We start from the raw sequence: 72,089 nt of genomic DNA on the forward strand, positions 1-72,089 counted from the left end.
GCCTTTTATCCTCCGACGGAGAATGCCTACCTATTTCTAATGGAAGAAGAAACTCAGATATAGATATCAGAAGAAACTCAGATATAGATGACGAGCAGCTAGATGGAACTGAAAAAATAGACGAAAACACCCGTCGCAATAGAAACAACGGGCAAAGTGATTGTAACACAGCTGAGGATTGTGCACGTGGATTGTCTTGTATATATGGCTGATGTTTGGACAGAACAGCATTCTTAGGACCTTTACCTCACCCTTCAGGCAAGGAAAGCCCAGTTTGCCTTTTATCCTCCGACGGAGAATGCCTACCTATTTCTAATGGAAGAAGAAACTCAGATATAGATATCATAAGAAACTCAGATATAGATGACGAGCAGCTAGATGGAACTGAAAAAATACCCGTCGCAATAGAAACAACGGGCAAAGTGATTGTAACACAGCTGAGGATTGTGCACGTGGATTGTCTTGTATATATGGCTGATGTTTGGACAGAACAGCATTCTTAGGACCTTTACCTCACCCCTCACGCAAGGAAAGCCCAGTTTGCCTTTTATCCTCCGACGGAGAATGCTTACCTATTTCTAGTGAAAGAAGAAACTCGGATATAGATGGCAAGCAGCTAAATAGAACCGAAGAAATAGACGAGAACACCCGCCGCAACAGAAACAGCGATCAATTGATTGTTACACATCGTGATTGTAACACAGCTGAGGACTGTCCCCATGGATTGTCTTGTATATTTGGCTGATGTATTGACAGAACAGATTTTTGCACGTGGTGCAATCAGCATCCAGTTTGCCTTTTATCCTCCGAAGGAGAATGCTTACCTATTTCTAATGGAAGGAGAAACTCGGATATAGATGACGAGCAACTAAATGGAACTGAAGAAATAGACGAAAACACCCACCGCAATAGAAACAACATGCAAAATGATTGTAACTCATCTGACGACTGTCCACATGGATTGTCTTGTATATATGGTAGATGTTTTTGCCTTTTATCCTCCGACGGAGAATGCTTACCTATTTCTAATGGAAGGAGAAACTCGGATATAGATGACGAGCAACTAAATGGAACTGAAGAATTAGACGAAAACACCCACCGCAATAGAAACAACAGGCAAAATGATTGTAACTCATCTGACGACTGTCCACATGGATTGTCTTGTATATATGGTAGATGTTTTTGCCTTTTATCCTCCGACGGAGAATGTCTACCTCTCCTTTACATTGATGGAGAGCAGCCAGACGGAATTGATGAAATAGAAGAAAACACCCGCCAATATGAGAAAACCAAAGTCCCCATGTGCATGGGGAAAATTGCTGGCAAATATGGGTGTTACACAAAGGTAACAAATAAACGAAAGCGGCAGAGAAGAGATAGGAGAAATATGAGTTTTTATACATATTATAAGCCCGGGGAGGAAGTGCGAAGAAGGCTATGAGGTGAACCATAGACTAGCCAAGAGGCAGCAAAGTAGGCTCTTAGCCTGATTTTATATATTTTGATAGCTTAACTTTGTTATTTTCTTTTTATATGATATTGACTTGTGTGAGGCTTTTTTTGTAACTCTTTTGGATCTTGGGGTGACAGATCGATTTGAATAAATTATTATTGCTGATGATAGTGTTTTCTATCTCAGAGGAAAATTTGGATTTTTTAATTGGGTTTTTCAAAACCAAAAATTTATGGGACTTTGTGTATGCACAAATAAGAGAAAAATGCTAGATATGGTATTTGAAAGAGAAAATAACTTTAAACCAATGGTGCCCATCATAGTATTGTTTTTGTAACTAACACACACATGTTGAAAATAGCAATAAGCGTGTTTTGCTAAGTTTTGTTGACTTCAGTTGAACTAGAGTAAGCTTCAGTTGTTTTACTCTCCTTAGATACAGCAAATGTGATCGTTTGACCCTCAAACTTAAGTTGATTTTTGCAACCCCTGTCACTGAGTGGAGTCAGGGCGTGGTCATTTAAAAATATCGGGAGTTTTGTTTATTTATTGTAGAATTTCTGAAGAATTGATAGATATAGGGCATTAAAAAGAGCTCCATTTGAGTTCCTTCGAAAATTTTGCGTAGCAATCTGAGAATTGCTTTATTGACAAAGAATCAAATTCTTGACGTTAACGACTTGTAGGAACTTGACTGAAGCCAAGTCATCTATAGTCAGCTACTGTAGTTCAGGGTCCGTTTGCACTTAATGTAGAAACGTAGAATGTGTTCCTATGCTCAAAGGATCTCTTACCTGGGTGGACCCGTTTTTTATTGTTTTTTATTGTTTAAAAAAAATAAGATTTGTGAGAAAGTCAAAATTTAGCGTAAAGAGCGAGGCGTTGATGAGGGGACAGCCCCGTTCATATACGGCATAATTTCTGTTCGTTTTAAGTTTTAACGTCGTTCCTTGCTTTCAGTTATAAAAACTTATTTTTTTATTTATTGCTTAAGGATAGACTGACCGTATTTCAAAAAATAGGATATACAAAAAATGTGGTTCAATACAGCTATCTAGGGCTATAATGAAAGAAAGGTTGAGGTGGCTAGGGCACGTTGTGCGGTTGAAGGATGACAGACTGCCGAAGATTGTTATTTTCGGCCAACCGTCTAGGGCTAAACGGAAAGCAGGTCGTTCCCGTCTGGGGTGGGAGGACGTCATAAAGAAAGATTTACAGGAAATGGGAACTTCGTGGGCAGGTGTAAAAAGGGAGGCTTTGAATAGATTGGGGTGGAGGAGGAGTGTGTATAGCTGTGTTGGCCTCAGGTGGCTTGGTACTGCGGTGAGTTGTTAGTAGTAGTAGTAGTACTAGTATATACCTCACATATAAAAATCTTATTCTCACCAATTTCCACCTCAAGAGTAAAAGTTTCAACCTTAATTCTATCCAAATTGATTGATTAATCCTCCCTCACATTAGCCACAAGATGCTCCTAAACTGGAAATGCTAAGCTTCCACGTGCCTTCATCTTTCTATTTTTTACAATCAGCTGGTATCCTGGAAAATAAAAGAGAGACAAAGAATGTTCTGACGCTAAAAAAGTCTCATATAGGCTTATAATATCAAACGTGCAATTCGTACTATCAAGCATCTGCAGAATTTCACTATACGATGACGTAACGTGACAATTCCAATGACCAAGACAAACCGAATTTTCATCAGCATTAAGTACCGAAGAAAGCAGATTTACATAGCAGCTATCTCTATTCTGTCGAAATGTGATAGAAGAAATTTTCTGTGCAATATCACCATTAAGAATATCTCCAGCTCAGAACGGATTATTTTCAAAGGTCCTTAGTCTTTCACCCCAACTTTAATATAACTTGGCACAATACATCTACATAAAAAATAAAATAAAAAGAACAAAAAGTGAGCTGCCTAATGTCTGACCCGTTCGTTGACATCAATATTAATTCAAAACTTAAACAATACAACAAACTATCAAACTCCCCAGCACCCATCTATCAACCCACAGGTATTCTACGATATATCACCACCTCGTATTTAAAAAATAAATATGAATATTCTTATAAGTAAGACTAGTTTTAATAAAACTTAAATTTTTCGTCTGGGGTAGCTCAGATAGAAAGAGCAGATCAAAATTGAGCGAAAATATATGCTAGCTTGAATTGATCGTTGTGTTTTGGTTTTCTTTTGGGGGAAGGGGGTCCTATCTAGTGAGCTGGGGAGAAAAATGGGTGAGACTTTATGTGACTACTAACCCTTGATTTTAAAAGGCATTTTTACGTAATAATGTTTTTTATCATGCAAAATCTTATTTTCACCAGCTGCCTGATATGTGAATAGTGTTTTTGACAAACAAATTTTATTGTTTTAAGTTATTTACGAAATCATTATTTCGTCATGCTACTTGTTACTGAACAAGAAAAAAGATTTTTTAAATTTATTTCTTTAAATCCTATATTATTTCCTTGAAACTTTTTTAATGCCTGACAAAAAATAATGAAACGAAATTGAGTTCAAATTAAAATGAAATTCCAAGGCAGGTGCATGAAGTCATTTCCTGTAATCTGAGGATTTGCTAAATGAAAAACGTGACTGAAAATAATTTTTTTTTGAAATTCCAATGCATATAATAGTCCAGGACTTTTAGGGTTTGACCCGGACAAAATTGCAATATAAACGAAAATGGTACCAAAATGATCAAAAAAAATTTTGTACAACATACTAAAAATCCCCATAAATCCGAGTGGGGCGAGTACCCGAAACACAGGGGAAAAGGGGGAAATTAGGAAAAATACCGAACATGCCCAGAAAATAGTTCAATGTGAGTTTTCTGGGGCTTTCCCATACGCTGATCACGAAACTGACATCTAAAATTCAGTATAGAATAAAAGTACTACGGAAAACGGGGCGAACCGGGGGACGAGGGGAAAAAATTTAAAAATACTGGGTAGGGGTAGAAAGCACTTTGAAATATGTTTTCTGGGGTCTTTCTATCTGCTGATCCCGAAACTGACATCTAAAATGAAATAAAGAACATGAGCCCCACCATAACAGGGGAACAGGGGGAAAGAGGGGAAGAAAAGGGACAATTGAAGTCAAGGGTAGAAATCAATTTGATATGTGTTTTCTGGGGTTTTCCTATCTGCTGATCAAGAAAATGACACCTAAAATGAAGGAAAAAAAAACGAGAACCATGAAAACCGAACAAAACTGGAGGAAATAACGGAAAAGGGGAAGGGAAGCCTGACTCCTGAGCCAGCTGCTAATGGCTAATAAGTAGGCCTATGGACAAAATTACTCGCTTAAGTATCAAAGTTTTACTTTCTTGAATCACATACATTTCTTACAACCATTTGAATTACTAAACATAAATAAAACAACCGCTTGGCAGTGATCACAGTATAAAACTTCAGCTGTTATAGGTAAAATTTGTACTTTCGAAGGCAATATCGTTGAATAAAAAACTAAAAAAAGAACTTCAGTAACTATAGGTAAAATCTGCACTTTTTAAGGCAGTAGAGTTGACTTGAAAAACACAGCATTGATGTCACTAGTCGAGCTCCTCGTCTTCGACAATCTCGTTGTCCCTGTTCAAACAGTTGATACCCTGACATTCTCCGCACGCGAACGTACACGCTAATCCATTTTTCTTGCAGCTGCATCGTGAGTTCTCACAGTTGCATCTCACGACACTCAAAAGAGTCTGAGGTGCGGGCAACAAATCGGTCATCACAGGTGAGTATTTATGGTCTCTGAGGACCCAACCCCAGTCAGCCGGGTCGAGGTCAGCTGGTTCCCCTTTCCAACGGGATACCTGGAGGTGCACTCGCTGGGAGTGAAATGAAACTGCAGCTTCGGTTGGCGGAAGCCTTTCAGGCTTAACAAACGCCGTAGTATTTGACGAAGAAACTTTTTCCAAGAAAATTCGATGTCGCAGCTTAGTGAGATCTTCGTTTGGTCGTGCTTTATACAAGCTGAGGAGAAGATATTCACCCGCTTTCACAATTTCATCTTTAGACGATGATTCATCCAGAAACACTTCGCATTTTTTTCTGAACACTTCGCTCTTCTTCAAAAGAGGTACTAAGAGGTAGCACAGCTTGCTTTCCAAGTCCGAAAACTCTTGAGGTCGTGTCAAATCCCAAGAGTTCGTGCCCTACCAGAAGTAGCCTGAATACTTCTCCCATTTTTTTTTAACTTCGTTGAGGTACCAGAACCGTGTTATCGCTTCTTTTGCGTTCGTTGACGATTCGAAGTAAAGTGTTTTTGCATTAGGCGGGAAGTGATACAAGAGTAAAATCAGAAGGTCAGTGTCATTGCCAAGAACTATTGTTTCAGAGTTTTCTGCTTTCGTTACGGCAGTCTTCACGATTAGATAGTCAGCATCGTCCTTCGCATGGACGACTTCAAATCCTTTGGCTCTGAGTTTTTCCCCGATATAGCTTATAATTCACTGTTTGTTCTGAGAGTTGCTCAAAAACTCTTCCTTCTTTTTCTGGAGCTTCATCCCTAAACTGAAATCGATCACTTGATGCTGGCTTCCCTTACACCGTCGGTTGTGGGTAGCATCTTCCGTGGTTGGACCAGCGCTGTATCCATCGAAGACAACAGTAGGGGAGGTACAGCGTCGAGTAACGAAACTAACATAGCTGTCACAGATTGAATCATAAGTATCACCAATCTTCAAAGGTACTTGCTGAAGCAGCCAACCTCTGTCAACTACAGTGACACGATCTGACACTGGCAGGTGGTGAATCGAGTCTGTTTTTGCTTCTTTCCATATTGCTTTCGCTAGTGCAGGTTTGTCTGGCTGACGCATTATGCCAGAATTCTCAAACAAAGCGGGCGGATAACTGCACAGTTCGTAACGTAGAGTTTATGCCATGTCATTTTCAGATGTATGGGCAGCAGTCGAAAGACGTTGAAAAAGCAGTGCAGGGTCGATATGCAAAATCTCGCCATCTATCCTAATGTTCCCGTCGGATGCCAGTGTAACGACTTTGTCTTTCTTCCTGAATGAAAAACTTTCGACGGATTGGCCATCCATGCGCTGGAGCATCAGCTCACCTACAGCTTTAGCATCCTCTGCATTGACGCCTTTTTGGGCAATCAGCCCGGAACCTATACTTCTAAGCTCTGTGGAACTAGTGAAAGGACAGTTCTCTAGAAGGAATTCAAGAAACGTCAGTAGATCCTTAGTATCTCTCTTTATTCGTGCTGCGGTTGCAGTAACGTGCTTTTCACTAGAATTGTACTCTAGGCCCGTCAGTTTCTGCATTAGATCATTCACTGAAGCGAGTACTGGCATAGACATTGTCCATATGTTTCTCTGAAGCTCAGTCATCCCTTTTCTTCTTGTCAGCCCTCCATCTTTTTTTAGGCTCTTCATCAGCACTGTCTCGATGACGAGGTCTGGAGCCAATCCAGCCCAATAACGATCACTTCATCGGGCAATAAACTTGCCGCTTGCAAACTGTCCGAAGAGCTGTGGATTCGATGTTTCAAGTTCCTGCATCATCTGAAGAAAAAGACGAACTGACTTGGCATAAAGATTAGGCCCCGCAGCTGCGAGGTATGGGAGCATTCAGAAAGAGAGGATAAGTAGAGATCCCAGTCTCCAGTCCTTTCTGCTTTCAAAAACTTCCAAAAGATCGAAACCATTTCGGAATACTGCATGAATAGTTTCGCAGTTCTGCTGGATTTCAGAGACAATTTTAAGGCTTCGAGGCGTAGCGACACCGCCTGAAGGGCTTCGTGATTAGCCGCTTCTTCCACAGAAATCTTTCCATCCACCAAATCGTCATACACGCTGGAGACTCGTACAAGATCTTCGTGGTCGGAAGGTCTCTCGCGATACGGAATCGAATATGCCATGCACAAAAGTGAAATATTCAGTGATGCGTCGACTAGCTCTTGAGCTCTTACTGCTCTTGCAACCGCTTTGCCGCTGAAAATGTGTTTCACTGTATCCTCCCCGTACACAAGTTCTAACATCTCTTTCAGGCCCGACCCTTCCATTATATAGCCTATGGCCCCTAAGAAGCTCATTCGTGCATGGAACCCTCCAAGCATTGTTACAATTTTCTTCAGGGGACTTCCTGGAGGCTCGTCATGAACAATCTTTGTTGCTTTCCAGAAGAGGGGCTGGTCAAACGTGACAACGGGAGTTACACCGAGTCTTCGCGCTTGGTCACTGATGAATATGAGTGTGGAGTAAATACAAGACTGATCAGTAGGTTTGTAGTCTACCATAGGTAAAAACAGAACTGAGGATCGTCCGTCATATTCTCCGACGTGCACTGCCTGCATAAGGCCACTCAAACCAGGTCTTTGGCTTCTAAAAAGCCAGCTGCTGTGCCAAAGAAGGTCCAAGTTACTTTCAGAGGTTATACAGCTCTGGAGGGTCTTATACACCATGCCAGCGCCCTCTTTGTTCCTTCGATTGTAGAAGTGGAAGGTCATGCCTGCGATGTCTTTTAGGGTTTCTGCATTAATTTCCATTCGAGGAATACTGGGCATTGTCGTTTTCCGTTTTGGGCTCACAAATTCAAAAATTCCCTATACGTGAAATGTGCCGTATAATGGTAAAACAACGACAGATCTGAACAGTCATAGTTAGCGCAATGATGAAGAAACACATAATGTTTCCCATGTTTGCTGCAACATTGAGTAAGTGTTTTACAAATATCTTTTCTTGTAATTCTTCATAAAAGGGGCCTTTAAACCCTCCATTTCTAAATAAGAAACTTGGCAAGTTCACCCTAAAAAGGAAGGTTATCTTGGGGTTTTCACATTATTTCACATTGGGGTTTCGCATAACTTTACATATTATGCTGCTTTAGGCAATTTTATGGAGCAAATTTGTCCGTAACGCGGATATTTCCAAGTACGCCCAGGTTAAACTAATCTTCAAATATTATAATTTTACAGTTCCCTTGTAAACGTACTACGACTAGTGTTCTTTAATGCTAGAAATACATATTTTTAAACAATTTTTGGTAACGAACTGTAAGTAAAGAGCAACACACCTCAATAATAACCGTAACTCTTAGACTTTGCGCCCAAGGGGCAACTGTTTTGAGACTAGAATTGTTAACCAATCGCGCACACAACTGTTTTGTGACCATGGACTTGAAGTAGAGTGTGGGCCCGCCCATGAGGCAATCCAGATGAGACTGGTTTCCAATCAGTCTAAAAATATTTCCGTATGAGGCTCCAGCCGTGATCACAGATGCGTTAAAGAGTGTTGTCCCACACATTTTCGGGAGCTACCGTGTTGATACTGTCCGATTATTTTGGCTCCCAACATGTCAGACCGGGAATTAAACGTGAAATTCATAGAAGTGGAGAAGCATGAAGAACTGTACAACCATAAACTTCCAGCGAGAAAAATATAGTGTTTCCAGGGGAAAAGGAACTGGAAGTTGTAGAATGTACCTGAAGAGTACTCATTTTTACGTAATTGCATACGGATAAGTGAATTAATAGTTTTTTTTTCAATTGTTCATGATTGAATAACAAAATTTTTGAAGTACTATAACGAAAATTAGCTTCGGTTAAATTATTTTCAGGCGTCTATTATAAATATTCAGCGGAATTAGAATTATTTGGGGAATTTTTATGGGGTTGGGGGGGGGGGGCCGGAGATGGACCAGGGAATAAAATCGCCATGGGGTACTTTCCACCAGGAGAAATTCTCCGTGGGGAAACAATCAGCGATGAAATTTCCCATTGGAGGGGTCTAAAAAAAATTTCCACAAAGGGTGGGGAGACTCCCGCATGAACTCAAAAAGGACCAGAAATTAAATAAAAACAAGGCTGTTTTCAAATAAAAGTACACTAATGAATGTTTTTCAGGCAGAATCGTAAGCAAGGAATTTTCTGGGGGGAATTTGCAACGAGGATGGTATTGTCTGGGGGAAATTTCCCGGAGGAAGAATTTTACAGGAGAAATTTTATTTAAATATCATGCGCACTATTTTAAATTATAATGCATTAACTTATGAAAAATATACTGGTAGATTCTGTTTCAAACCAAAATATTCACAAAAGGAGCTACGCTTGTCTAAATTTTTCTTGTTATTCTGCAGTAATGATTTTCCTAGTATGTATTTAAGTCATACATGTAAATCAGGGGTAAAACTAGAATCTGTTCTTCAGTTACAGGGTCCGGACTATTTGGATCTGATGTTGGGTAGCAGCTTGAATTTGGGTACCCACAAAATCTGAAGGTATTTGATAATAGAGTATCAATAGACATTTCAACTAATTTTGATTTTGCCCTCGTTTTAAAGAGGAAGCAGAAATCGTTGCAGAATTGGCCTAAGGAATTTTTCAAACAATACCAGTTTCAAAACTTAAAAAAAAAACTAAAACCCATACATCAGACAGAGCCGTTCCCAAGGCTGGTGGTACCCGGCAAAAATCAATTACAGGGCCCCCCTCCCGCCCCCAATATCCGCCAAAGAAACTCAATCACAGTGAAAAGCCGCATCACAGGGGTCCACCCCTTTGTGGTCCCCCCGCCCCTATTTGAACGGCTCAGATATAACGTCACCTATGGTTCGGCTGTCGCATTTGAATTATAATTGTGTTGTTGATTTATTTATTTAGAAGCTTACGGGTTTTCAAATAAATGCTTAGACTTACGGGTTTTCAAATAAATAATAATAATACAATAATGACACTTTAAAAAATTATCCACAAAAAGTAATCAAAAATTAATATATAAAAAAACAGTTTATTGTTTCGTTTTGTACAGGTACATCTCTCCTTTTTCCTTATTTTAGTTACGCACATCTTTTCCCTTTATTATTGAAAAATTTAACCCTTGTACTAATATTCTTTTTTCTTTTCAGTTGCGATGGCTTCAAGTTCTGAGGTCAAGCTATCTGATTGCAACTTATCTGAGGGTTTTCCACGTGGATTTTCTTGTATATGTAGTAGATGTTGGAACAGAACAGCATTCTGGGGAATTCAACCTCACCCATCTGGAAAAGAAAGTTAATTTTGCTCTTTGTCCTACGATGGAGAATACTTACCCATTTCTAATGAAAGGGGAGGCTCCAGTATTAATGACAAGCTGGCACATGGAGATGAAAAAATAGATGAAAACACCCGCCGTAATAGAAACAACGGGCAAAGTGATTGTAATACAGCTGAAGGTTGTGCACGTGGATTGTCTTGTATATATGGCAGATGTTTGGACAGAACAACATTCTTAGGACCTTTACCTCACCCCTCAGACAAGGAAAGTCCAGTTTGCCTTTTATCCTCCGACGGGGAACGCTTACCTATTTCTAATGGAAGAAGAAATTCGGAAATAGATATCCGAAGAAACTCGGATATAGATGACGAGCAGCTACATGGAGCTGAAGAAATAGACGAAAAGATCCGTCGCAATAGAAACAAATGGCAAAGTGATTGTAACACAGCTGAGGAGTGTGCACGTGGATTGTCTTGTATATATGGCAGATGGTTGGACAGAACAACATTCTTAAGACCTTTACCTCACCCCTCAGGCAAGGAAAGTCCAGTTTGCCTTTTATCCTCCGACGGAGAATGCTTACCTATTTCTAGTGGAAGAAGAAACTCGGATATAGATATCCGAAAAAACTCGGATATTAATGGCGAGCAGCTAGTTGGAACAAAAAAAATTGACGAAACCACCCGCTGCAACAGAAACAACTGGCAAAGTGATTGTAACACAGATGAAGATTGTGCAGGTGGATTGTCTTGCATATATGGCAGATGATTGGACAGAAGACCACTCTTAGGACCTTTACCTTACCGCTCAGGCAAGCAAAGTCCAGTTTGCCTTTTATCCTCCAACGGAAAATGCTTACCTATTTCTAATGGAATAAGAAACTCGGATATAGATATCCGAAGAAACTCGGATATAGATGACGAGCAGCTAGATGAACTGAAGAAATAGACGAAAACCCCCACCGCAATAGAAACAACAGGCAAAATGATTGTAACTCAGCTGACGACTGTCCACGTGGAGTGTCTAGTATACATGCCTTTTATCCTCCAACGGAGAATGCTTACCGCTCCTTTACATTGATGGAGAGCAGCCAGACGAAGTTGATGAAACAGAAGAAAACACCTGCCAATATGTTCCATGTGCATGGGGGAAAATTGCTGACAAATATGGGTGTTACACAAAGGTAACAAATGAACGAATGTGGCAGAGAAGAGATAGGAGAAATATGAGTTTGTATACATATTATAAGCCTGGAGAGGAAGTGCCAAGAAGGCCATGAGGTGAGCTCTGTGCTGGCCAAGAGGCAGCAAAGTAGGCTCTTAGCCTGATTTTGTATATTTTGATAGATTAACTTTGTTATTTTTTTTTATATGATATTGATTTGGGAGAGGCTTTTTTTGTAACTCTTTTGGATCTTGGGGTGACAGATCTATTTGAATAAATTATTATTGCTAATGATACTGTTCCCAATGTCAGAGGAAAATTCGGATTTTTTAATTGGGTTTTTCAAAAACCAAAAATTTATGGGACTTTGTGTATGCACAAATAAGAGAAAAAGGATAGTTATGGTATTTGAAGGAGAAAATAACTTGAAACCAATGGTGCCCATCATAGTATTATTTTTATAACTAACACGCACATGTTGAAAATAGCAATAAGTGTGTTTGGCTAAGTTTTGTTGATTTTAGTTGAACTAGAGTTGGCTTCAATTGTTTTTCTCTCCTTAGAAACAGCATATGTGATTGTTTGACCCTCAAACTCTAGTTGATTCTTGCAACTCCTGTCACCAAGTGGAGCCAGGGCGTGGTCATTTAAAAATATCGGGATATATGTTTATTTATTTTGGAATTTCTGAAGAATTGATGGACATAGGGCATTAAAAAGAGCTACATTTGAGTTCCTTCGAAAATTTTACGTACCAATCTGAGAATTGCCTTATTGACAAAGAATCAAATTCTTGACGTTGAGAACTTGTAGGAACTTGACTGAAGCCAAGTCAACTATTGTCAGCTACCATAGTTCAGGGTCTACACCGAAGTGCTTAAGCCGGCCCAGAACTAGACGGCAAGAAGTCCCTGGGACCTTCAGTTGCATGGAGGCTTTGTGCAATCCTGGCCCATCTTACTCACAACATGGTTTTCAGCTTTTAGCGATGATTTCTATCAACAAGAGTCAAAATCCTTCACTGACAATGTCAAGCCTATTACCTCCGATTCATTATATATTCATTTCTACAAATATTACGCTACTATGTGGAGACAACCCTCCTAATGCCAAAGTTGTCTTTCTATAGAGGATCCTCCCACGATGGTTTTCTGCATCACCAAGCAATTTAGCCCATTGCAGGGAGAAGGTTCTTAACTCACGGGATGTGGACACATGTCGGTGGGCTTTTGACTTGACCCTGTTATTCCTCTGAGATAAACTTCAGAGAGGGCTATGAAAATTAAAATGAGCTAGTTCTATAAAAAGTTCTATAAGAAATAAACATTTCTGGTTCACTTTCTCAGAGTAAAAAAAGATCGGAGGGAAACTAGCCCCTCCCACCCTCCACGCCTTTGGGTTTATCAGATGGATAAACCCATCCGATAAAAATTTGAGGTGACCATTTTGTCAAAAATAGTTCAAACAACAGATATTAAAACTCCGGGGTCGAAAAAACCCCCCAGGGCCCAGGAAAAGGTGTTGTAAGTTATACTCTGGGGATATATGTGGTTTTTATAGAAGGGATGCTCGTATAAACTTCAGAGAGGGCTCATTTGATTGAAAATAGAAAGTTCTAGTTTACTTTAAAGTAAACTAGTTACTCCCACGCCCTTCTTCGCCAAACCCATCCGATAAAAATTTCGAGATAGCCAGTTTGTTAAAAACAGTTCAAACATCAGATAATAAAAACTCCGAGGTTGACACAAACCCATTTTTTCACTTGATATTGTTACTTTGATACCAGTTTTGATACTTTGATGAACATTTGATTTTTTTTTAAGTTTGATTTTGAAATAAGGAATTTTTAAAAACTTGAAACTTTTTTAAATCTAAAACGAACAAAAATGAATTAAAAAAAACTTTCCAAAAAATAAGTTTTACAAAGAAAAGTAAAGGCCATTTTAAACTTACGCTCAGCAGATACAAATAAATGTTAAAATTCAAACACAAAACGACCAGAAATTACTATTAAAGAATAAATGAAACCCAACACGAACAGCAATTAAATAAACAATCATAGCAAAAAACATACAAGTAATAATATAAATAAATAAATAGATCTTAAAGTGAGTAATGCTTAGATTGAATATGGAAATCAAGCTTAAAACGAGAAAAAATATTTTGCTATTGAAGTGTAAATGAAACTTAAAACGAACAGAAATTAAATAAACAATCAATGCAAACAAACATACAATAGATATTAATGTAAATGAATAAATAAATCTTAAAATAAGTGAAACTTAAATTTAATATGCAAATCAAGCTTGAAAAGAACAAAAATCACTACAAACAAGAGCTTGGGCATTGCCTCCTTCTCTCACAGTAAAAGTCTAAAATCTACTGCGTCATTGGCGCTTTACTGAAAACTATATGCGTCTTGAACAACCTTGGAAATTATAAACAACATCAAATTGAATAATTGTTAAAAGATTCATCAGATGAATAATTTATTTCACTGTAATTTTATTTTCATTTTCAATTCTGTAAGAACTGGAAAAAATATTTTTTTTAATATATTTCGTTTTCAGTTAAGTGCAAATGACGCAGTAAGCTTTTGGTTTTATTTACAGTAAAGGAAGGGGGAAGTATCCAAACTCTTGTTTGTAGTGAAACTATATTCGTCTTGAACTACTTTAGAAAGAGCTAATAAATTAAACTGAATATTTGATGTATAACGATAATAATTGCTGAAACCTCATCAGTTCAAAATTTTACTATAATTTTTATGTTTTTTTTAAGTACAAAAGAAAATATTTGTCATAAAATTGGTTTCCATTAAAGCGCCAAAGAAGCAGTAGGTCTTAGACTTTTACAGTGAGAGAAAGAGGCGATACCCAAACTCTTGTTTGTAGTGATTGTTTTTCGTTTCAAGCTTGAATTGCACATTCAATTTAAGTTTCACTCGTTTTAAGATTTATTTATTCATTTACATTAATATCTATTGTATGTTTGTTTGCGTTGATTGTTTATTTAAATTCTGTTCGTTTTAAGTTTCGTTTACGCTTCAATAGCAAAATATTTTTTTTCTTTTTTAATATTTATTTTAATATTAAATCGAAGAATTAATCGCTTTAATATCTATTTATTCATTTATATTATTACTTGTTGTATGTTTTTTTGCTATGATTGTTTATTTAATTACTGTTTGTTTCGGGTTTCATTTATTCTTTAATAGTAATTTCTCGTCCTTTTGAGTTTGAATTTTAACAGGTATTTGTATCTGTTGAGATTAAGTTTGAAATGGCCTTTACTTTTCCTTGAAAAACTTATTTTTTGAAAGTTTTTTTTTTAAATTAATATTTATAAATACAGATAAAGGCGCTTCACCTCTGTCCGTGCCACTGTTAATTGATTCTATAGGTTATTGCAAAGCTTTCGTCATCGAGTGCCCTTTACGAAATCCGAATTGGGTCTCAGTCAGCAAACCATTAGCCTGTAGGAAACTATGTAGACATTTATGAACAACTTTTTCTAATAATTTCGAAAACAATAGAAGGATCGAATTCGGTCTCCAATTCTCAATTTCCTTTTTAGGGCCACCTTTATAAAGTGGTATCACTTTCGCAACTTTTAGCTGATCAGGGAAAACGCTCTTTTCAAGTGACAGGTCTATAAATACATCCTAAGACCACACTGGGTATACATGATAAATGAAATTCAGAGAGGAAAGAAAATAACAAAATGAAAAATAATATAAAAAAAAGGGTGAAAAACAAGGATTTTGTCAGCCAGTGGCGAACCATGAAGACGAAGAAACAAGCAAATATTTCGACGAGGACCTCCGCCAAGTCGTCCTCAGTACTAAACAAAAAAAAGAAAAAAAAAGAAACCAACGAAAATCAAACCTTTCGAAGTTTGCTTGACAACGACAGACCAAAAACTCAATAAGAACCAGGTTGGAATCAATGAAAAAGAAATTTACCAAGATGATTGAGCAATAATTCTTTGTATTGCTATAGCTTTAGCTGGTCTACAAATTCGATCTTCATTTGATGTGCAAATAGGTTCTCTCAAGTTAGGTCGCTACTGTCAAGACATCTTAACAGAGAAATAATGTCACTAAAATGACTGGAAAGTAGAGACAGGGAAAGATCATACTGTCTATTATTTATATACAATAATTTAGACAAAAGTCTAAACAAAACTTCTATTAATAACTGCTTCATGAGATTCCCTTGACTGGCACCTTTTATGATGAACTATATCGATCCTTTATATAACATAATATAAAAAAAGAAAATGATCAAAGAATTTGAATATATATATATATATATATATATATATATATATATATATATATATATATATATATATATATATATATATATATATATATATATATATAATATATATATATATATATATATATATATATATATATATATATATATATATATATATATATATATATATATATATATATATATATATATATATATATATATATATATATATATATATATATATATATATATATATATATATATATATATATATGTATTTAAAAAAAAGCCATCGGGCCATAGGAAAAAAGACAAAAAAAAAGAGAATATAAACATAACAAAACCAACCAAAAACACAAATAAATTAAAAAGAAAAACATAGTTATATATGGATCTTCACGAAAATATTTATAAAGAGATACGTCTTTCACGATGTATCAGCCTTTCATCAGCATACTTAGACAAATTCCTTAATGTCATTTTAACTCGTGATCCTGCAACCGCTTCCACCTTGCTTCTATCTGTCAACACTAACTAAAAATACTCATTTCTCAGATCCGCCAATTCCTTACAATTTCCAAAAAAATGAAAAATATCCTCATCATCTGCCCCACACATAGAAAAAAGGGACTGGGTTAACAATATGACCCCTAAATTTCTTCTTCCTTTCCCTACTATCTATCGACCCTCCCCTTAAATTCAAAATCCAATTTATTTCTTTCCTTTTCAGCCCAAACTTAAAACAAACTTCTTCCCCCACGTGTCCTTCACCGTACTATACAGACTCAGAGATCCCGAGGCCTACTTCCGAGGCTGTCATTACTGTATTCCTTGCTCGTTTAACCTTTCTTTTACTTTATCAACCACTGTATCCGAATTCGATCCCTGACCTTCATTCCAAAAATATGAATATCCTGCTTCATCTAAAATTTTCTTAATTTCTTGTGGCCGTCCTACCTCTATCTTATCCTCCAACAAACTAAAATACGCTTCTTCCGAGAGCCTATTTTTACTTTTTAAAATTGTTATCCAAAACTAAAATTGTTAACTTTGATTCGGCATTGGCCCTGTATATTTTTGAAAATCCGACACATCTGGTTCTTTTTGACGAGACAACCTTAATATGTATTGTAAATGGCCTACCAAAATATTTTAAAAAGGTAATTGAGATAAAAAAAAAATACATAAACCAAAATTTTGCAATAAATAGAGACACTGGAGATATTTCATTAAGCCCAGTTTATAACAATTTAATTTTGAATGACTCGATCAATATTTTCGCCTGGTCACTTTGTACCTATGTTTGTGATAAAGCGACCTACTGAGGTACCATGTCTCCCGGCCAATGCTTATACTTCTTTACTCTCTAAGTTTAATGAGCTACAACAAGTGGTTGTTCAAATGTCAGGGAAACTTGACAATTATCGGTTGAATTTTCTTCAACTACCCAAACCTACCCCAGCAATTGACACTCATACGACTGTTATTGTCTCTAAAGTGCCTTCAGATCTATCTGGTCCGATTAAACGCAAATCTGTTCTCGATCAAATAGCGGGGCATGAATTAGTTTGTAGCGTGAAACCTGTTAATGATAGATGGTATGTCAATATTGATAAATATTGGTTCGACACATCTGGTTCTTTTTGACGAGACAACCTTAATATCTATTGTAAATGGCCGACCAAAATATTTTAAAAAGGTAATTGAGATAAAAAAAAATACATAAACCAAAATTTAGCAATAAATAGAGACACTGGAGATATTTCATTAAGCCCAGTTTATAACAATTTAATTTTGAATGACTCGATCAATATTTTCGCCTGGTCACTTTGTACCTATGTTTGTGATAAAGCGACCTACTGAGGTACCATGTCTCCCGGCCAATGCTTATACTTCTTTACTATCTAACTTTAATGAGCTACAACAAGTGGTTGTTCAAATGTCAGGGAAACTTGACAATTATCGGTTGAATTTTCATCAACTACCCAAACCTACCCCAGCAATTGACACTCATATGACAGTTATTGTCTCTAAAGTGCCTTCAGATCTATCTGATCCGATTAAACGCAAATCTGTTCTCGATCAAATAGCTGGGCATGAATTAGTTTGTAGCGTGAAACCTGTTAATGATAGAAGGTATGTCAATATTGATAAATGTGCAACTGAAGATTTTTGCACATCAGTTCAGAACTTTATTACCGGAGCAACAGTTAATGTACGATCCAAGCGCTTTTTTTGGGATTCCAGAGGTTTCCCAGTTGATGTCGACCTTTCAGCTATGAATAGACTGCAAAGTATAAAAATTGCAAATCGATTGGGCCAGACTATGTCTGTCAAGCTTGAATTTGAAGATTCCTTCACTCAGTCCGCTTATTTCAAAGAAGGAATTAAAGTTGGATATGAATTGTTTGAATCCACGAATTTAAGGAAACACATAAATGATGATTCAAATGCCGGTCATACGATCACTTTCAAAATGCTTGCACCAGCAATGTTCCAAAATGTGCCAGATGTGCTGGGCCGCATCTTACTACTAAGGATAGTCCTTGTAGTGCTGTTCCCAAGTGTGCTAACTGTGGTAAAAATCATGCTTCTTATAGTCCGTCCTGCCCAGTATTTAAGGAGTTTATGCTGCGCTCCCCCATTTTGCAATGACTTTGGAGTTTTCATTAATATCGTTTAATAATAATGCTACAAAGGACAAGGACTTCGTTATTGATGAGCTCTACATTGATTTTGATTTGGTATGTCTGCAGGAGCATCTTCTTACAGATTTTAGCATTAACGTTTTGCGTCGGAGCCCTCATCATGATGTGTTTTTTACTACTGCCAGAGCCACAAGAGGCCGCCCATTCGGTGGGCTAGCTTGTGTTTTTAAGCGCAATCCAAATTTGGTTTTGCCGGTGATTTTTTACTCGGATGAGTTTTTTTTAACTGTTCGTATGGGCACCACAGTTTTCATTAGTTCTTATCTGCCTTATGATGATCGTTCTGCCAGATCGATGACTAAATATCCTAAAGCTTACAACACGCTGAAGTTTTTGGTGGAAAAAAATCTTTCTATTTCTCTAGACTATATGATCATTGGTGACCTCAATACGGATATAAATTATTCGTCAGTGATAAATGATTCAATGTTATATTGCCTTCCATCTTATCATATTATACCCAAAACTCATCCATTTTCTTACATTCACCATTCAGGCAGTAAGAGCAATATTGTTCACTTTATTTGCTCACCTAGTATTACTATATCAATAGTGTTTGTACATGTTGAAGAACAAGACTTAGACCATCTCCCTATTTCACTTATTCTTACGCTTAATATAAACCTTGCAAGTATTTGTAAAGTACCCCGGTCTTCAAAATGGTTTGAAAAAAAGGAATTGGAAGAGAGCTGATGTCCCTCTCTATGCATTTACACTAACAAACCTGATGTCTGCTATACGAGTTCCCTATCATCTGCTCAAGTGCTCTATACCAGTGAATTACAAAAATAACCTGGATTGCTATTATAATCAAATAACTAATTGTCTAAAAGATGCAGAGGCAGTTGCAGTGCCGCTGCAACGTATTAGATTTGGTACGCAAAAACCTATTTGGTCTTTAGATCCTAATTTAAAAACTTTGAAAAATAAAGCAAAGTTTTGGTTATAAGTTTGGAATGAATGTGACAGACCACCTTGTGGAATTGTATCTGACCTTAAGGTTAAGAGGCGCAGTGAATATAAAAAGATATCTTAAGTCAATGTGTTATCGTGGTATGGATTTTCCTGGTAATCGTGGTTGTTATCGTGGTAAGTGATGTGCGTGGTAAGTGAAGTAGTGAATGTTTCCCTGCATCTGCTTAGCATGGCTGTTACTCGTCTATTTTACCTAATGTTAATTACCGTGTGCATTCTTTGTATACTCATTCTCTTTCTACTATTTTTAGTAACCCCCCTATCTCAGCGTCATTGTATCCCCATTTCCCTTTCATCCGTATTGAAGCAATTAAGAAACTTAAATCAGATAATGTTGATAATGATGGTTTGATAATGATGGTATATCTAGATTTCAGCTTTTATTAGATTGCTCCCCCCCTTATTGAGCATCTACACTTACTTTTCCAAATCAGTATTTGTACTTCTAGTGGACCGGAGAGTTTTTTGTGTGGCACTGTTTCTTCAATTTTAAATAGGGAAAATTTTCCTTTAATTTGCTCTTCTTACCGACCTATTACTATCTCTTGCACTTTTAGTAAAGTTCCGGAGCATGTATTACTACCTTTTGTGGCCAATAATATGCTTGAGAGAGATAACCAGTTTGGATTTAAGCCCGAAGTAGGTTGTCAGCATGCACATCGTTTATTATCTTCTTTGCTTCTTGAGAATTCTTCTAAGAGAAAGAATATATATCTTTGTGCTTTAGATCTGTCAAAAGCTTTTGATAGTGTATGTCATAGTCAGCTTTTTTCTGCTCTTCATCGTTGCGGTGTCAATTCGTTACTGGTAATCTAATTCTTTTCTTCGGCAGAAATCGGCACCAGCTTAGATTATTAAAGGGAAAAGAGGTTTAAGGCAAGGTGGAGTTTATCTCCGACCCTATTTGATTTATGTATTTCAGGAGTTCTGGCAAAGATATCGGCAACCTATCTCTCTAGTTTTTCTGATGTGTCATACCTTGCCTATGCTGATGACCTTCTTCTTATAAGCCGTACTAAAACTGGTCTGGCTAATATAGTTTCTACTTCTTTTTCAGACATAGGCCTTTCTCTTAATGTAGATAAATGTAAAATTTCTTCCTTTTAACAACAATTCTATTACTCTCCTTCGTTGTAGTGGCTTTACTTTTACTCTTGTAGATTGTCTTCGATGGCTCGGTATTTCTATTACTAATAGTCTTCCGAGCTTGCACCAGCACACAGTCTCAGATATTAATATGAAAATTCAATTGGGATATGCTAAGATTATTGCAAATAGAGGTAAATATAATAAATTCGCGTTGGCCAAGCTCTACTCAACATTTTGTGACTGTTCAATTTTTTTTTTGCTTCTGGAATTTTACCCCTTCTTAAGAAGAATGAGTTAAAAACAATCGGGATTAATTATTTTAGATTTTGTAAATTTTTGTTATTTCTTCCATCTTGGACTAAAAACCGGGTATTTATTAATAAATTTCTTGTTCCTGATATTACTGTAAAACTGGAAGCACTACACAGAAAATTTTCAAATACCGCTTGTATACTCGTAACATAGTAATTATACTCGTTCAAATACTCATAACATAGGGGGGAGGGTGTAGAAAGAGTTGTTTGAGCATGAGTATGAAAGACGTTTCCTAAGGCATTGAGGCTTGGAATTGCACTATTTGTGAATTTTAGGAATCCCCTCCCCCTTAAGAAAATCTTACCCCTCTAAAAAGATTATTGGTACACCTCTTTGAGTATATTCACCTATCACAAAGACAATAACCTGCAAAAACTGCAACAACAGTAGTCAAATTCACTTTGAAATTATATTATTTCGAACATAGACATATAAACAACAATAAATTAGATTTCAGTGTAGGTTAAGCTGAAACCATCGTATCTGACGGAGAAATCGCTCACAAAACGCAAGTAAAGCGAGTTTCCGGTGCTTTCAATATCGGCAACAGCACTTGAGCTACTAACAGATTGAATAAGGGGAGCGGCTTCACTAGCATAATCATAGACCTTGAAAAAGAAAAGATTTTGAGATAATTATTGTGCACGAGAAAAACATGTATTAATTGGAAAGTATGTTTAGAGCGGAGGCGAGAGAAAATGGTACGTACGTTAAAGTGGTTAAAAATTGAAGCTAGCTGTTGGTTGGGCGTGGAATTATGATACAGCACGGTTAAATATCATTGAAACATTTAAAGGAGCTAATTCGATTCAAAATTAAAAGTTCTAGGGTCCATTCTAAGAATAAAAAGAGATTGGAGGGAAATCAGCCCGTCTCTCAAGCCGATTTATTTCCCAAACACATCTAGTCAAAACTTTGAGACAACTATTTTGTTAAGCATAGTGGAACAGCCCAGCAACTATGTCTTTGGGGACATTGGGCATGTCAAACCCCACAAGTTTGCCAAACTTTGGATTCGTATAGAAAAAAAAAACGAAAAGATGTAAAATATTTTTTTTTTATGCAAATGACTTTGTCAATAAAAACCAACAAAATTCATCTAAAAAAACTTTTTCCACAAAACAAGCTTTTCATATAAAAGTAAAGAGCTCCATAAGCCAAAAACGGACGGAAAAGTATTCGAGTAGTCATCAAAGCGTAAAACTACCACACATCACTATCAATAAATAAATGAAACTCAAAATGAACAGAAATGAGAATAAATAGCCAAGTCACACTCGAAACGATCAATAATTAACCTTAGTAGGGCTGATAACCCCCATTCCTTATCAAGAACAGAACAAAATTTGCGCTTTACTGAAAACAAAATATCCTTAAATGTTTTCACCTTTTTTAATTAAATAATTAAAAAACTTTTTTTCCTCACTTTTTTTTACCCATTTTTTATTTTAATTAAGAAATATAATTCTATATAATTTTAATTGACAAACTCGGTTACCTTTTTTTTTTCATTAATGACTGAGCTTTTTTATGTTCTTGTGAAGGGATGGGGGTCATCCACCCGATTCATGTTAACTTTTTATTAGTTTTAGTTTTTATAAGCAATCTATTGTAATTTATGTTCGTTTCGAGTCTCATTTAATTGTTGATAGTGATTTGTGAGAGTTTTACGCTTGGAAGATTATTTGACTTTATTTCTGCCCATTTTTTTGGGGTGGGGGGGGGGGGTAGTCTCTCTTGCTCCCCACCTTAATGGGCGCCCATGGTAGTGTCTACAGAGTCCCGTGTTCATGTGGGAAATTTTACACAGGTAGAACCCATCAACAACTTGGTGAACGTTTGTATGAACACAAAATCTCAATAGAATAGTCCCTGAGATTCGAAAATAAAAATGACAACTTTGATTCCGCCTTGGCCCTGCATATTTTTGAAAATCCTACACATTTGGTATTTTTTGAGGAGGCAACTTTAATATCTACTATATATATATATATATAGAGAGAGAGAGAGAGAGAGAGAGAGAGAGAGAGAGAGAGAGAGAGAGAGAGAGAGAGAGAGAGAGAGAGAGAGAGAGAGAGAGAGAGAGAGAGATAGACAGAGAGAGAGAGAGAGAGAGAGAGAGAGAGAGAGAGAGAGAGAGAGATAGAGAGAGACATAATAGCAAAAACATAAAGCAATAAATAATATAACTAAAAAAAAAAAAATATATATGTGTGTGTGTATATCTTATATATATATATATATATAAAATATATTAAATACAGGTATAAAGTATACCCGTATATAAAATATATTAAATACGGGTAAAGCATAAAATATAAAATATAGGGTAAAGCATAAGATATATTAAATACGTAACCTAAACTAGGTACCTCCCCCCCCCCCCCTAAACCCCCAAAAACAACAGTTTAAATATCGTGAACGCAAAGAAAACTAGCTTTTGTATTCCATTTCTCAATAGCAGTCTCTTGCAAATAACTCGTCTGGTGGGTTTCGTCTCTCGTTAGTATATAGAAGTGTCCACATAATGCACCAGTACCTATATATATATATATTTATATATATATATATATATATATATATATATATATATATATATATATATATATATATATATATATATATATATATATATATATATATATATATATATATATATATATATATATATATATATATATATATATATATATATATATATATATATATATATATATATATATATATATATATATATATATATATATATATATATATATATATATATATATATATATATATATATATATATATATATATATATATATATTGCGACAAATTTCCGCAATGATCGATTTTCTCGCATTAAAATGCTTTTGCAAAAGAGCGTATTAGCAATTCCTTGTTAACCACTTTCAGCATTATATTGGAACTTTCAGGTATGTTGAACTAACAAAAAGGCACTATATATATATATATATATATATATATATATATATATATATATATATATATATATATATATATATATATATATATATATATATATATATATATATATATATATATATATATATATATATATATATATATATATATATATATATATATATATATATATATGACCCTTGTTGTTAGAAGTGAAGTTATTGCCCAAAATTTAGCGTCCGTAATTAAAGAACGGTGTTTAAAACAAATATTTAAATTTTTAGAATAACTGCTTTTCAAATTTTAATCTCAATAAGTCAGTTTTCATTCCTATTCTCGATCCGGAGGAAACTGGATATAACAAAAAGGTTGCTTTTGATTTTGTAAGACAGTGAAGGATAAATGGCATAGTTCCACCTCTTTTATTTGACTCAAATGATCCTGATTTCGATCAAGATGAACTTTATGATTACCTTCAAAAGATCAAGACATGGGTCCCAACAAACCCTCCAACTCCCCTGGGCACCACCCAAATTAATCCTCCAATAGAACAGCCTCAACAGTCCCAAGTAATAGGATCGCTAATCGACCCTTTTTTTTAGTAATAACGCCATTCACAAAGTCAGAAAGTGGAAAAATAATTAAGTTTGTTACAAAATTTGTTACAAAGTTACAAAAATTGAGTTTGTTGCAAAGTTAAAAAAATTTCAGTTGTTGTTAAATTGGTCTGATTCAAAAGCTTTGCGTCATTTTTGGCCCATGGTTTGTTTCGCTCCTTTTTTGGGAATCTGGATCCCACGATTATAAATTTGTCAAGTTTAAAAGGTGGATTACTTGTAGTATATACCCCAGGCAAAATAGTAGGGAAAATGGTTGCAGAGTTTGTAGGCGTGGCTCAATTTAAGGAAAAGGGTATATCTATTCTATAGAAGGATGCAAAAATTAGGAAGGTCATTTAGGGTGTCCTTAGAAGCCAGGGATGATGGTGTAGTTCTTGGAAGATTTGCTCTAAATTTATTCAAGAAGTGGATCTGACCGTCCTACAAACGGTATTTGTTAGAGAATAGTGCAGAATTTTTTTTTGTTTAGGTGATGCGTATAAGGTTGCAATACAATATGAACAGATAGAACAGATAGTGGGGAAAGAAGACACGTCTTCTTTTTCCGATGAATTTCTTTCTGCGCTGACGAGGGTGAAATTTGGACTCAATGATAATGAGAAGGCACTGCGAGATGGTACTGATTCCTCGCAGGGCGGTTTGGCTACCCAGGAAAAGGGAGCTGGTTTTGAAGTCCCGTGGGATGGTACTGATTTTCTTGACTGATTCGTCACAATGTCATAAGAGAGTCCAGTTAGTAGAGAAGTCACTTAATTTTGAAGTAAGGATGTGTGAAATGTAGTCCAAAGATAACATTACCCTGGATCTGGAGCATGAGGTAAGACTGCATAAGAGTACAGATTGGTATGAAAATGAGAGTAATTAGTAAGTCTTGGACTTTTTCCAGTTAGAGAAAAGAAAGGGGCATCCAATTAGTGGTCAGGAAAGTGTGATAGGTAGATGAACATAATATTTAGATTAGTTATTAAAATATTATATTTTTGCATTAAATTATTAATAATTTAATTAAAATGCTTTTTGATATTTTTTATTTATTTTAGACTTATATGTGGTTTATTTTGAAAAGGTATAAAAAAAATTAAAAATACTGCGTCATAACCGGCTGATAGTGTTGTAAACGAATGCAGTCTACAACTTTTCAATCTCGACAGAGCCTTAAGCTAAGACCTCGTTATCCATGGTAAGTAAGTTTATTTTCATTTATCCTTCTGTCAAAGGCAAGAAGGTGGTAAGGTTTATATTTTTGACAGTTTTTTTTTTTTTTTTTTTAAAGTTCTTACAGAAGCAAACTTGCCTCTGCAGTGATCATAGATACCCTTTTTATTTGTGTATAAAATCTTTGAATTTGACATAAAATATGGAGATGAAGAAGAAAAATTTTGAGTTTTGACACTAGCTGAGTTTTTGAAAAAAGATGACGCGAATTTAGAAGTTACTGAAGATTAAACATTCATTCTCAAAGAATATAGACTAAAAAAATTACATAAAAAGAGATGTTTGTATAGGGTGTCGCCACGCAAAATATATATGATAATATCTGCTATTTTTAACCTCATTTTTCAGTTACATTTTAAAAAAAATAAGTACCTAATAGCAGTGAGAGTTGGCCTCAGCGATTGGAAACATGTATCAATACCAAATTTACGTAAAACCCGTGAAAGTTTCTCCCCCAAACCAGGTACATATGGTAATGAAATGAAGCTTTTTGATACAACTAAATCTAAAGACTGAGAAACCTCAATAACCCTACTATTATGTTTGGTCCGTCTATTTTCAATTATTTTATCAATGAACTTAATTGGATAACTATTACAAAATAAAATATCCCTCAAGTATAACAATTCTGAATCCAGAAATTCCTGGGAACAGATTTTAAAGGCTCTATCCACTAGTGAAATTACAACCCCCTTTTCACCGACATAGGGTGGCAAGAATGAAAATTTAAATACCTATCATTGTGCGTAGGTTTTCTGTAAATCGAGAAAAGTAAATGGAAATCCCTTTTAATTAATAAAATATCCAGAAAAGGTAATTTATTATTATCCTCAAATTCAACTGTAAATTTAATATTATTATCAAAACTATTTAAATGCTTACAAAAAAGGTCTAAGGAGTACAACCCATGTTTCCAAACGCAGACCACATCATCCATGAACCTACCCCAGAAGCAAGGGGAGATTCTAAAACTGTTTATAGCGGAGGTTTCAATGGCATCTATGAATAGATTTGCCAATAAAGGAGAAAGAGAAGCCACCATAGGTAACCCAAAAATTTGTCTATAAAACTCCCCTCGAAAACCAAAATAAAAAGAAAATTCATTTACCAGCATAATTATTTTCATAATGACATTAATATCCAAACTGGCTAACGTCACATCTTGTATTAAATCAAAGTGTCTTTCTAATTTACTTTTTAAAATATCCTCGCACCTTTTTAAATCACAATTTGAATACATGGACACAACATCAAAACTGCAAAGAATTGAGCTCTCCTCCCACGTGAAATTGCGCAATTTATTAGTAAGATCAGTCGAATTTTTTAAATATGATTTTTGTGTTAACAAAAGTGGACTTAAAGCTACCGACAACCATTTTCCTAATTTTGAAACAGGTGACAGACAAGTTGACACAATGGGGCGGAGGGGGGGATCCAGTCTTATGAATCTTAGGTAGACCATAGATCTTGGGTGCCGAACAACCCCTAGGATAATATTTGTCATAAAACTGTGGGTTAATGTGAAATTTATTTTTCATTAACTCTAATTCCTTTCTTGTTGATTTTACATATTTATCTGTAGGATCAAAATCAAGTTTTTTGTATGTAATAGTGTTCAAAATAATGGAATTCATTTGATTATTATAATCTTCAGTGTTCATAATTACGATCGTGTTTCCCTTATCGGCTCTGGTGATAGTAAAGAATTTATCCTTTTTCAAATCAGAAAGGATTTTAATGTCATTTTTTTGTAAAATGTCTTTACCAATGAAGTTCATATTAAAGGTGTTTAGTTTTCTTACGATCTCAGCTCTGAGTTCTTGAGGAGTATCAACCTTATCTATAGAAGCCATAATTCCTGATTCCACCTTTGAAATTATTTTAGAATAGGAGACTGGTGTTTGAAAACAGAACTTTGAACCTTTCAACAAAACGGCTTCCTGTTGAATATTAAGAGGCTTAGAAGACAAATTCTTAATTGCTGGACCCAGACAATGACGATGATAAAAAACATCTGAATCTTGGAAATTCTCAAACAAAAGTTTATTAAACTTGTCAACCAAACGAACCTTGGACAAATGAAAATCATGGCTAAAAGATCTATTGGCAATTTCATTACTTTGTATAAAAATATCAGATGGATGGCTATTTCTTAAAAAGTTTTCAACATAATTTAAGTCCTTAGACAGTTGAAAACGTCTCTGTTTTTGTTCATAAATTACGTGATTTAAAGCTATTAGGCTTAATTTATTTTTTATTTAAATTCTAGTTGAAATACATTTTTAAGATTCAATCAATTCCTTGCAATTTTTTAAGAAATATCTGGTTTGATTGAGTAAACTTTGCATGGGTTTTAACGTAAAATTTGGTATTGATACATGTTTCCAATCGTTGAGGCCAATGAGTAGTTTTTAAGTTCTGGTAAGGATTTAATTCGGAGAAATCTAGTAAATGGAGTGTATAAAATTCCGTGTTCTTGTGGGAAGTTCTATATTGGTAGGACTCACCAACAATTTGTTGAAAGGTTTATTGAACACCGTAATTCAATAGAAAAAACCCTACAATTAAGCAAGCCTCCAGAAACTTTCGTTTCAGCTTTAGCAGAGCATATTTGGCTTCAAACCAGACCATTTTGTAAAATTTGATGAAGCCTTGGCTATTTCTAATGATAAAGGGTACACCCAATGGGCCAGGGAAGCCATAGAAATTAAAAAACATATGTTTGCTAACCTTTCCATAAATAGGGACACGGGTAATTTAAATATTGACCCAATTTATGATAACCTTCTAAAGAGTGAATCAATTGTCAATAAGGGAGTAAAGATTTTAAATAATCACCAGGGGACTATTTTACCTGTTAGACCAAAACGATTTGCTTCAGTAATAGCTAACAAAAGGATTATTTCGCAACTGAATAATTAAATTAATTTACAGTTTTTTTATTTTTCCTCAGTTACTCTGGTTTCCTAACTGAAGTAACTCTATTTTTGCATCTTTTCCCTACGGGGTTTTTTTTGCGCCAATTGTACATTTTTGTTTTTTTTTTTTTTGGGTGGGGGTTTATTGGTTTTTTGGTTTATCTTGTTTTTTTTTTTTTGTGTGTCTTTCGTGCTGAATAAGCCTTGTTTGTATAAAGGCGAAATATCCGCGTTGTTTTGTTTCTGTTGTTTTTCTTTTCTCTCCACGGGCCACAGTCTCGTTTGTTTGTTTTTTTAGAGATTTTTCTCTTTGTTGGTTTTTTTTCATGGCTGGCCGGTTCGGCTTAAGTTCTTTCATTCGTCAATTGGACGGGCAACAATTAGCCACTTCTGTCAATTATTATTTGTTTTTAGTTAAAAAACATGCAAATCTATTAAATCAAAAAATTTTCTTAAAAAATTGCAAGAAGAAATCAGTGATTCCGAAATCTTTTAAAATATGGAACCATTTTGGAACTGAAAATGAAACAAAATTAAAAAATAAATTAAGCCTTATAGCTTTAAATCACTTAATTTATGAACAAAAGAAGACACGTTTTAAACTGTATAAGGACTTAAATTATGTTGAAAATTTTTTAAGAAATAACCATACGTCTGATATTTTTAAACGAATTAAGGAAATGGCCCTTAGATCTTTTCGCCATGATTTTCATTTGTCCAAGGTTCGTTTGGTTGACAAGTTTAATAAACTTTTGTTTGAAAATTTTCAAGATTCAGATGTGTTTTTTATCCTCGTCATTGTCTGGGTCCAGCAATTAAGAATTTGTCTTCTAAGCCTCTTAATATTCAACAGGAAGCCGTTTTGTTGAAAGGTTCAAAGTTCTGTTTCCAACACCAGTCTCCTATTCAAAAATAATTTCAAAGGTGGAATCAGGACTTATGTCTTCTATAGATAAAGTTGATACTCCTCAAGAACTCAGAGCTAAGATCGTAAGAAAACTAAACACCTTTAATATGAACTTCATTGGTAAAGACATTTTACAAAAAAATTACATTAAAATCCTTTCTGATTTGAAGAAGGATAAATTATTTACTATCACCAGAGCCAATAAGGGAAACACGATAGTAATTATGAACACTGAAGACTATAATAATCAAATGAAATGCATTATTTCGGACACTATTACATACAAAAACTTGATTTTGATCCTACAGATAAATATGTAAAATCAACAAGAAAGGAATTAGAGTTAATGAAAAATAATTTTCACATTACTCCACAGTTTTATAACAAATATTATCCTAGGGGTTGTTCGGCACCCAAGATCTATGGTCTACCTAAGATTCATAAGACTGGATCCCCCCTCCGCCCCAATGTGTCAACTTGTCTGTCACCTGTTTCAAAATTAGGAAAATGGTTGTCGGTAGCTTTACGTCCACTTTTGGGAACACAAAAATCATATTTAAAAAATTCGACTGATCTAACTAATAAATTGCGCAAGTTCACGTTGGAGGAGAGTTCAATTCTTTGCAGTTTTGATGTTGTGTCCATGTATTCAAATTGTGATTTAAAAAGGTGCGAGGATATTTTAAAAAGTAAATTTGAAAAATACTTTGATTTAATATAGGATGTGACGTTAGCCAGTTTGGATATTGATGTCATTATGAAACTAATTATTCTGGTAAATGAATTTTCTTTTTATTTTGGTTTTCTAGGTGAGTTTTATAGACAAATTTTTTGGGTTACATATGGGGGCTTCTCTTTATCCTTTATTTGAAAATCTATTAATATATGACATTTAAACCTCATCTATAAACAGTTTTATAATATACCATTTTTTATGGTGTAGGTTCATGGATGATGTTATGTGCGTTTGGAAACATGGGTTGGACTCCTTAGACCTTTTTTGTAAGCATTTAAATAGTTTTGATAATAATATTAAATTTACAGTTGAATTTGAGGATAATAATAAATTACCTTTTCTGGATATTTTATTAATTAAAAGGGATTTCCATTTACTTTTCTTGATTTACAGAAAACCAACGCACAATGATATGTCTTTAAATTTTCATTCTTGCCACCCTATATCGGTGAAATGGGGGGTTTTAATTTCACTAGTGGATAAAGCCTTTAAAATCTGGTCCCATGAATTTCTGGATTCAGAATTGTTATACTTTAGGGATATTTTATTTTGTAATAGTTATCCAATTAAGTTCATTGATAAAATAATTGAAAATAGACGGGCCAAACATAGTAGTAGGGTTATTGAGGTTTCTCAGTCTTTAGATTTAGTTGTATCAAAAAGCTTCTTTCATTACCATATGTACCTGGTTTGGGGGAGAAACTTTCACGGGTTTTACGTAAATTTGGTATTGATACATGTTTCCAATCGCTGAGGCCAATGAGTAGTTTTTTTAGTTCTGGTAAGGATTTAACTCGGGGAACTTTAGTAAGTGGGGTTTATAAAATTCCGTGTTCTTGTGGGAAGTTCTATATTGGTAGGACTCACCAACAATTTGTTGAAAGGTTTATTGAACACCGTAATTCAATAGAAAAAACCCTACAATTAAGCAAGCCTCCAGAAACTTTCGTTTCAGCTTTAGCAGAGCATATTTGGCTTCAACCAGACCATTTTGTAAAATTTGATGAAGCCTTGGCTATTTCTAATGATAAGGGGTACACCCAATGGGCCAGGGAAGCCATAGAAATTAAAAAACATATGTTTGCTAACCTTTCCATAAAGAGGGACACGGGTAATTTAAATATTGACCCAATTTATGATAACCTTCTAAAGAGTGAATCAATTGTCAATAAAGGAGTAAAGTTTTTAACTAATCACCAGGGGACTATTTTACCTGCTCGACCAAAACGATTTGCTTCAGTAATAGCTAACAAAAGGATTATTTCACAACTGAATAATTAAAGTAATTTACAGTTTTTTTATTTTTCCTCAGTTACTCTGGTGTCCTCACTGAAGTAACTCTATATTAGCATCTTTTCCCTACGTGGATTAGTTTGCGCCGATTGTACATTTTTTTTTTTTTTTTTTTGTGGTGGTTTTATTGGTTTTTAGTTTTATATTGTTTTTTTTTTTGTGTCTTTCGTGCTGTATACGCCTTGTTTTTATACAGGCAAAATATCCGCGTTGTTTTGTTTCTGTTGTTTTCCTTTTTTCTCTCCACTGGCCACAGTCTCGGTTGTTTGTTTGTTTTAGAGATTTTTCTGTTTGTTGGTTTTTTGTCATGGCTGGCCGGTTCGGCTTAAGATCTTTCTTTTTTCTTAAACAAAATGTATAATTTGTTGCACTTGTTATACATTTTTTTTTACCCATATAACAATTTTAACTTAAGATAAAACATAAAACTACTGAAAAACGAATGAAAAAAAAAAAATTAAACTGTAATAAAATCGTTAATTATATATAGTGGAAAAAAGCAGTGTTGGATTTAAACAAAGTCCAATAATAGGCCGCGCGCTAGCACTGCCAATGTAAAGAACGATGTGGGCACAATTTTTTTTTTGTTTTTTTTTCTACATACCGGGGCACTTCGTACCGAACGAGTTGTCATAGAAACTTCGAAAAGGGCTCATTCGATTGCAAATTGGAGTGGCTATTGCCCTTTTTAATAGTCGAAAGTAATTGAAGGGCAACTAGCTCCCCCACGCCCATCATTCCCCCAAACACATCCAATCAAAATTTTGAGATAGCCATTTTGTTCAGCGTAGTTGATTTCCAGATAAAAAATATCTTTTTGGGGAGGACACTCCCCCACAACCCACGGGGAAAGGGTTTTAAGTTCTGCCCTGGCGGCATATAAGGTTTTTATAGAAGGCGTTGTCGTAGAAACTTCAAAAATAGCTCATTCGATTGGAAATTCCAACGGCTAAGGTCCGTTTTATTAGCCAAATTTGATTGGAGGTAAACTAGCCCCCCACGCCCATCAGTCCCCCAAACACATCCAATCAAAATTTTGAGATACCAATTTTGTTCAGCGCAGTTTATTTTCAGATAGAAAATATCTTTTTGAGGAGAACACTCCCCCAAAACCATCGGGGCAAGGGTTTTAAGTTATTCCCTGGGCGCATATAAGGTTTTCACAGAAGGCGTTGTCGTAGAAACTTCAAAAAAGGCTCATTCGATTGGAAATTCAAAGAACTAGTGCCTTTTTTAATAGTCGAAAGTTATTGGAGGGCAACTAGCCCCCCCCCCCCCCCACCCACGCCCATCATTCCCCCAATCACACCCAATCAAAATTTTGAGATAGTCATTTTATTCAGCGTAGTTGCTTTCCAGATAGAAAATATCTTTTTGAGGAGGACAGTTCAGTTCAGTTCAATATGGGTTTTAATTCAAAAAAAATATATAAAAATACACTTAACTTAGTTCCTTGTGCATTGATGCACGTTTTGGCCCGTAATAATTGCACACTCTAAATACAGCGTGGCCTCCTGTCCTCTCCAATTTCCACCCCGAACCGCCATCAAATAACAATAAATTTAATACAACTTCTCCTCCGCTCACACCCCTTGAATTATCAAACTAAAATATGATAATTATTAATAATATTGAAAAATTCTAAACATAATAATAATAAATATAGTAAATAAATATTTAATCTTTTAGATATTTTTTACATTCTTTTTAAAAGAGCCAAGAGATATATATGACTTCACCTCCTGTGGAAATGCACTTCACTCTCTAGCATACGCAATTCTAGGAAGAAATTCTGACATAGATGTCGGCGTTGGGGGTATGTAAGTGTCTTATGAAGATCGTTTATTTAAACTATGGATGTGCGATGCCAGTGTAAATAAGCCCTTAAATGGTGATGGGAGTGTTTCTGAAAAATATTTAAAACAAAAAACGGTGCAAGATAGTCTGTAAAGGGATGTCATTGATAGTCTGTTCGGTGCTGGGCCTAAAATTTGAAGTGCTTTATTGTGAACTGAGTTTAGTCTCTGTAAATGTGTCTTGAAATTAGATTTCCAAACCGTAGAACGATATTGAATGCGAGGCTTTATAACTGCATTGTAGCTCCGGATCAGTATTTTTTTTAGCGAAATGGTGACTGAGTTTTCTGAAGATTCCAAGCTTTCTTGAAAGCTTCGTCTCGACACTTGTAATGTGGCGTCTGAACTAGAGGATTTCTTTAATTAAAACCCCTAGGTAACGAACGTGTCCTTTTTCTGGTCTCTTGATAAGTCCACGAAAGGTTTCAATACCAATCACATCAGGAGCCAGCGAATCTATACGTGAAAAAAATAAAACATTCGATTTGTCAATGTCGATGACTAGACGATGTGCGTCCATCCACAGGTACGTTTCTTCAAGAATGTCTTGTAGCTTCGTTTTGAGAGACCTGATGTTCCATTCTGAGCTTGCCATAAGTGAATCATCCGCAAATGCCGTTAGTTCGTCCTCGGCTTCTACTATAGACCCCGGCTTTCTTAGACCAGTAGGCTTTCTTTGACCTCCGGATCTTCCATGCTACTAAAAACTGGTTGGAGAAATACAGAGATAGAAAATGAAGTTAAAGTGCCACTAGCACACAACAGTACCACCGGATTCCATAAGGATAACCCTGAAACATAAAACATAAGGTGACCAAGGATATTTTTTTTTGTCATTTATGCACAAATCAAATTTAAACATATCTATTGAATAGCTAATGCATCTGTTGAAACAAGGCAGAAGAATGACATATCGTAACTTCTTTTTCTGAACAAAATTAACATTTAATTAGTTTATAAGCAAAATCATTTTCTAGGCAGAAGTTAGATAGTCTTATACAGATTGTTTTTTATTCAAATTCCGCATATCTTTGCTTGTAATAGTAATTTTGGTAATTTTATATGATAAACCCCCTACCACTCAAGTTGTTCATTCATTGACGCATTATAGAACCAGTTTTTTTAGTTAGTTCCTTTCAGAGTAGCGTGAGACAAGACAAAGAGAAATGACAGAATAAACTGAAAATGTATAATTTGGGCTATATATTTGCACATTAGGAGGGTGGTGGTGGTGATGGTAAAGTATTCGGACAGTGTGAAGTTAGAAAGCAATTTTTACTGCACAATATGCAGAATAATCGTACCTAACACATTAGGCATGCAGACTCGCTATACTCCCCCTCCCCTTACATGCAAATAGAAATCCCAAAAGATGTTCCAGAGTATTATATTTTAAATGACTGTAGTAACCTTAATTAGGATTGACTGTCCGTGAAACATATTTGAAGAATATTAGGTAGGGGGTATATCATACAAGTACCGTAATTTTTTTGGAAATAAATATCTTATCTGAGGGTGGGGGGGTCAAAAGGAAAAAAAATCCAATGTTTTCAATAGACGTTCTTTTGACAAATTCAATACCTTAAAGATATAATATCAATAATCACACAAGACTGTTCCAAACCCCTCCCCCTCAGTAAACATGGTTTAAAATTATGGTTTCGGCAATATTTCTAAAAACCGGCTAATACCCTTCCAAAATCAAACCTCTGATGCCACCTCCAGCTCAATAAATATGCTGGTTCTGCCCACCTACTATTTTACTACATCACTATTTACTGAGTACTATGTATAGGATGCAACATTTGTCGAGCCAGAATTTCTATGGCTCTCATTACAAAATCCTGTAACAATTTTAGTTTGCCCAGACTTCTACTAAAGCTTCCTGACTTCAATTTTAGTCAAAAGGTATATCCAGTGAAACAGGAGCAGACAGCTGATGCCAGGAGCTGTGAAAACAAAAACATAATTCGCTGTGTTCGCTCCTATGGCAAGAAACTGTTTGCATCTTCTGTCAGCAATCAATTTTCAAATGACTTCTAAGTGCTCCGGCTATTTTAATATCCAAAGTACAAGAAGGGAAATTGTTTTTTTGTGGGAACGATAAATCCATACTGCGAAACCGCACAGCGGTCAAATACACCTTACCTTCGACCTAAGATTCACCATAGCTAGGACTAGCGCACAAAGCCTCAAGAGACACATCGGGACCAATATACAGACATAGCATCCTCCCATCTTAGTTGAAGAGACAGCTCCTGACTTCTCAGGTCCCGGTTGTAGTGGGTTGTCTTGGTCAACCTTATTGCGCCTTCTTCAGGGTAACACTCACATGTTATATTTTTATAATAAATCTGTTTTTTTTTTTTTTTTCAAGCATTAACACCCACACAAATTCAGATGTATGCAGTTTATTACGAAGGCCATTCAATAAGTAGCGGGTCAAATCACGCCCTCAGTCAAGAGTCCAAGACGTTTCATTGGAGTGAAAAGGCTTACTTTTATGTGAGCATGTCACTAAAATACTGGCTGTTAATGGCTCGTCGATTTTCAAGATAGTCACAATAGATAGGCTCCTGTGAATTCCAGAACACTGTAAGCATACCTTAAGGCCTGTCATTTCAACAACACATCGTGGGCTCAACGTGTTACTTTTCTCTATAACAATGGGCGCCTACATGTGGTACTGCTAAATCCAAAACAGTTCAAAACGGGGATAGGATGCCCTTCCAAATCCCCCCAACTGCCCTGCTCTCTTCCATCAGACTTCGATTTGACAGGGCCCCTTAAGGCTCTACCCAGAAATCAATTTTGATCCAATGCAGAAGTTAAAAATTAGGTGCAAAAGTGGCTTCGAGATCAATTCAAAGAACTTGATGATAGCAGGCATACAAAAATTAGAACAACGACGGGACAAGTTTATAAATGTTGCTGGAGATTGCATTGGAACTTTTAAAATGATTTAATAAATAGTTTTGAGCTACAGCAATTTGTCTCGTTAGTTATTAAATTGCCATCGCAATTAAACCGTCTACAGCTTTAATTAACAAATTTTCTCCCTGAAATATTGGCAAGTAGAGATTTTCATGTAAAATATTGACCAAACTCGGGGGTTTGTCGAATTGAAGACCAGTGATGCAGTTTGCAGTAGAACGTATTTCGAGTTCCTACCCCATCCATTTTAGCGACTTATTGGCTTATTTGCCATAATTGGCTGGTGAAAAGTTAAAATTCCAAGAATCTAGGAGTATTTGAGCGGAGATCTTTTCATTAATTTTTTATACATTTGTTAGCGAAATCGTTACAGAAATTTAGGGAATAGTCGCACGACATTTCGGCAAGTCCCTCTTCTAGTCCCCCCAGCCTAAGTAGTTGGAAAATCGTCAATTTTTAAAATAGCAATAAAAAAAAACTTCAAATCAAACTTCTCGGAAGAATTTTTAAAAAGCAACACATGTTAAAAATGAATAAAAAACAGAAATTGAATTCAATTCTAACGATCCAAGCACAGTCAGATTTCAAAGCGCTTTCACAACATTTTTTTTTTTTTTGCCAAGTAATTACCTCTTAAACATAATATAAACAGTGATGATCAGGGGCGTCCCGAGGGGGGGGGGGGGCAAACCCCCCCCCCCAGCTTTTTGGCATCCGGTAAAATTTTTACCAAAGGCGGAAATTTCGGCAGTTGCAAAATCGGCCGAAAGTTAGCAAAATTCTTGATTTCTGCAGAAAATTCGGAATAAATCAGGTAGCGATTCGGTAAAAGTTACCAAGATCGCCCCCTCCCCTCCCCAATAAAATGAGCCTCAGGAAGCCCCTGGTGATGATGGTGAGGAAATAAGCGGGTCTGATAGGCATCAATCCACCTGACTGTGCTGAGCTGGAAAATAGCCAATAATAAAGACTTAGATTTATATATTTTTTGTGTTTATTTTATTTTTGCAGTTTTAACTTTACAAAAATGAGAGAATCATCATTGCCAAAAAAGTACAACAGACAATGCTCATTTTTAACCGTTTTTTTTTTTTACTTTTTATTTGGTCAATTTTTTAACCAAAAATTAAATTTTTACCTGGCCTAATTTCAGCTTATTTTGAATTCTTCGAGTTATGTTGGGTACTGCTACACTGCCAAAGGCGATAGTACTTGGACTTAGGTTTATTTAGACATATATTCAACCACAAAGCTAATTTTTCTAGTCTTAAGAAACACACAAAAAATAAAAAATAAACATATTGAATCTCTACAACTTCCACAATATAAGGAATAAATAAGTTCCATACCGATTTGTCTTGCATTTCACGAGACCTAACTTTTAGTTTTAACCTAGTTCGGACATTCACAGCTACATCTAGTGGTAAGATTTCGCGTTGCTGAGGTAAGGCAAACAATGTTTCCCCAGAAGAAATTACTAATTGGTCACGCCCATCTCGTAATGAGTCAATCTTCAGATTTTGTCGTGTTTTGGAGCACTTCCTTTTACGATTACTACAGCCCTTTTCTGAACAGCCAGTTTTGTCACACAAATGGCTGGTACCCTGGACGAATGAGCCCCAAACAAGTGCAACGTCTTTGATTTGCAGTCTTACATAAGCCAGATAGGGGGTTTTTACACTATCGCACCCAAGTCAACGTATAGCAAAATGAGTTTAGACTGATGCGTTGCCGGCTTTTATTAGGTTATCAACACGCTTGGTAAACGTACAATCAGACGTAAATTTATACCACCCAAATGTGTATATTTGGAATTTATACTAATACTTATTATACATTTTTATATAAATAAAATGTAATTGCATGATACTTGTGAAAATCAAAACAACGAAAATTTTTCAGCGAAATTTTTATATTTATAATGTATAATAATATTTATTATATATTATATAAATAACATTTCAATACATGATATTTAAAATTTATATTAGATCCAAGATTAAGCGCCAAAGCTTTCCTTCTATTCTTGACTAAACATGGTTATGAATAAATATATTTGACTACAAACGGTTATGACTAATATTCTTGACTAAAATATAATTAAACATAAAAGAGTAACATAAAATAAATTAAGGAATCAAAAATTTTTCGGGCCTAAAGATCACATCTGACATTGTTATGTTTCTTAGATACACAAAAACTGTTTACTAAGCTGCTGTCAAAGGGCAATGTAGGCACCATTATATTTTTATCCTACTGAACTACATTTCACTGCTGATCCTCCCTTTGAAAATTACTTAGCCAATGATTTTTGCTATTATCTCAGAAATTTGGAAATGTCAGATGCAATCTTTAGGCATGGCAGTAACAAAGTATAGACCAACATTATAAGTTACTTCGAACGATTTGAAAATATTACCTGCCATTCTTGGACTCCCTCCACAGATATCGTTGTAATATAGGAATAAACATCTCCAAGATAATAAGCTACACAAAACAGACATGGAAGTACACCAAAGATGAGAGTGCCGTTGACGAATCGTGTGATCATTTTTACATTATTTTCTCGGGTCGCTGCGAGGCCAAAGAAAATTGATATAAGGCTGAAACACCAAATATACTCCCAATAAAGAGGCTAGAAGATAAAAACATAACATAACAAAAATCTGATGAAACAATTTAAAGGATGGAGGGCCTTCAAAAAACGGGTTAAAGAGTAAGGTTTCGAATAGAATGGAAAGGAGAAGAAGCATCACCAGTTGAAGTGCCCTTAGGCACCTTGGTGCAGGGATGAGCTTATAATAGCGTTATTTTTTTTTTCAAAGCAAAACCGGAATGGAATCTCCTTGACCTTCCTGGTTACGGTTATCTACTAATTTAAACAACTTAGTATTCTTAACATTAAGTTTAAACCTGTTAACAAAGTAGGAAATCATTAACGAGCTGTTAGTTTACGAATTCTCAACATATAAGTTCTGCATTTATAGGAGAGTCGGATTTTTTTATTTATTAACCTTTCCTGTAGATATTCTATAAGCCAGCTTGAAATAAACCTGAGACCAATTATTTCGCACCATCTACCAGCCTCAAGTCAGGCAGGTCCTGCTCTTTCAAAGTTTAAGCCTCCCTATCTCCAAAGATTTTCCGGGCATGTGCTACCAGATAAGCCACCCAAAATTAAAATTATTTCAGGAGTAACAGCAAATTGCCTAACATATAAAAATTAAGACACTTATTCCTAACTTCAGTGTAAGACCTCTATATAAGGGGCTCAAAACCCAGTCCAACGACTTAGTGAATACTCTCCTGCTTGGTGTACCAACGAGTGATGTAATGATGAATTTTTTCGGTAGTCCAAAGAAACTTCATCTCTCACTGTCATGACAATGCACAAATACATTTCCAAAAGTGTCACCAATAGTGCTTGTTTCATAGTTCAAGTATTTGTCTTTATCAGCATTCAATAAAACGAAAACTCTTTTATGTGCACATAAAAGACTGAAAAAAAAACAAATGAATTTACTGAAAAAAATGGGCATTGTCAGTTTAATATACATAAGCTGATATTTATTCCTTAAAATCATAATTAATTTTTGATTTCTTAGTTATAAAAAATACAAGCATTTAAAAGAATTTTTTCAGTAAAGTACAAAGTATATTCTGGCTTTTAGAAAGCATAGGGGTTTTGAACCCTACTCATATTAATTTCTGCTCGTTTTGAGTTTGACTCAGTTATTTATTTTAATTTCTGTTCGTTTTGGGTTTCATTTATTTAATGATAGTGATTTATGATAGCTGCATACCTGATAGATTATTTGATTCTATTTTTGTTAATTTTTGGTTTGGTTTAATGGAGTTCTTTACTCTTTTTTTTTGAAAAACTTATTTTGTTGAAAATTTTTTTAAAATTAATTTCTGTTAGTTTTATATTTACATAGTCCTTTTCAGGGAGAAAGACTGAGCCTCTTCTAAAGTTAAACAACCATCCCTTCAATAAAAACCTTAAATACCCCTGGGCATAACTTACAACCCTTGCCCCTAATTTCTGGGGTTTGTTTACACCCCAAAACCCTTGTTATATGATATTTTGACTACTTTGAATAGAATGGCTATCTCAAAATTTCTATTAGATGCATTTCGGGATAATACGACTTGTGTGTGTGTGTGTGTGGGGGGGAGGGAGCTGCCCTCTGATCATTTTAACACTTCTGATTACCAATCCAATGAGCCCCCTCCGAAGTTTATGTGACCAAGCTTTCTATAAAAACCTTATATGCCCCCAGGACATAACTTACACCCTTGTCCCGAAGACTGGGGGATTGTTATAATCAAAGACATAATTTCCTTTCAAATACGTTGAACAAAATGGCTATCTCAAAATTTTTATTGGAAGTGTTTGGGGAAATTATGGGTGTGAGAGGGGTGTTAGTTATCCTCCAACCACTTTTGACTATTAAAAAGGGCACAACCCCTTCTAATTTCCAATCGAATGAGCCCGCTCAATGAGTCATCGAATGAGTCATCTCAATATCCAGTCGAATGAGCCCTTTTTGAAGCTTCTACAATAAAACTTTTTTATAAAAACCTTATTTGCCCAAAGAGCATAATTTACGACCCTTGTTCTGAGGGCTATGGGGGAATTGTCATCTTAAAAGACATAATTTCCAGATCTTTCAACTACGTTGAACGAAATGATCATATCAAAATGCTGATCGGAAATGTTTGGGGAAATGATGGGCGGGGGGGGGGATTTTTCCTCCAATTACTTTCCACTATTAATAAGGGCAATAGCCCTCTCAATTTCCAATCGACTAAGCCCTTTTTGAAGTATTTTACGACAGCTCTTTCTATAAAAACCTTACTTGCCCTCAGGACATAACTTACAACCTCAGCCCTGAGGGCTGGGGGGGATGACATACTCAAAGACATAATTTCCAGACCCTTTAACTATGTTCACAAAAATGGCTATTACAAAATGTTGATTGGAAGTGTTTGAGGAAATAATGGACAGGTGGGGGGGGGCATTCGCCCTCCGATCGCTTTTGACTATTGATAAGGGCACTAACCCTCTCGAATTCCCATTCGAATGAGCCCTTTTTGAAGTTTCTACGACAACACTTTCAATAAAACCTTAAATGACCCCAGGGCACAACTTACAACCTTTGCCCTGTGGGCTGGGGGGGGGGGTCTGTGATCCTCAAAGACATACTTTTCGGACCTTTCCACTATGTTGAACAAAACAGGTATTAAAAATTTGGATTGAAGGTATTCGGGGAAATAGTGGGCGTGAGAGGGGGGTTAGTTGCCCTCCAATCACTTTCGACTATTAAAAAGGGCACTAGCCCTTTCAATTTCCAATCCAATGAGCTCTTTTTGAAGTTTCTACGATAGCCCTCCCTATAAAAACCTTATATGTCCCCATAGTATAACTTACAACCTTAGCCCTGAGGGCTGTGGAGGGGGAGGGGTTGTCATACTCAACGACATAATTTCCAGACCCTTCAACTATGTTCAACAAAATGGCTATATCTACGTTGAGCAAAATGGCTATCTCAAAATTTTGATTGAATGTGTTCGGGGAAATGGTGGGCGTGAGAGGGGTGTTAGTTGCCCTCCGATCACTTTCGACTATTAAAAAGGGCACTAGCCCTTTCAATTTCAAATCGAAATGAGCCCTTTTTGAAGTTTCTACGATAACACTTTCTAAAAAAAAACTTATATGCCCCAGAGCATAATTTGCAACCCTTGGCCTGTGGGTTGTGAGGGGGGGGGCTGTCATCCTCAAAGACATAATTTCCAGAACTTTAAACTTCGTTGAACAAAATGGATATCTCAAAAATTTGATTGGATGTGTTTGGGGAAATGGTGGGCGTGGAAGGGGGGTTAGTTGTCCTCCAATCACTTTCTACTATTAAAAAGTATACTACGTTGAACAAAATGGCTATCTAAAAGTTTTGATAGGATGTGTTTGGGGATATGGTGGACGTAAGAGGGGGGGGGGGCTAGTTGCCCTACAATCACTTTCTACTATTATAAAGGGCACTAGCCCTTTCATTCTCCCATCGAATGAGCCCTCTTTAAGTTTCTATGACAATCCTTTGTATAAAAACCTTAAATACACCAAGGGCATAAATTACAACCCTTAACCTCAAGTCTGTGGGGGGGGGGTTGACATCCTCAAAGACCTAATTTCCAGAAATTTCAACTACGTTGAAAAAAATGGCTCTCTCAAAATTTTGATCAGATGTCTTTTGGAAAATGGTGGGCGTAAGAGGGGGGTTAGTTGCCCTCCAATCACTTTTTACTATTACAAAGGGCACTAGCCCTATCAATTTCCCATCGAATGAGCCCTTTTTGAAGTTTCTACGACAACTCAATCACTAAAAACATTATCTGTCCCCAGGGCATTACTTACCACCCTTGCCCTGAGGGGTTTGGGGGATTTGTCATCCTCAAATAAATAATGTCCAGAACTTTAAACTACGTAGAACAAAATGAATATCTCAAAATTTTGATGGGATGTGTTTGGGGATATGGTGGGCTTGGCAGGGGGGTTGGTTGTCCTCCAATCAATTTTTACTATTAAAAAGTACACAAGCCATTTGAATTTCCAGTCGAAAGAGCCCTTTTAGAAGTTTCTACGACAACACTTTTAATAAAAACTTATATACCCCAGGGCATAACTTACAACCCTTACCCTGAGGGCTGTGGGGGGTTGTCATTCTCGAAGACCTACTTTCCCGAACTTTTAACTATGTTGAAAAAATGGCTATCTCAAAGTTTTGGACTAGATGTGTTTGAGGAAATGGTGGGTTTGAGAGGGGGGTTAGTTGCCTTAAATTACTTCCAACTATTAAAAGGGCACTAACCCTTTCGATTTCCAATTGAAAGAGCCCTTTTTGAAGTTTCTACGACAACACTATCTATAAGCCATATATGCCCCCAGGGCATAACTTACAACCCTTACCCTGAGGGGTGTGGGGGGTTTGTCATCCTCAAAGATATGATTTCCAGAACTTTAAACTATGTTGAGCAAAATAGCTATCTCAAAATTTTCATTGGTTGTGTGTGGGGACCTGGTGGGCGTGAGAGGAGGGTTAGTTGCTCTCCAATCACTTTCGACTATTAAAAAGGGCACTAGCCCTTTCAATTTCCAATCAAATGAGCCCTTTTAGAAGTTTTCTTCAACAAAACTTTCTATAAAAACCTTATATGTCCCCAGGGCATAGCTTACAACACTTGCCCTGAGGGATGTGGAGGAGTTGTCATCCTCAATGAAATAATTTCCAGGACTTTCAAGTAAGTTGAACAAAATGAATCTATCACAATTTTGGTTATGTGTTTGGGGAAACGGTGGGCGTGGAAGGGGGGTTAGTTGTCCTCCAATCAATTTCTACTATTAAAAGTACACTAGCCCTTTGAATTTCCAGTCGAAAGAGCCCTTTTAGAAGTTTCTATGACAACCCTTTTAATAAAAAATTATATCCCCCAGGGCATAACTTACAACCCTTACCCTGAAGGCTGTGGGGGGTTGTCATCCTCAAAGACCTAATGTCCAGAACTTTCAACTAAGTTGAACAAAATGGCTATCTCAAAATTTTGATTGGATGTGTTTGAGGAAATGATCGGCTTGAAAGGGGGGTTAGTTGCCTTAAATTACTTCCAACTATTAAAAGGGCACTAACCCTTTCGATTTCCAATTGAAAGAGTCCTTTTTGAAGTTTCTACGACAACACTATCTATAAGCCATATATTCCCCCAGGGCATAACTCACAACCCTTGCCCTGAGGGGTGTGGGAGGTTTGTCATCCTCAAAGATATGATTTCCAGAACTTTCAACTATGTTGAGCAAAATAGATATCTAATAATTATGATTGGATGTGTTTTGGGAAATGGTAGGCATGAGAGGAGGGTTAGTTGCTCTCCAATCACTTTCGGCTATTAAAAAGGGCACTAGCCCTTTCAGTTTCCAATCAAATGAGCACTTTTAGAAGTTTCCTTCAACAAAACTTTCTATAAAAACCTTATGTGCCTCCAGGGCATAATTTGCAACCCTTGCGCTGAGGGGTTTGGGGGATTTGTCATCCTCAAAGAAATAATTTCTAGAACTTTAAACTACGTTGAACAAAATGAATATCTCAAAATTTTGATTGGATGTGTTTGGGGAAATGGTGGGCGTGGAAGGGGGGTTAGTTGTCCTCCAATCACTTTTTACTATTAAAAATTACACTAGCCCTTTGAATTTCCAGTCAAAAGAGCCCTTTTTTAAGTTTCTACGACAACCCTTTTAATAAAAACTTATATACCCCAGGGCATAACTAACAACCCTTACCCTGAAGGCTGTGGGGGGTTGTCATCCTCAAAGACCTAATTTCCAGAACTTTCAACTACGTTGAAAAAAGGCTATCTCAAAATTTTGATTGGATGTGTTTGAGGAAATGGTCGGCATGAGAAGGGTGTTAGTTGCCCTCAAATTACTTCCGACTATTAAAAGGGCACTAACCCTTTCGATTTACAATTGAATGAGCCCTTTTTGAAGTTTCCACGACAACACTTTCTATAAAAAACCTTATATGCCCCCAGGGCATAACTCACAACCCTTGCCCTGAGGGGTGTGGGAGGTTTATGATCCCCAAAGACATAATTTCCAGAACTTTCAACTAAGTTGAGCAAACTGGCTATCTCAACATTTTAATTGGTTGTGTTTGGGGAAATGGTGGGTGTGAGAGAAGGGTTAGTTGCTCTCCAATCACTTTCGGCTATTAAAAAGGGCACTGGCCCTTTTAATTTACAATCAAAAGAGCCCTTTTTGAAGTTTCCTTCAACAAAACTTTCTATGAAAACCTTATATGTCCCCAGGGCATAGCTTACAACCCTTGTCCTGAGGGCTCTGAGGGCTTGAGCAAAATAGCTATCTCAAAATTTTAATTGGGTGTCCCCCCCCAGGGCATTATCATCCTCAACGAAATAATATCCAGAACTTTCAACTATGTTGAACAAAATCAATATCTCAAAATTTTGATTGCATGTGTTTAGGGAAATAGTAGGCGTGATAGGGGGGTTAGTTGCCCTCCAATGATTTTCTACTATTAAAAAGGGAACTAGCCCTTTCAATATCCCATCGAATGAGCCCTTTTTAATGTTTCTACGACAATCCTTTGAATAAAAAACCTTAAATTCCCCCAGGGCATAAATTACAACCCTTAACCTCAAGTCTGTGGGGGGGGTGTCATCCTCAAAGACCTAATTTCCAGAACTTTTAATTACGTTGAAAAAAATGACTATCTCAAAATTTTGATTGGGTCTGTTTGGGGAAATGGTGGGCGTGAGAGGAGGGCTAGTTGCTCTCCAATCACGTTCGACTATTAAAAAGGCCACTAGCCCTTGCAATTTCCAATCAAATGAGGCCTTTTAGAAGTTTTCTTCTACAACATTTTCTATAAAAACCTTATATGTCTCCAGGGCATAACTTACAACCCTTGTCCTGAAGGCGGTGGGGGGGGGGGTGTCATCCTCAAAGACATAATTTCCAGAACTCTTAACTACGTTGAAAAACAAAATGGCTATCTCAAAATTTTGATTGGATGTGTTTGGGGAAATGGTGAGTGTGAGAGGGGGCTGAGTTCCACTCCAATCACTTTCGGCTTTAAAAAAGGGCACTAGCCCTTTCAATTTCCAATTGAGTGAGCCCTTTTTGAAGTTTCTACGACAACGCAATCAATAAAAACCGTATATGGCCCCAGAGCATAACTTACAACCCTTGCCCTGAGGGGTGTGGGGAGTTTGTCATCCTTAAAGAAATAATATCCAGAACTTTCAACTACGTTGAACAAAATGGCTATCTCAAAATTTTGAGTGAATGTGTTTGGGGAAATGGTGGGCGTGAGAGGGAGGTTATCTGCCCTCCAGTCACTTAGACTATTAAAAAGGGCACTAGTCCTTTCAATTTCCAATCGAATGAGCCCTTTTTGGAGTTTATACGACAGCACTTTCTATTAAAACCTTATATGCCCCAAGGGCATAACTTAAAACCCTTGCCCTGAGGGTTGTGGGGCTGAGGGAGAGGGGTTGGTTGTCATCCTCATAAACTAATTTCCAGAGCTTTATCTCAAAATCAAAATGATCTTAAAATTTTGATTGCATGTAATTGGGGAAATGGTGGGCGTGAGAGGGGGTTTTTTGACCTCCAATCATATTCTACTACTACAAAGGGAACTAGCCCTTTCAATTTCCCATCGAATGAGCCCTTTTTAAAGTTTCTACGACAATCCTTAGTATAAAAACCATAAATTCCACCAAGGCATAAATTACAACCCTTAACCTCAAGTCTGTGGGGGGGGGGGATCATCCTCAAAGACCTAGTTTCCGGAACTTTTTAAATACGTTGAAAAAATGGCTATCTCAAAATTTTGATCGGATGTCTTTTGGAAAATGGTGGGCGTAAGAGGGGGTTAGTTGCTTTCCAATCACTTTCTACTATTAGCAAGGGCACTAGCCCTATCAATTTCCCATCGAATGAGCCCTTTTTGAAATATCTACGACAACCCTTTCTATAAAAACCTTACATACCCCCAGGGCATAACTTACAATCCTTGCCCTGAGGGCTGCGATGGGGCTGTCATCCTCAAAGACTTAATTTCAAGAACTTTCAACTACGTTGAAAAAATGGCCATCTCAAAATTTTGATTGGATGTGTTTAGGGAAATGGTGGGTGTGAGGGGGGTTAGTTGCCATCCGATCACTTTCGACTTTAAAAGAGGGAACTAGCCCTTTCAATTTCCAATTGAGTGAGCCCTTTTCGAAGTTTCTACGACAACTCAATCACTAAAAACCTTATATGGCCCCAAGGCATAACTTACAACCATTGCCCTGAGGGGTTTGGGGAATTTGTCATCCTCAAAGACATAATTTCCAGAACTTTAAACTACGTTGAACAAAATGGATATCTCAGAACTTTGATTGGATGTGTTTAGGGAAATAGTGGGCGTGGAAGGGGGGTTAGTTCTCCTCCAATCACTTTCTACTATTAAAAAGTACACTAGCCCTTTGAATTTCCAGTCGAAAGAGCCCTTTTAGAAGTTTCTACGACAACCCTTTTAATAAAAACCTTATTTGGCCCAAGGGAATAACTTACATCCCATACCTTGAAGTCTGTGGGGAGGTGTCATCCTCAAAGACCTAATTTCCAGAACTTTCAACTACGTTGAAAAAAAAGGCTATCTCAAAATTTTGATTGGATGTGTTTGAGGAAATGGTCGGCATGAGAGGGGTGTTAGTTGCCCTCAAATTACTTCCGACTATTAAAAGGGCACTAACCCTTTCGATTTCCAATTGAAAGAGCCCTTTGTGAAGTTTCTACGACAACGATATCTATAATCCATATATGCCCCCAGGGCATAACTTACAACCCTTGCCCTAAGGGGTGTGTCATCCTCAAAGACAAGATTTCCAGAAATTCCAACTATGTTGAGCAAAATGGCCATCTCAAAATTTAAATTGGGTGTGTTTGGGGAAATGGTGGGCGTGGAAGGGGGGTTGGTTGTCCTCCAATCACTTTCTACTATTAAAAATTACACTAGCCCTTTGAATTTCCAGTCAAAAGAGCCCTTTTTGGAGTTTCTACGACAACCCTTTTAATAAAAACTTATATACCCCAGGGCATAACTTACAACCCTTACTCTGAAGGCTGTGGGGGGTTGTCATCCTCAAAGACCTAATTTCCAGTACTTTCAACTAAGTTGAAAAAAGGCTATCTCAAAATTTTGACTGGATGTGACAAGATTTCCAGAAATTCCAACTATGTTGAGCAAAATGGCCATCTCAAAATTTAAATTGGGTGTGTTTGGGGAAATGGTGGGCGTGAGAGGAGGGTTAGTTGCTCTCCAATCACTTTCTGCTATTAAAAAAGGGACTAGCCCTTTCAATTTCCAATCAAATGAGCCTCTTTGGAAGTTTCCTTCAACAAAACTTTCTATAATAATCGTATATGCCCCCAGGGCATAACTTACAACCCTTGCCCTGAGGGGTTTGGGGGGGTTGTCATCCTCAGAGAAATAATTTCCAGAACTTTAAACTATGTTGAACAAAATGAATATCTCAAAATTTTGATTGCATGTGTTTAGGGAAATGGCGGGCGTGAGAGGGGGGATAGTTGCCCTGCAATCGTTTTCTACTATTACAAAGGGAACTAGCCCTTTCAATTTCCCATCGAATAAGCCCTTTTTAAAGTTTCTACGACAGTCCTTTGTATAAAAACCTTAAATTCCCCCAGGGAATAAATTAAACCCCTTAACGTCAATCTCTGTGTGTGTGTGTGTGTGTGTGTGGGAGGGGGGAAGGTTTTCATCCTCGAAAACCTAATTTCCAGAACTTTCAACTACGTTGAAAAAAATAGCAATCAAAATTTTGATTGGGTGTGTTTGGGGAAATGGTGGGCTTGAGAGGAGGGTTAGTTGCTCTCCAATCACGTTCCACTATTAAAAAGGCCACTAGCCCTTTCAATTTCCAATCAAATGAGGCCTTTTAGAAGTTTTCTTCTACAACACTTTCTATAAAAACCTTGTATGTCCCCAGGGCATAACTTACAACCCTTGTCCTGAAGGCGGCGGTGGGTTGTCATCCTTAAAGACATAATTTCCAGAACTTTCAACTACGTTGAAAAAAAGACTATCTCAAAATTTTGATTGGATGTGTTTGGGAAAATAGTGGGTGTGAGAGGGGGGGGTGAGTTGCCCTGCGATCACTCTCGGCCTTAAAAACGGCACTAGCCCTTTCAATTTCCAATTGAGTGAGCACTTTTGAAGTTTTTACGACAACACAATCTATAAAAAACCTTATATGGCCCCAGAGCATAGCTTACAACCCTTGCCCTGAGGGGTGTGGGGAGTTTGTCATCCTTAAAGACATAATATCCAGAACTTTCAACTACGTTGAACAAAATGGCTATCTCAAAATTTTGATTGAATGTGTTTGGGGAAATGGTGGGCGTGAGAGGGAGGTTAGCTGGCATCCAATCACTTCGACTATTAAAAAGGGCACTAGTCTTTTCATTTTCCAATCGAATGAGCCCTTTTTGGAGTTTATACGACAGCACTTTCTATTAAAACCTTATATGCCCCAAGGGCATAACTTAAAACCCTTGCCCTGCGGGTTGTGGGGCGGAGGGAGAGAGGTTGGTTGTCATCCTCAAAGACCTAATTTCCAGAACTATAAACTACGTTGAATAAAATAGATATCTCAAAATTTTGATTGGATGTGTTTGGGGAAATGATGGGCATGGGAGGGGGGTTATTTGCCATCCAATCACTTTCTACTCTTAAAAAGTGCACTAGCCCTTTGAATTTCCAGTCGAAAGAGCCCTTTATGAAGTTTCTATGACAACCCTTTTAATAAAAAATTATATCCCCCAGGGCATAACTTACAACCCTTACCCTGAGGGCTGTGGGGGGTTGTCATCCTCAAAGACCTAATTTCCAGAACTTTCAACTACGTTCAACAAAATGGCTATCTCAAAATTTTGATTGGATGTGTTTGAGGAAATGGTAAGTGTGAGAGGGGGTTAAGTTGACCTCCAATCACTTTCGACTATTAAAAAAGGCACTAGCGCTTTCAATTTCCAATGGAATGAGCCCTTTTTGAAGTTTCTACGACAACGCTATCTATAAGCCTTATATGCCCCAGGGGCATAACTTACAACCCTTGCCCTGAGGCGTGTGGGGGGTTTGTCATCCTCAAAGATATAATTTCCAGAACTTTAAACTATGTTGAACAAAATGGATATCTCAAAATTTTGATTGCATGTGTTTGGGGAAATGGTGGGCGTGAGAGGGGGGTTAGTTGACCTCCAATTACATTCTACTATTACAAAGGGAACTAGCCCTTTCAACTTCCAATCGAATGAGCCCTTTTTAAAGTTTCTACGACAATCCTTTGTATAAAACCCTTAAATTCCCCCAGGGCATAAATTACAACCCTTAACCTCAAGTCTGTGGGGGGTGGGGGGGTGTCATCCTCAAAGACCTAATTTCCAGAACTTTCAACTACGTTGAAAAAAATGGCTATCTCAAAATTTTGATCAGATGTCTTTTGGAAAATGGTGGTCGTAAGAGGGGGCTTAGTTGCCGTCCAATCCCTGTGTACTATTACAAAGACCTATCAATTCTCCATCGAATGAGCCCTTTTTGAAGTTTCTACGACAACCCTTTCTATAAAAACCTTATACACACCAAGGGCATAACTTACAACCCTTGCCCTGAGGGGGTTATCATCCTCAAATACCTAATTTCTAGAACTTTCAACTGCGTTGAACAAAATGGATATCTCAAAATTTTTATTGCATGTGTTTGGGGAGATGGTAGGCGTGAGAGGGGGTTAGTTGCCCGCCAATCACTTTCGACTATTAAAAAGGGCACTAGCCCTTTCAATTTCCATTCTAATGAGCCCTTTTTCAAGTTTCTACGGCAGCGGTTCCTATAAAAACCTTATATGCCCCCAGGGCATAAATAACAACCCTTGCCCTCAGGGCTGTGGGGGGAGTGTCTGCCTCAAAGACATAATTTCCTGATCTTTAAACTACGTTGAACAAAATCGCTATCTCAAAATTTTGATTGGATGTGTTTGGGGAAATGGTGGGCGTGGAAAAGATGTTGTTGCCCTCGAATTACTTTCGGCTATTAAAAAGCACACAAGCCCTTCCGATTTTCAATCGAATGAGCTCTTTTCGAAGTTTCTACGACAACTCCTTCGATACGAAGTGACCTGATCTAAAACCTTTTGTGTCTCTTGTGGGCTTTAAAAAAATTTCAGTTTAGAAATTACCTAAGTTCTAGGTACCGTAGCAATTTATTTCCCATACAAATATATACATATTTAAAAATATTACAGATTTCCCAGTAAAATTATTTATAATTATATTATTTACTTAGGATGGTATGTGTTCAAAGATGTAGGCCAAGAGCATGGGAACTTACAAGAGCAGCCCCTATGCTGTTGTTGACAAAAAAAATCGCAATCTAGCGTTTGACATTTCTTGGTCTATTTTCAGTGTAATAAGGTAAAATTGATGTAATTAGGATAATTGGTAAGATTAGGGTAATAAAAGTATCTTATTTCAGTGTCTGATTTAAGTATCTTATTTCAGTTTTTAAAAACAAAACAATTACGAAACTTGAAAAAATGCCAAGAAACAACAAACGCTAGGTAGCATTAGTGTTTCTTTTCAACATTAAGGCCGATTTCCACTCTTATATACTCCTTGGACGTATGTTTATAGTAGGTACCAAACCAATGAATTGTAATCTTTTGGTAAAAAGAAAACGTCGTAAGTTCACAAGAGCTAGATCACAGCACTACTGAATTTAATGCCCGTACTTTTATTGAAAAGGCTGAGAATATTTGAATACTAACACCAATTTACTGTTGTCCCAATAAAGAAAGAGTACCATATCTGGGATATTTAAGGACCCAAGGATAGAAAAATGAAATATTACAGGTTCAATGAATAAGTTGAAACTTAAACAACCCCAGATATCTTTAAAAATTAGGAAAAATCGAGTATTCTGTTTTCAATAAAAAAAAAGACCTACATATGCAGTTATACAGCTATTAGTTGTACTGAAAAAAAAAAAAAAAAAAATAGGAGACAAATCAGCTACAAACAAATAATAAAGATATAACCAAACAACTTAAGAAGGTATAGTTTTCCTTTGAAAATATATTTGTCTTTGGGGATCAGTAGATTGTTAATGTTTGAATTTTTACAGACAGAAGGATTTCATTAATTAAGAAACAAAATACTATTTATATTATTTTATTTAATATTATATTTATTATTATAATATTATTGTATTAAATTTATTATCAAATAATAAATTAATAAATTTAATACATTAGCTTGGATTATTTATTTTCACAGTTAAACGTTGCAACACTGAAGAAATGGTGGTATTGACTTAAAAATTCAGAAATATGATAAAACCATAAAGCCTTAAGAAATAACTATGTTTAGGTGTAACTAGACCTTAGACGGCCTCGTTTTTTTTTGTTTTTTTTTATTATATTTGTATTTTAAGATCAAAATCCTATATGGTACCCTACCAATCTTTAAAAAAAAGATATATTTTAGGAATTTCGGTGAGCTACTAACCTTTGGGATCTCTAGCTCTTCAATTTCCATGACAAAAATGTCCAATTTATCAAGGATATCGGCAGAAAGTTTGGTTAGCATAATGAAGAAAAGCAGAACCTGAATAAACAAACATATCTTCAGTCTACTTTTACTCTTTGCACTAGAAAACAGAAGAAAAACAAAATAAGTAGTATAATAAACCCAACAAAATATTTTGTAGTATAAATCAAGGATCTTGAGAAATGTATATCAAGAATACAAAAGACACTTGGATTTCAGCAAATTGCTTTGCTGAATATAAATTGATGCATATATCCGGGAGTTAGAATACAAACCAATTGACTAAATCGACATCCCACAGAAATTTAATGGTTAACCTAGAAATGAAAAGAACCAAATAACACCACTCATACGTGTAGGCTGATCTAACCCTGGGGTATGGCAAACTGGAGGAAAATACATGTCCGACCACTTTTTAAGAGAAAAATCAGGGGATACACTCATAACAGTCTGGTGGGAGGGGTGGGGGGTGTATACAGAGCCACTTACAAATCTTTCACAAAAGTCACTTAGACAGCATGCACAAAAGTTCTCCCTTCCACAACTAAGTATACATACTTACGTAAGTTGTAAAACCCAAGAATTAAGTGTGAAAAGTAACGTTTTTTTTTTTCAAAGAATTATTCTTGAAGTCCACGTGTTAATATCAACGCAGGGGCAAAGTGGGAGATTACCCTTCGGTAGCATTTATTCCCCCCTATCATATACACAGTGATATATGCTTAGACTCAGGCTTACACCTATGTACACATGAATACTGACATCATTTCTGGTCCTGTGATGCAGAACTATCTTCATCATCTTTGGTTTTAGCATTTCATAATTTTGAATATTTCAGATATAATTGGAGGATATCATTACCCTTAAAAAGAAGATCGTAAGCAAAAACAAATTTTACTATACTTTTAGCCTTTGCAGAGAAAAGTTTGACAATTACCTAATACTGTCAGCAAACCAAACATCAACAAATAATTGTTGTCAGGATAGTGGACTTACTAGACCTAAATAAACCTACTTTAAAACTCAATTTGTAAATATTAACAATTTTCCAAAATAAGAGAAGGGCCAATTGAGTCAAAATGATAGTCTTGGGGATAAACTAATGGTAAATTAGAGGGACAAAACCTTCTGTATTTTAAACCTGACTTAAAACACAACTGACCTTCTTAATGATAACTAATAATATTCTTTACTGTCAAAAGGAAGGGGAGGGGGATCAAAAGAAAGACATAAGTTGTTACTTATGAATACAGTTCACAGGGTATAGAAACATAACTATGTCAAAAGCTCTTCAGATATGATAAAGAAGCACAACTGATGTCTTATACATAAGTATATATGGAAAACCTAACTTCAAATAAACCCAGATAGTAAAACGTGCCTCTGCCCATCTTTTAGCAACAAACTGTACTGCATACAACCTGTTAAGAACTACGCTGAATTCGCTGCTAGGCATATCCCCCCCCCCCGCGTGCAAAATTCACCCATGTGCAAAATTGAACAGCCACAGAGAAAGGGCAAAATGGGTACCTCGAAATTTTGATCAGATGTCAGAGGACCAGATATCAAAAACGGTTACAGGACAGGGGTTAATTGATTGGTAAATTTTTGGCAGTTCATATTATTGACTTACAAATAAAGTGAACATACCACTCGATGCCTTTTTTATGCTCTTTACGAATATAATAATCGCTTTATCGGAAGTTCAAATTTACCCACCCCCACACCCCCCCCTCGCGTACAAAATTCACCCATGTGCAAAATTGAACAGCCACAGAGAAAGTGCAAAATGGGTACCTCGAAATTTTGATCAGATGTCAGAGGACCAGATATCAAAAACGGTTACAGGACAGGGGTTAATTGATTGGTAAATTTTTTGCAGTTCATATTATTGACTTAGGAATAAAGTGAACACACCACTCAATGCCTTTTTTATGCTCTTTTACGAATATAATGATCACTTCTATTGGAAATTCGAATTTACCCACCTCCACATCCCTAATGTGCAAATATATCCCTGAATTGTAACCACACAAAGAAGTTATGAACACTAGCCTAGTTAAGTTATTGAAAAGTGGTTAAAAACATATAACTAGTTTATAAATAAGTTGTTCAAGAGTAACATATTCCAAAAATACTTATTTATAACAATTCAAACCTCATTTATTAGGCAACTGAAATTTTAAACGTTTTCCTACCATTTCAAGTTTTTTGAATGCCGTGTACAAAAATAGCGCAGAATTTGGCGATTCGAAACTTTGCCGTCCTCAATTCATGGTACGTATATTCCAATTCAGGGTATATATTTGCACATTCGGGGGGTGGGGTGGATAAATTTGAATTTGCGATAGAAGCGATTATTGTATTCGTAAAGAGCATAAAAAAGCATCGAGTGGAATGTTCACTTTATTTGTAAGTCAATAATATGAGCAGCAAAAAATTTACCGATCGGTCTCCAATCCCTTTCAACTTTTAACAGAGGAACAAGAACTATCAATTTCCAGTCGAATGAGCAGCCTCCAAAGTTTCTATAATCACGAAGGGGAATGAGAAGGGGCAGCCTCCCTCCCCTAAAGAATAAATTCTGCTCGTTTTGCAGTTTAATGTTACCTTCACTTTCATAATAAAGACTTAGACCTGAAATATTCCCATAGATCAAGAGGGACTAAATATTTATTTTCACTCACTACTACTACTACTACTACTAACAACTCACCGCAGCACCAAGCCGCCTGAGGCCAACACAGCTACGCACCCTCCTCCTCCACCCAAATCTATTCAAAGCCTCCCTTTTTAAACCCACCCACGAAGTTCCTATTTCCTTTAAATCTTTCTTTATGACGTCCTCCCACCCCAGACAGGGACGACTTGCTTTCCGTTTAGCCGTAGATGGTTGGCCGAAGAGAACAATCTTCGGCAATCTGTCATCCTTCATCCGCACAACGTGCCCTAGCCACCTCAGCCTTTCTTTCATTATAGTCCTAGAGAGCGGTATTAAACCACATTTTTCGTACAGCCTATTGTTTGAAATACGGTCAGTCAACCGGGTACCCAGAACAATCCGTAAGCAATTTCCCAGGAAAACATCTAGAAAATATTCATCCACTTTTCGGAGCGTTCTTGCTTCAGAGCCATATTTGTCCAATGTCATCACTGTAGCTTCTACTATTCTAATCTTGGTTTGCAGACTTATCTTCCTATTTTTCCATACTTTTTTTTAATTGTGAAAAAACACCCTGAGCCTTGGCTATTCTGTATTTAACATCTTCACTGCTCCCACCATCTTTACTATTAATACTACCAAGGTAAGTGAAGCTGCCCACCTGATCAATCTTTTTATTACCCAACGTCACTTTTTCATCTTCACTTATTCCTAGCCTTAGCGACTCAGTCTTCCTAACATTAATTTTCAAACCAATTCTAGCACCCTAAACTCGCAAAACCTCTAAAACTTCATTCATTTTGCTCACACTTTCATCTAGGATGCTTAAATCATCAGCATAATCTAAGTCCAGGAGACTTTTCCCTCCCCATTTGATTCCGTGATCTCCCATTGCCTTTCCTGTGCTCCTTAAAACAAAGTCCATCAAAATAATCCATACAAAGGGATAGAACACAACCCTGCTTAACTCCTGATTTAATACGAAACCAGCTGCTAACTTCATTTCCTACCTTAACCGCAGCAGTGTTATTCTCGTACATAGCACTAATCACTTTAATGTATTTGTCTGGTATACCATACAAGGATAAAACCTTTACTAAAGCTCTTCTATCAACAGAATCGAACGCTTGCTAATCATCTATAACACTGAGGACCAAAGGTGTTTGAAAACTCAGGCACTTTTCAATTATTAGCCTAAGAGTGAAAATTTGGTCGACACATAATCTACCTTTTCTAAAACCGCACTGCTCTTCTCTTAAAACTTTGTCTACAGAATCTCTCAGTCTAAAAAGTATCATATTACTAAGTAATTTACTACCTACAGAGACCAGACTAATGCCTCAATAATTACCACACTCACTCTTATCACCTTTCTTATAAAGTGGTTTAATTAAGGTTTTCCTAAAATCGTTAGGTACTTCCCCTTTTTCAAAAATTATATTCATAATCTTCAGTAACTTATTCCTAACCTCAGAACCACTATATTTAAGAAACTCATTTACTACACTATCTGTACCTGGAGCTTTATTATTTTTTAATTCTTTTGGTACTATTGCTAATTCTTCCTCACAAAACAAATCTTCCTTCACATCCAAGGTATCACAAACTTTTTCATTTTCCTCTATATCTTTTCCTGCAACTCTATCTCGGTTAAGCAAATTCTCAAAATGTTCGACCCATCTATGTTTAGTTTTTTCCTTATCGCTAATTGCAACCCCATTCCTATCTTTAACTGGGCCAAGTCCGGATTGACTACTCCCTCTCAATTTGTTAACGTGCCAGTACAATATTTTACTATTATGCCGTCTAGCTGCATCTTCCGGATCCTCGGCAATTTTATCCTTGGCCTCCACTTCACACCTCCTTAGTTCATATTTTAATGATTTCTCCACTTTCTTTACATTTCTTTTGTTTTCGTATGATCTATCACTCAGATAATTCTTGTGCAAGTCCTTTCTCCTTTCTATTAAACATAAAGCTTTTTCACTAATATTCTTAGCTGCAGTTCTAGCTTTTTTACCTAATACACCTTCCGCAACTTGACAAATTATTTTTCTAAAATTATTCCAACTGTCTTCCACATTATCAAATTTTAAACTCAACAGTTTAGTATTCAACTGTTCCTGGAAAGTTTCCCTCAAATTCTTATCCTGGAGTCTACCAACCAGTCTTCGGTTTACTATAACATAATCAATAAGGTTTACTGTCTTACCATCACGTGAATACCATGTTAACTTATGAGCCATTTTATGACCGAATACCATATTGGTTATAACTAGATTGTTATATCTACAAAATTGCAAAAGCCTGTATCCATTACTGTTTTCTTTTCCTACACCAAATTTACCTAGGCTGGGATACAATCTATCCCTATTTCTACCCACCTGGACGTTAAAATCTCCCAGTAACAAAATCATATTTTTACCTGGGAGCCTGTCTATTTGCTCCTGTAACTGTAAGTAAAATTCATCTTAGTCACTAGTATCTCCGTCCGTCGGTTCTACAGGGGCATATACTACTATAACTGAGACCCTGAACTTTTTAGTCATAAAATGGGCAACTAGTATTCTATTATTAATACCATCCGAGCCTAAACAAGACTTAGCAGCTTCTTTATTCATCATGAGCCCTACTCCCTGTCCATGTACCCCATCCTTCCTGCCTGAGTAAACAAATTCTATATCACCTAATTTCATGCTTCCAACCCCTGGGATATGAGTTTCTGAAATTCCTAATAAATCAACTTCGAATCGTCTGAATTCATCAGTCAAAATGTCGATATGATAGTCATTTTTTAATTATAGTCATTCAAATTTCTACATTTAAATAGTCATTAAATTTATAGTCTTTAAATTCCTGCATTTATCTGAAGGTTCAAAGAGAGTTAGGGTGTTTCGTCATTAAAATATACCCTTTGAGGTATTTGATTGAGGTACTATAGAGGTTTTGATCTCTTATCTAGAAAAATGTGGATTTTTGTATTTTATGCCAAATAAAGACCAGGAATGCGTTTTTTTTTTGGGGGGGGGGCGGTGTCTCCAGGGATGGTCGTATCGAATTAAGAGTTCTAGACGATCGGGAGAGGGCTCATTCAAATGAAAATTAAAAGTTCTAGAGTTCTTTTTTAAGTGATCAAAAGATTAAAGGGCTACTAGCCCTCTTCCTACACCCCTCCCCCCCAAAGATACCCATTCTAAATTTTGACATCATTTGGTTCAGCATAATTGAAGGGTCCAGTAAATATGACTCTGGGGAAGACATTACTTCCCACAACCCCTAGTAAAAGGGCTGTAAGTTATACAATTTATCCATTGTTTACATAGAGTTTAACTCCAGATTAATTAAGTTAGAATATAATAATATTGCAAGGCTAGTCAAGTTAAAACAATTAAAAGTGATTCCGCCCTTATTTCGATTATCTTCCAAGCAGTTCATAGGGAATTGAGGACATAGGCTACATAGCATCTTTTGATTTATTTAGCCATTTTGATCACTCAGTAAAATTTCGAAATCTGCGGCAATTTCATGTTTCAAGTGCAATCCTTATAAATAAAGAATAATGGGATCTCGCAAATAAGTTGCTTACAAAACGAGTTCTTAAAAAATCAACTCACTGTTATAACTCTTAGGATACTAGATTTACATAGGACTCTGGATAAGCTGAGGCAAACCCAGAAATAAGCTTACAAATTCTCCTGCCATTATAACATTTTATGCTTGAGACTAAGATAATGAAAAGATTTTTGCTACTTCAGTACAGCACCTTTGTCATCCCTATTGGATTATGGCAGTGCATTACATCATTTTTCGCCTAAGGCTAAGTGAGTGAAAGGATATTTGCCACTTCAGTTCATTACCTGTGGCATCTCTATTGGTTTATGGCAGCAATTGATACCATCCCTCAAAATATATTAAGGCATGCCTTGATGAAAATTGAACATAGACTAAGCATCATTTGAATCCTTACACAGGGTAATATCGAACTGAGATAACTTTTATGGTTTTTTTGGGAATCATCCTTCAGCCAACATATTTTTGAGTGCACATTTGTCTCAATTGCTGGATTAGGACGACAGTTTTTTTTTTTTTTTTTTTTTTTTTTTTTTTTTTTTTTTTCTGCCAACTTATTACCTCTTAAACATAATATATATATATATATATATATATATATATATATATATATATATATATATATATATATATATATATATATATATATATATATATATATATATATATATATATATTTATAAATCTAGAAGGTGACTGATCTAGAACGGAGAGCCTCAAGACGATCCCTCAGTAAACTCTACGACTCACCGCTGACTCAACTGTTTCAGTGAATGAAATACCTGTATTTAATTTTAGTGTTGAACATATTTTTCTTCTTTTTTTGTTTCATTTTGTACTCCGCTTTTTTTTCTCCATTTCTCCATTGTAAGCGGGCATAAATAAATATATATATATATATATATATATATATATATATATATATATATATATATATATATATATATATATATATATATATATATATATATATATATATATATATATATATATATTATATATATATATATATATATATATATATATATATATATATATATATATATATATATATATATATATATATATATATACATATGATATATATTATATAATGTTAAAGCTGAATTCATACCCTTAAAATACATACAAATGGAAAAATAGTGGTCTAAAAATCAAACCAGGGAAGTGAATGAAGCTAATCTGTGTCCTATCTTAACTTTGTATTTGGATGGGACCCTTTAAACATCATAGAAACATAGTCACACATTGGAAATATTATATTGTCTCTACAGTATTCACTAGATCTTCTCAATAATCTCTACAATATTACTAGACTGTGGAGAAAATCTTAAATCCTTTATGGAGCTGAACCATATCCATGACTACCTTAACTGGCAATAAATAGAGCCTGTTTTAATCTCGCATGTGGGTGGGGGAGTGGGGACCTTGGACACATACCTTAAGGAACTCTCAAAAGTTTTACAATATTTTGAAGTCTCTTCTGTGGAAAACTCAACTAAGATAGTAGATTTGACTACAATGAAGTCAACTATAGCGCTGAATAAAGTTCTGCAAAGGTTCAAGTGTCAAAAGTTAGCTTGATTATCACTATCATGCTTAAAATTTAAAAGTAGGACTCATGTCTAAAATGAAGTTCACTTGTTTTGGGTTTGGTAAGATCCCATTTAATGCATACTTACACTGACTTGGCTACAAAGCCAGTGTAAGTTAAAGAAAAGAGTAGGCCTACTGACAAAAAGATCCAAACATCAAAACTATTACACTTAAATCGACAGTAAATAACGGAATAATGATGATTGAAAATACTATTTATCTTTGTTCTAAAAATATAATTTATTTATGAAAACACATATCAAAAGACCTTAAAAACAATATTTATTTCATTTTTTCTCTAATGATAGTCGTGTATTATAACACTGTTTGGATATGTATCATCATAATGCATAACCAAGAATTTTTTTTTTACAATTATTGTTTTACTTCTTCTGCATTTGTATGAGTTACCCACAGGTTTGATGAACATTTAGGAATGAAAGAAATAATTTTTTAAGTATTTTTCACAATTTTTAATAGTTTTTTTCATAAGAGCCACTGTGATTAAGGACTACCAAAACATGATGTGTCTTAGTGCTAGCAAGTGTCATTATAAGGGGCAAGAGATTGCGCCCCCCCTGAAAACATACACACAAGCAAAATTCATCAGCCAAAAAAACAGTAAAAAATAGTTTTAGACCTGTCCTAAAACTGTGTTATGACTTGTTATATCTGGTCCTGTTGTGATCATTAGGACATCTGCTTGACAGTTTGAGGTGCCCAGTTTGTACTGTCTCTTAGGCTTCTCAATTTTGCATGCAGGAGAATATCCCATGGCGGTATTTCTGTGGGGAGGGTATTTGCCAGGGTGCTTATACTACTCTTTAAGGTTGCTTTGCCTCACTTTATCCCCACCTCTTAATGGACAAATGTATAACGCAAAGAATATAGAGTATACTGGAATTAGACACAACTGGAGGTACAAAATTGTAAAGTATTCCAGTTTTTTATAGTGGACCTGCAAGCTTCTGTCCCTTCTATGCCTTCAGTGCATGAAGTGGAATGATTTATGTAACTTTCAGGTTGTTTTCTTCAGATGCTGACAATTATAGATTCTGTTTGCAACTATATTTGAAAGTGGAGTGGTCCTCCTGATCCAGAATTAGTCAGACATGCTGTTCTTCTATTTGTAAATGGAAATTTTCTTTTCCAAGCAGCTGCAAAAGACTTTTCTTTGAAGAAGATAGCTATTGTGGATGTTGTACAACAATTTAAGGCAAAAATTCAAGATCTGAAGCAAAGTGATGCTAGTGGTAGCAATAATGGCAATGACAGTGTTCAGTAGAGCACTGAGCTTGCTTTTACTCCCAAACAAGAGAAAAAGCTTGCTGCATAACTAAAAAATGGCCCCTGCTGAACCAGGGTCTAACTTCCTAAGCACAAAAAGTTATCCTACCTATGGGCAATAGCACTGACGATAAAATTTATTTTAAGCAGGGAAATGAATGAGACAGCAGGAGCTGACTGGCTAAAACAGTTCTTCGAGCAAAACGTCAATTTGTCCATCAGGGATAATTGGTTCCTTTTTGAAGTCTAGGTCAAATACGGACCTGCAACAAAATAGGAGTACCCGCAGTGATGCAGGCCACAAATGTGATTGCTAAAAAGAGAGCAAAACAGGTGTCACATACCAGATTGGCAGAAATAGGGAAAATACCACAATGATCTTCTCCGTATGTATAACTCGTCAAGTGATTCTACCTGACCTTGGATGACCTTTGACTATTTCCTTTCTTCCATGGACTAGTGTATAAAAGAGGTTAAACCTAGCATAAAAGACCCTCTGGTAGCGTTGTTTGACAATCATGAAAACCATATATCAGTAAAAGCAGTTTCCTTGTGGAAAGATAATGACATCCACCTCCCAACCTTTCCTCCCAATTGCTCCCCTCATCTCTGGTCAGTTTATGTTTCACTGTACACAACATTAAAACATGTCATCAGGGAGTTTTTTGACAATTGGATGCAGTAAAACTCTGATCAGAGACTTTCAACACATGAAATATCAAAGTTGTACAAGCATCCCAGTCAGGAAAAGCTGAATCCTTAAAACATCACAGCTAGTTTTGAAAAGGCAGGAATTTGGGCTTTGCATCTGAATGTTTTCACAGCATTGGAGTTTCTGCCAGCTAAAGTGACACACTGCCCGGACTTTGCTGAACAGAATGCCTCAAATTCTTCCAACACAGATTATCCTCACTGTGGTTCAGTTTGAGCTTTATCACCTGTATTGATGAATCAACACCAAACTTGCCTATAGCCATAACTCCTGAAAGCATCAGACCATATCCAAAGTCAAAAATGTACGAGGGCCTGGACAAAAACAACAGGATAGACAAAAGTAGGATTCTGATGGAAACACTCAAACAAGGAACAATAAAAGCAGAGACTTTTGCCAAGAAAAAAATTTGTTAAAAAGAACTGATTGCTGACAAAACTAGAGGCAGCATTTCAGACATAGATATGCATTTCAATGATGAGGTGAATGACAAGTCTTTACCTAGTGAATATATCAGTGAGCTTGAAATCAATGAAGAATTTTCTTGTGGAGATTATGTGCGGGTACGGGTTTTAGTGGGAAAGAATCCCTCAGGGCACGGAGTGTAAGTTGTGACCTGGGGGCATATCAGATTTTTTTTTATAGAAACAGTTGTTGTAGAAACTTCAAAAAGGAATAATTTTATTGGACATTGAGACAGCTCGTGCCCTTTTTAAGAGTCAAAAGTGATTGGAAGGCAACAAACACACCTTCCACGTCCATCACTTCCCCAAACACATCCAATAAAAATTTCTAGATATCCATTTTTTTCAGAACAGTTGCTTTTCAGATAGAAATTATGTTTTAGAGGAAGAAACTCACCCACAGCCCTCAGGGCCAGAGTTGTAAGTTATTCTCTGAGGTCATATAAGGTTTTATAGTAAGCATTGTTATAGAAACTTCAAAATGGCTCGTTCTATTGGAAATTCAAAGTGATAGTGCCTTTTTTAATAGTCAAAAGTGATTTGAGGGCAACGAACCCCCCTCTTGTGCCCATCTTTTCCCAAAACACATCCAATCAAAATTTTTAGGTAGCCAGTTTGTTCAACATAGTTAAAAGTTTTTAAATTAGGTTTTTGAGGATGATAACCCCCTCAGAGCCCTCAGGGCCAGGATTGTAAGTTCTGCCCAGGGGGCATATAAGATTTTTTTATAGAAACCATTGTTATAGAAACTTCAAAAAGGAATCATTTGATTGGAAATTGAAACAGCTAGGGCCCTTTTTAATAGTCTAAAGTGATTGGAAGGCAACTAACACCCCTTCCACGCCCATCACGTCCCCAAACACATCCCATCAAAATTTTGAGATAGCGATTTTGTTCAGCCCAGTTGCTTTCCACATAGAAACTATGTTTTAGAGGAGGAAACTCCCCCACAGCCCTCAGGGCAAGATTTGTAAGTTATGCCCTGGGGGCATATACGGTTTTTATAGTAAGCATTGTTACAGAAACTTCAAAAATGCTCGTTCTATTGGAAATTCAAAGGGCTAGTGCCCTTTTTAATAGTCGAAAGTGATTGGAGGGCACCTAACCCCCCTCTCATGCCACCTTTTCCCCAAACAGATCCAATAAATATTTTTAGATGACCGTTTTGTTAAACGTCGTTGATAAGCTATTTACATTTTTTATTTTTGGATTAAACCCCCCCCCCCCCACAACCCTCACCGCTTTAACAGTCGAAAGTGATTAGAGGGCAACTACCCCCCCTTTCCTGTCACCATTTCCCCAAACAGATCGAATCAAAATTTTTATATGACATTTTTTTTAAAATCTTTTTTTAATTTTTTTAACTTTTTTATTTTTGTATGACAACCCCCCCCCCAAAGCCCTCCGGGCAAGGGTTGGTATTTCTTCCGGGGTTGAGTATATTGTTTTTTATAGAAATTTGTGGTGTATATAAAAAAACCTGATGAAAATAAAGTAGTGTTTATGTTTAAGTTTAATCCTTATTGAATCCTGTGTTACTGTTGTGTTCTAGTGGCACTTTAAGTTCATTTTCTATCTATGTATTTTGCAAAACAGTTTTTAGTAGCATGGAAGATCCGGAGTTCAAAGAAAGCCTACTGACCTGAAAACACGATTTCGCCCTTGTCTTCATTGGGTGAAAGAAGCTTTAATTCAATCTCTCTAGCAGACTCGACTAAATTTCAGAAATTTGAAGTTATTGTTTGTTTTTTGTTGTTGTGATTTATTTTAAAACGAGGAGGATTGTTTATATTCAATCACTGAGATACTGAAATATTAAAAATGTTACTTTTTTTAGTTTTTTGGCTTGTTGCAAACTTTTTATATTAGCTAAAAATGTATTTTTTGCTGGTAACCTCTGCACAGGGGGTTTCAGGGGAGAAGGAGGCAGAGGAGGCACTTGCCCCGAGCGCAGAAAATTTTGGGGCTCAAAATTTCAGATACATAATATAACGGTTATAATGATTTTGTAATTTTTGAAATTTCATTTTTATTAAAACAGAGTTGCGGATGCAGTCAAAAAATCAACATAATTAATAAATCATTAATGGATTAATAAAATAAATTAAAAATGATAATATTTTAGTAATTTAAATAATAAATTGAAAATTAAGTAAAAAATAAATTATTAATTAATTAATAAACTGAAAATAATTTTGTTAATAAACGAATTTTATTAGGCCAGAAAATCTTGTAGGAGAAAAGGGAAGGGGCGTTAATCAACGTTGTGCCCAGTGCGCACGAGAGGCCAGACTAGCCACTGCCTCTACAACCCTTGATATTAACATTCTGGAAAATTTGAACTTACCGAGTTTGTAAATGACTTCTTTGTTATTCTCGCACTATTTGCTGTCAATGTGATATTTAATAATTTTTGTCATATACTGTTTGTCTCTCGTATTCTAAAAACTGGCGAAGTAGACATTCACTAGACTTGTTTTCGTTTGAGAGCAGTAGGATTTTTCGCTTTGAAATTTAGAGTATCATTTACGTCTTTTACTAATCTCATAATAAGCAGACGATTCATAATTTAAAACGAAACTCATTGCGACATTAGCGTTACACTGTCGAATCTGATCCGAATGCTGTAGATTTTTTTGTTTTTTGAAATTTGGGATTTTTTTTAAACTATAATTCTCCTGGTTAAAGACTAAGACCATCAAAAAATCAATTGGCTATCATAAAAATTTCCTCTTTAAATTAAGAAAATAACCATATATACATTTTTTTCAAAAAATAAATATTACTTTAATCCAGTTACGCTCAACCATTGAAAAAAGGGCACTAGAACATTTTATTCAGCCCTCCAAAGTTTCTACAACCATCCTTACGACACCCAAGTTGGAAAAAAAGCATTAATGCCACGTAGTTCTTTACTAAACCGCCTCAACAGAGGAGGGGGGTGTTTTTGGAACCTCCTCCCCTTTGTATTTTTTGCGCATCAGTATCTCATTGATAGAATCATCGAAAATTGAAAAAGAGCCACATCCTGAGGCCCCCTTCTATCAACTCTTTCCCACTGTGCAAACCCAAAGTTTCCCTGATCCTAGGACTGTATCCCCTTAAATTCAAGTTGATCGGCATAGCCGCTGCGAACTATCACACCACCATGTCTACTTATACAGAATCCTTATAAAATCAATTCTTTATTATCTATTATCTTATAAATTTTTTTTTTAACATCTTGGCCGAAAATTTCGGGTTACGGCGCTAAAACACTTTCCTACTTTTCCTCGCGTTCGGCCTACTTAAGGGTGTTTGCAATGGGGCAAGTCCATTAATATGTGTTGCCCCCCCCCCTAGCTTTAGAAAAATTGTTATGATGGGTGTTTTTTCAGTTAAAGTGTTTTTTTTTTATTTTGATTAGGGGGCGACCGAGAGGGCTTTTTGTTGTAATATAACAAGATATGAAGTAAATATATAATTTTCAGATAAAGTATCCTTCGGCAAAAAAAATTGGACTTATCTGACCATATTATTACGCGCACGCTTACGTGTTATATTACATACAATAGAACAGTCTCAATAATTCGATTTTTAGTCAAAATAATTCAAAAAAAAATTATTTAGTAGATTTACAAAAACAATTAAACAATATATAGTTATAGTATTGAAAGGCTAAATACTTTAAGCCGGTTTAGTTACATAAAGACACATGAGTGAAAATCTGAGTGAAACAAGTGTAAGAAACTGATTAATATAAACACTAATTTCAATAGCGAGAATTTCTACTGATATTAAGATGTTAATGTAAAACCTTTCGATTCATATGTTATGGTCTCTTACTAAAGAATACACGCTAGGCACACAGGATACAGCTAGGGTTTTAAGTTGGAGGATGGACTTCAATAATGCTCAGACAATGTCGTCTAGTATGCCGACAAATGCGGACACATAAATTAAATTTCACAATGTCCAAGCGGCGCCTAGGACTGGATATCCTGGCTGTAATCTATTGAATTTTGGAACTTTCACCCAGGCTAGTGAATATTCATTAAACAGATATGTACATGTTATTGTATTCTTTTTTGTTGGTTTGTAGAAGTTGTACATTCTTGAACTCACCATACATTTTGAACATTGCTGCACCAGGTGTGTATTGACAAGAAATATACTTTGACTTCATTTGACTCACCTCTGCTGCCCTCTCCACCATGTTCAGGCTTAGCTGCTGGCTCCTCCCCAAGGACTGGACAAGCAAAAATTACTTGAGGAAATCTGGCGCCATCTTCTGGATAAGTTGCGTATAAAAAGAATTGGCCGATACCCGATATCCCCCCCTCCCCGAACATGACCAGGACCCTCAAATCACCGAACCCGTGGAGAAGGTTATTAAGGCTGGCAATGCATAATTTCAGACCCTACTCCTGATGCGCAGGTTTGGCTGCAACACTCAAAGCCTAAAAAATGCCTATATTACGTATGTGAGACCTCTACTCGAATATGCCGTCGCTGTCTGGGGACCTTTTGTCCAGAGCACCCACTACCTTTGCGATGACCTTGAATCTTTGCAGAAACGAGCTGTTAACATAATCGTTGGTAACAGAAGTGACGACAACAACAAACTCTTGCAAGAACTGAACCTTGAATCTCTAAGCGACAGACGATTATCCCTGATCCTGTCCCTCGGCAAGTCACTGCTATCTTCGCCCCATCACAGACTGATCCTCCCACCTGATGCTCCTGTTAACCAAAGAACCAGATCCCAGTCGAAGCTACAACCCCCTGTCTGCAGGACCAACCGCTACAAAACACGTTTGTCCCAAATTTCGTAGAAGCATACAACAATAATCAGTGTTATTTGAATTCACGTCTTAGGTTTTTTATAGTTTTATTTTTATTTTTTTTTCATATTGTTTTAAATAAGACATAAATTATCCATGGATACGCTGTTCGATATTAATAAACCTATGTCTATGTCTATCGATTTAACATAAATTTTAATTAAACAAATTTGAAAAATGAGACAAATTTGTCCCCGTCCCACTCTCAGATATCGAAAAATACTTTGAAATGTGAACAGACATTTACTTTTTGGTTTTTTTTGTATTGTTTAGTTTTATTAAATTGAAATAGAGAGACTGTTCGATTATTGCTTCTGAAAAGATTGCTAAGATCTGACTATTTTTCATCAGTTCGAGCCACAACTAAAAAAATACGAGCCCAACATTTTTTATCTCAATATAAATGGAATTTATCTACTTTTTAGTCATTATTTGCCATTACCTGTTTATAACAGGAGAGACACTTCGATTATTCAATAGACAGGCCATATGATACTTGTAAAAATAAAGAATAGTAAATTGAAACAAATCCTGATAGATTGGTTTCTACTGTCACCTTTATCTTAATTCTACAGATGACAAGATAAGATTAGTACCGAGACGATTTTAGGAGGAGCACAGGGGGGGGGTTGCTTGCCCAGGGCGTAGAAAATTAAGTGACTCAAAGTTTTAAATAAAAAATCTAATGTTTTTAATAATTTGTTACATTTTTTAAATTTAATTTATATTAAAACTAAGTAGAGGGAGCAATTAATAAATGAAAATAATAATTAGTTGATTGATAGAGTAAAAGCGAATAAAAAAGTAATAATCATTAAAAATAATTAAAAATATCTAAACAATTAAAAACAAATTATTAATTAATTGATAAATCAAAAATGATTTTGTCATTAAAAGAAAGTTTTATTAAAATTTGGCCCAAAAATTTTGTACGACCGCCATCGGGGGGGGGGGAATAAAAATTTTGCCTCGGGTTAACAATTGGCCAGTACTGTCCCTGGCTTAGTAGCTACAATTGAAAAATAGTATTGAATTGCTGTCAATTTTCAAATCGATACTTGATAAAAACATTAATAAATAAACGTGCGAAATAAATATAAAAATACAAGAAGATTTTGTCATAGAATTTGTAGCAGAAGGGACACCCCACATAAAAGATGCTAAGCAAAAGAGTTATCTTTTTAAGCATTATTCTAAGAAGATGAAACAGTGCATCATCGTCACGCCTATGTACAGGAGGGTGAGGGAATTATAAGGACAGAAGCGGTTTTAGGTGAGGAACAGACGACCCCGGGAGCAGAAATTTTAGGAGCGCAAAATTTCAAATAATCTAAAGGTCATATACATACTTACGCAAGTTGTAAAACCCAAGAATTAAGTGTGAAAAGTAACGTTTTTTTTCAAAGAAATATTCTTGAAGTCCACGTGTTAATATCAACGCAGGGGCAAAGTGGGAGATTACCCTTCGGTAGCATTTATTCACCCCTATCATATACACAGTGATATATGCTTAGACTCAGGCTTACACCTATGTACACATGAATACTGACATCATTTCTGGTCCTGTGATGCAGAACTATCTTCATCATCTTTGGTTTTAGCATTTCATAATTCTGAATATTTCAGATATAATTGGAGGATATCATTACCCTTAAAAAGAAGATCGTAAGCAAAAACAAATTTTACTATACTTTTAGCCTTTGCAGAGAAAAGTTTGACAATTACCTAATACTGTCAGCAAACCAAACATCAACAAATAATTGTTGTCAGGATAGTGGACTTACTAGACCTAAATAAACCTACTTTAAAACTCAATTTGTAAATATTAACAATTTTCCAAAATAAGAGAAGGGCCAATTGAGTCAAAATGATAGTCTTGGGGATAAACTAATGGTAAATTAGAGGGACAAAACCTTCTGTATTTTAAACCTGACTTAAAACACAACTGACCTTCTTAATGATAACTAATAATATTCTTTACTGTCAAAAGGAAGGGGAGGGGGATCAAAAGAAAGACATAAGTTGTTACTTATGAATACAGTTCACAGGGTATAGAAACATAATTATGTCAAAAGCTCTTCAGATATGATAAAGAAGCACAACTGATGTCTTATACATAAGTATATATGGAAAACCTAAGTTCAAATAAACCCAGAGAGTAAAACGTGCCTCTGCCCATCTTTTAGCAACAAACTGTACTGCATACAACCTGTTAAGAACTACGCTGAATTCGCTGCTCGGCATATCCCCCCCCCCCCGCGTGCAAAATTCACCCATGTGCAAAATTGAACAGCCACAGAGAAAGTGCAAAATGGGTACCTCGAAATTTTGATCAGATTTCAGAGGACCAGATATCAAAAACGGTTACAGTACAGGGGTTAATTGTTTGGTAAATTTTTTGCAGTTCATATTATTGACTTACGAATAAAGTGAACATACCAATCGATGCCTTTTTTACGCTCTTTACGAATATAATAATCGCTTCTATCGGAAGTTTAAATTTACCCCCCCCCCCACCCCCCCCTCGCGTGCAAAATTCACCCATGTGCAAAATTGAATAGCCACAGAGAAAGTGCAAAATGGGTACCTCGAAATTTTTATCAGATGTCAGAGGACCAGATATCAAAAACGGTTACAGGACAGGGGTTAATTGATTGGTAAATTTATTGTAGTTCATATTATTGACTTAGAAATAAAATGAACATACCACTCGATGCCTTTTTTATGCTCTTTACTAATATAATAATCACTTCTATCGGAAATTAAAATTTACCCACCTCCACCCCACTAATGTGCAAATATATACCCTGAATTGTAACCACACAAAGAAGTTATCAACACTAGTTAAGTTATTGAAAAGTGGTTAAAAACATAACTATTTTATAAATAAGTTGCTCAAGAGTAAGATGTTCCAAAAATACTTATTTATAACAATTCAAACCTCATTTATTAGGCAACTGAAATTTAAAACGTTTTCCTACCATTTCAGGCTTTTTGAATGCCGTGTACAAAAATAGCACAGAATTTTGCGATTCGAAACTTTGCCGTCCTCAATTCATGGTACGTATATTCCAATTCAGGGTATATATTTGCACATTAGGAGGGTAGGGGTGGATAAATTTGAATATGTGATAGAAGCGATTATTATATTCGTAAAGGGCATAAAAAAAGCATCGAGTGGTATGTTCACTTTATTTGTAAGTCAATAATACGAGCAGCCAAAAATTTACCGATCGGTCTCCAATCCCTTTCAACTTTTAACAGAGGAACAAGAACTATCAATTTCCAATCGAATGAGCAGCCTCCAAAGTTTCTAAAACCACGAAGGGGAATGAGAAGGGGCAGCCTCCCTCCTCTAAAGAATAAATTCTCCTCGTTTCGTAGTTTAATGTTACCTTCACTTTCATAATAAAGACTTAGACCTGAAATATTCCCATAGATCAAGAGGGACTAAATATTTATTTTCACTCACTACTACTACTACTACTACTAACAACTCACCGCAGCACCAAGCCGCCTGAGGCCAACACAGCTACGCACCCTCCTCCTCCACCCAAATCTATTCAAAGCCTCCCTTTTTAAACCCACCCACGAAGTTCCTATTTCCTTTAAATCTTTCTTTATGACGTCCTCCCACCCCAGACAGGGACGACTTGCTTTCCGTTTAGCCGTAGTTGGTTGGCCGAAGAGAACAATCTTCGGCAATCTGTCATCCTTCATCCGCACAACGTGCCCTAGCCACCTCAGCCTTTCTTTCATTATAGCCCTAGAGAGCGGTACTGAACCACATTTTTCGTAAAGCCTATTGATTGAAATACGATCAGTCAACCGGGTACCCAGAACAATCCTTAAGCAATTTCTCAGGAAAACATCTAGCAAATCTTCATCCACTTTTCGGAGCGTCCATACTTCAGAGCCATATTTGTCCACTGTCATCATTGAAGCTTCTAATATTCTAATCTTGGTTTGCAGACTTATCTTCCTATTTTTCCATACTTTTTTTAATTGTGAAAAAACACCCCGAGCCTTGGCTATTCTGTATTTAACATCTTCACTGCTCCCACCATCTTTACTAATAATACTACCAAGGTAAGTGAAGCTGCCCGCCTGATCAATCTTTTTTATTACCCAACGTCACTTTTTCATATTCACTTATTCCTGGCCTTAGCGACTCAGTCTTCCTAACATTAATTTTCAAACCAATTCTAGCACCCTGAACTCGCAAAACCTCTAAAACTTCATTCATTTTCCTCACACTTTCATCTAGGATGCTTAAATCATCAGCCTAATCCAAGTCCAGGAGACTTTTCCCTCCCCATTTGATTCTGTGATCTCCCATTGCCTTTCCTGTGCTCCTTAAAACAAATTCCATCAAAATAATCCATACAAAGGGATAGAACACAACCATGCTTAACTCCTGATTTAATACAAAACCAGCT

General features: G+C 36.1%; 2 protein-coding genes across 2 annotated transcripts in view; one reads left to right on the forward strand and one right to left on the reverse strand.

Moving 5' to 3' along the window:
• LOC148939046 (uncharacterized) overlaps positions 1 to 1,557 on the forward strand; it is a 49,437-nt gene extending 47,880 nt beyond the window's left edge. Inside the window, exon 8 of the mRNA XM_089107349.1 lies at positions 1 to 1,557. This exon is cut by the window's left edge and continues 375 nt beyond it. The gene's annotated coding sequence lies outside the window, so the exon portion shown is untranslated.
• A 19,802-nt stretch (positions 1,558 to 21,359) lies between these two features.
• LOC148939047 (protein jagunal-like) lies at positions 21,360 to 52,611 on the reverse strand. Its single transcript, XM_089107325.1, has 3 exons — positions 52,495 to 52,611; positions 38,770 to 38,985; positions 21,360 to 21,572 (listed from the first exon to the last, which is right to left on the reverse strand). Exons 1-3 carry the CDS (start codon positions 52,573 to 52,575, stop codon positions 21,411 to 21,413), a joined length of 459 nt encoding a protein of 152 aa, XP_088963451.1. The 5' UTR covers positions 52,576 to 52,611; the 3' UTR covers positions 21,360 to 21,410.
• Positions 52,612 to 72,089: the final 19,478 nt, after the last annotated feature.

Source organism: Artemia sp. Qi Xiang Cuo, unplaced genomic scaffold (genome assembly GCF_049724085.1).
Source record: "Artemia sp. Qi Xiang Cuo unplaced genomic scaffold, ASM4972408v1 HiC_scaffold_22, whole genome shotgun sequence".
NCBI lineage: Eukaryota > Metazoa > Arthropoda > Branchiopoda > Anostraca > Artemiidae > Artemia > Artemia sp. Qi Xiang Cuo.

Bases quoted from the DNA above. Each gene is read 5' to 3' on its own strand.
- LOC148939047 (XM_089107325.1), bottom strand. From the start codon at position 52,575: ATGCTAACCAAACTTTCTGCCGATATCCTTGATAAATTGGACATTTTT. The intron at 38,986-52,494 runs GTTAGTAGCTCA...TTTATCTTCTAG, and splicing joins AAGAGCTAGAGATCCCAAAG to CCTCTTTATTGGGAGTATAT. The intron at 21,573-38,769 runs GTAATATTTTCA...TTCTTTTTCAAG, and splicing joins AGGGAGTCCAAGAATGGCAG to GTCTATGATTATGCTAGTGA.